This window comes from Cervus canadensis, chromosome 18 (genome assembly GCF_019320065.1).
Source record: "Cervus canadensis isolate Bull #8, Minnesota chromosome 18, ASM1932006v1, whole genome shotgun sequence".
Taxonomy (NCBI): Eukaryota; Metazoa; Chordata; class Mammalia; order Artiodactyla; family Cervidae; genus Cervus; species Cervus canadensis.
In genome coordinates, this window is record NC_057403.1 from 37814766 (window position 1) to 37882674 (window position 67909).

At 51.8% G+C, this 67909-nt stretch overlaps 5 protein-coding genes and 1 long non-coding RNA gene across 14 annotated transcripts; 4 read left to right on the plus strand and 2 right to left on the minus strand.

Moving 5' to 3' along the window:
- Positions 1–247: 247 nt before the first annotated feature.
- On the minus strand, positions 248–13526 carry CES2 (carboxylesterase 2). Of its 2 annotated transcripts, XM_043435724.1 has the most exons (13): positions 13371–13526; positions 12632–12765; positions 6436–6640; positions 5372–5513; positions 4589–4722; positions 4246–4504; positions 3709–3807; positions 3261–3401; positions 3065–3145; positions 2681–2825; positions 2122–2247; positions 1108–1180; positions 248–696 (listed from the first exon to the last, which is right to left on the minus strand). In XM_043435724.1, the coding sequence occupies exons 1-13, from the start codon at positions 13385–13387 to the stop codon at positions 510–512; spliced, it is 1743 nt and encodes a 580-aa protein (XP_043291659.1). In that variant the 5' UTR covers positions 13388–13526; the 3' UTR covers positions 248–509. The 2 variants fall into 2 exon arrangements, with proteins under 2 accessions (XP_043291659.1, XP_043291660.1); XM_043435725.1 differs by lacking the exon at positions 12632–12765 and having other exon boundaries at positions 13371–13506.
- Positions 13527–13821: 295 nt separating this feature from the next.
- CIAO2B (cytosolic iron-sulfur assembly component 2B) lies at positions 13822–15796 on the plus strand. The gene is made up of 5 exons (XM_043435741.1): positions 13822–14086; positions 14253–14332; positions 14587–14712; positions 15150–15195; positions 15587–15796. The coding sequence occupies exons 1-5, from the start codon at positions 13915–13917 to the stop codon at positions 15682–15684; spliced, it is 522 nt and encodes a 173-aa protein (XP_043291676.1). The 5' UTR covers positions 13822–13914; the 3' UTR covers positions 15685–15796.
- A 5743-nt stretch (positions 15797–21539) lies between these two features.
- RRAD (RRAD, Ras related glycolysis inhibitor and calcium channel regulator) lies at positions 21540–24897 on the plus strand. The gene is made up of 5 exons (XM_043435739.1): positions 21540–21700; positions 21918–22302; positions 22979–23052; positions 23181–23385; positions 24234–24897. The coding sequence occupies exons 2-5, from the start codon at positions 21933–21935 to the stop codon at positions 24509–24511; spliced, it is 927 nt and encodes a 308-aa protein (XP_043291674.1). The 5' UTR covers positions 21540–21700; positions 21918–21932; the 3' UTR covers positions 24512–24897.
- Positions 24898–27432: 2535 nt separating this feature from the next.
- On the plus strand, positions 27433–37498 carry CDH16 (cadherin 16). Its single transcript, XM_043435723.1, has 18 exons — positions 27433–27569; positions 28514–28571; positions 28846–28929; positions 29501–29656; positions 29727–29865; positions 30221–30379; positions 31379–31575; positions 32207–32329; positions 32506–32656; positions 32862–33089; positions 33172–33248; positions 33322–33510; positions 33617–33858; positions 34421–34554; positions 35379–35621; positions 35767–35874; positions 36201–36317; positions 37126–37498. Exons 2-18 carry the CDS (start codon positions 28527–28529, stop codon positions 37221–37223), a joined length of 2490 nt encoding a protein of 829 aa, XP_043291658.1. The 5' UTR covers positions 27433–27569; positions 28514–28526; the 3' UTR covers positions 37224–37498.
- A 3596-nt stretch (positions 37499–41094) lies between these two features.
- LOC122420926 lies at positions 41095–51818 on the plus strand. Its single transcript, XR_006263412.1, has 4 exons — positions 41095–41980; positions 46590–47327; positions 50038–50147; positions 51632–51818. It is a non-coding gene; the product is annotated as an uncharacterized LOC122420926 (long non-coding RNA).
- A 359-nt stretch (positions 51819–52177) lies between these two features.
- On the minus strand, positions 52178–59272 carry PDP2 (pyruvate dehyrogenase phosphatase catalytic subunit 2). Of its 8 annotated transcripts, none has more exons than XM_043436521.1 (3): positions 59138–59272; positions 58017–58100; positions 52178–56854 (listed from the first exon to the last, which is right to left on the minus strand). In XM_043436521.1, the coding sequence occupies exon 3, from the start codon at positions 56801–56803 to the stop codon at positions 55208–55210; it is 1596 nt and encodes a 531-aa protein (XP_043292456.1). In that variant the 5' UTR covers positions 56804–56854; positions 58017–58100; positions 59138–59272; the 3' UTR covers positions 52178–55207. The 8 variants fall into 8 exon arrangements, with proteins under 8 accessions (XP_043292456.1, XP_043292454.1, XP_043292458.1 ...); XM_043436519.1 differs by having other exon boundaries at positions 59114–59260; XM_043436523.1 differs by having other exon boundaries at positions 59038–59258.
- Between the last annotated feature and the right edge of the window lie 8637 nt (positions 59273–67909).

A 67909-nucleotide genomic window follows, 5' to 3' on the forward strand; every position in this document is an offset into this window, starting at 1 on the left:
TTCTGAGTAGTGGGGAGCCTGGGTGGATGGCGGGGCTGAGATCTGTGCTCCCAGGATCCTGGTGTCCAGGTTTCTGATTGGCCATTTACAGACGGAGAGCATGGCGGCCTTGCTGAGAGCCCTGTGCAAGGTTCCTGAAGCACCTTCCTTCAGAGGGAGAGGAGAGAGATGCTGGGGAGGCAGTGGAAGTAAGGAAGGGAAGATGGGGCCCAGGGTCCGGTGGAGTGCTAAGGAAAGTAAACTTCCATTAGTGTTTGCTCATGCAGCTTCCTGGGAAGGTTTATTGACTGTGTCTGAGAAGAGAGGACCCATGACAGGCTTGGGAACATCAGGCCGTCAGTTCTTCAGTGCTTGCTGGATGGATAGATGGGTAGAAGAATGAATGAATGAATGAACGGCTGTGTGAATGAAGGAAAAAACTGCTGGCTCCTCCCTGGGCATCTGTGGGCACATCCGGCAGAGTCCCACCTGTACTCAAGCCCCCAGCCCCCACCCCCAGATGCAGGGAGCTACAATTCTGTGTGCTTCTCCTTGGTCTCCGTTAGCTCCTGTATCTTCTGGGGTAGGGTCTTCATCCAGAACTGGAGCCTGTGGGCCTTCAGGGCCCGGCCCACTGCAGGCTGCGTGTTCAGCTGCATGTATCGGTCCTCCTGGTCGAACATCGGCCAGTGGGGCAGACCCTCACCATTGGGGTTCCTGTAGACATGAGGGTCACTCTGAGTCCTACCAAGCTCAGATCCAAGCACCCTGACAGGTCAGGCAAGGCAACCAAACAGGGCTTGGGGAATGAGAGGGGAGGTTTCTAGAAGTAGGAAAGAAAGAAACCACCTCCCACCAGAGCATCAGTTCTACAGGGGGCAGGGCAGCCTTTGTTCCTTCCTGACAGAGGGATGCTCTGTAGGTAACAGCACTGTCACCACCCCCATCCAGGTCAAAAAACCAGAGATGGAAAGAGTGTCCAAGACGATCTTGGAGCTTGGGAGGGGGCCATGCAATGAATGACATTTACGCTCATGAGTCACCATAGATAGATGAGGGGAGCCCCAGATGGGTTCCAGGCCCTGCCCTCCCCACAATGGGGGTTAAAGTAGGGGTGTGGCATCTCACCCATTTCGAGCAAAGTTGGCCCAATACTTGATCATCCTCCTGCTCAGCAGCTCCTCCTCCTCAGTGAATTGGACTACAGAGCAAGAAGACCAAGGTCCAGGTCAGGGCAGCTCAGTCCAGCACGTGGTTCATTCCCCCATCCCCCCACCATCCCAGGCTCTGCCCTGTCATCCCAGGCCTGGGGCTCTGCCCACTCCCCAGGCCCTGTCCTTGCCTAAGCCCCATATATTCATACCAGCCTCTGGCTGACCTGACACTGGGTTCAACCCTGACCTAGAAGGCTCTCTTCTTCTGACACTGGAAGAGATTTAAAAAATAAATAGGAGGGCTTCCCTGGTGGCTCAGCTGGTAAAGAATCCACCTGCATTGCGGGAGACCTGGGTTCAATCCCTGGGTTGGGAAGACCCCTTGGAGAAGGGAACAGCTACCCACTCCAGTATTCTGGCCTGGAGAATTCCATGGACTGTATAGTCCATGGGGTCACAAAGAGTTGGACATGACTCAGTGATTTTAAAAAATAAATAAATAAATAGGAAAAAGGAGGGAAGGGAGGAAGGGGAAAAAAAAGAGAGAGAGAAAGATGCTTTTGAAATATTTTCTCTGCACCCATGCCAGACACCTAAGATCAGGGTGGGGAGAGATGGGAGTGTGAGTTCTGGTCTGAAGAGTCCTGGACTCCAAGCTCAGTCTTGTTTTGCTTTCCTTTTCTTCTTCTTTTTTAAAATTTTCTTTTCTTTTTTCTTTTTTTGTACCTGCAGCATGCAGGACCTTAGTTTCCCAACCAGGGATTGAACTTGTGCCCCCTGCATTGGGAGTGTGGAGTCTTAACCACTGGACCATCAGATAAGTCCCTGGAGTTCAGTCTTTCCAGCTGTCAGATCTTGGATACCTGATCCCGTCCTCTCTCGGAGCCTCAGTTTCCTCATTGGTACAGTAAGGGTGATTGCCCTCACCCAGAGTCTCAGCCAGCATCCCATGTCCTGGGAACAAGGAGCCCCAGCCAGGATGACTCACTTTGCTCATTCCTAAAGAGGAAGAGAACCTCATCTCCATGGTCCGCCTTCACATGGCTCGGCCTGACATCCTTGAAGAAGCTGGACTGATGTTGGAACTCGTAGAAGTAGACGGGGGAGTGGGAACCTGGGGAGGTAGGGCAGACGGGCTGTGACATGGCGGCCCCTCACTGGGAGCCTTCCTGCATGATCCATGGTGATGACATAGCTAGGTCCAAAGCTGGATGGAATCTGGACAATGAGGTGAGGGCGTCCCAGGCTGGAGCAACGGCAGTGGGAAGAGCCTGGGTTCAAATTGCGGCCTTGGAACTTCCTAAGGTGTGGTCTTGGGCAAGTCACTGAAGGTCACTGAACTCTTTTCCTCCTCTGTAAAATGGGGTAAATGTCTGTCTCTTAGACTAGCCATGAGGATTTACCAAGATGAAGGATCTCAAGTGACTGGCACCTGGGGCCCAATAAATATATATGGGTGTTGACCTGGGCACTGGTAGACCTCCCCTGGCACCTGCAGTTCCAAGCTGCCCCCCTGCCAGTCTGGCCTTAGTTAAAGATGTACTCACGATGAAACATTGCTACTTGAAGTGCAGGGATCACGAAAATGTAGTCCTCCATCATCTCATGGAACTGGTTTTGGAGGGTCTGGTGGTCCTCACTGTCCTCTATGTACTCCTCCATCAACAGGTCACCAAACTCAGGAGGCATAGCCTGCCCCAGGTGGATGAGGGAGAGTCAGGTTAGGCAGGCTGGCAGGGGCCAGGAGGCAGCAGGGGCAGAGGTGGGGAGATGGATTCTGGGTTGGGATTGGGAACTGGGGACAAGGACCAAGCTCTGGCGGAGGGAGGGGGGAGGTATTGCATGGACAGGATATCTGGGTGATGGGTTCCCCGTGCCTTGGGATAGGAAAGGAACCCCTCCCCATGAGGGCAGGTCCACAGGAACCTCACCGTCATTGCTGCCAATTCCTGCAAGGCATCCCTCATGGACTCTCTGCTCATTTCCCTCCTGGTGTCAGAACTGTTCACGGTCTGGGTGGTGGGAGAGACTCAAGTTGGAAATAGGATGGGCCCAGAACTATGAAGCCCTGAGGACTTCCCATTGGATGGGCTCCCAGGCACCTGGAGGCTTGGGAGTGGGCCTCACCAAGGGGATGATCCAACCACACTCATCGTTGTTGACACCAATGATGCTGGGGACAGGTCGAAAGTCCGCAGAGGCCAGCAGCTCCTGGGGGTGCTTGGGCAGGAAGACCCCATCCACCAGGCCGGGGATGATCTTGAAGGGCTAAGGATCCTCAAGGTCAGGTTGCAGACACTTTCTGATGCCACAGACATCTTGCACCCCTTCCTGGCTCATCCCAGGATGCTCACAGCCACCCCAGAAGGTCCTACATCTGCCTCAACATGGCCTGGCCTCAATTTTGCACCTCATCTCCTGTAAGGGAGGCTTACAGGAGGCTCCTGTAAGAGGGCTGTAAGAACACCACAGTGTGGAGCCAGAAAAACTTGCCCAGGACAGTGAAGGGTACCCAGGCTTGCCTGCCGCACACCTGATGGCCCCTCCCTCCAAAGCCACATCCATTCAGCCAAACCTTGTTGATGTCCAGAATCTCCTCTTCATTCTTGTGCCGCAGGCAGTCCACCAGGGCCTCTGAGTCAGCCTGCCCACAGGCAGACAGGTTGGCCACCACCTGTGAAGAGATTAGGCAGTGGTCAGCTCATCCTTCCAGGTAGGGGAGAGAGGTATGCCCAATGCCCCAGGTGTAGGCGGTATACCCCCAAATCTCACAGAGTATTGTAAATGGATTTCTACAGGGTTGAAATTGTCCCAACCTCCCTGTTGCTCAGAGGACTCAGCTGGGGGGTGCCATCCCACTTTCCTAGGTGGTCCTGCCTCTGATGGGGGTCCCAGGGCAGGAGTTCTGTGGGCCACAGAACGCACTCAGCCTCTGAGCTGACAAAGTCCTGTGAATTCTGACCCCTGAGCAGTCCCCAGGTAGGTGGCTGTTCCCAAGGTCCTCTGATGGCAGGGGAGTCCCTGTTATCTCCACTTAACAGACAGCATAATGGGCTGAGGGCTAAGAGATGTGGGGAGCAGGTCTGGGCTTTCCATGGGTGAGGGCACTCACTTTGGAGACCTTGTCAGATGAGCTGGCAGTGAAGCCAGGCAGCAGGGCCACCCCACTCTCCATGATGGCGCCATGGAAGAGTCCTTGGGACATGGGGGACATGAGGTGCAAAGACACGCTTATTCCACCTGCAGACTCGCCAAAAATTGTGACACGGCCAGGGTCGCCTCCAAAGTAGGCTATATTCTGCTGGACCCAGCGCAGTGCGGCCACTTGATCCAGGTAGCCCCAGTTGCCAGTTGCATGCTTGTCTCCAGTGCTGAGAAGTAGCAAGGATGAGGGTCATGGACTGTCCTAGCTCCATCAGTCCACATTGCCCAGCCCAGCCCAGCCCCAGACTCACCTGAAGAAGCCCAGCAAACCCAGGCGGTACTGGATAACGACCACCACCACATCCTCAAAGGCCGCCATGGCAGAGCCGTCATACATGGAAGCCATGCCCAGGACAAGCCCGCCACCATGGATCCACACCATCACCTGGGGAATCCGAGGTATAGTTACCATGTGGCTCCCACCTGGCCCTAAACACCACCAGGGCTGCTACCTAAACGAACCACCACTTTGACTTTGCTCACCTAACCACATGGACAGAACTCCAGCAAGACACAGTAGTGTCTTCATTACCTGGAATGAAGGTGACCCACGTTCTATCAGGAAAACCTGCCTCCCACGTGTAAGGCCTGTCTCACTTACCAAAGCCTGGCCCCATTTCCCCCAGAACCCTCTCTGGGGTGGAAAGAAAAGGGGTGTTTCTCTGATCACCTTACATGCATGCACATTAATTAAGAGTAGTCCATTCTCACTGGCCCAATGGATAATCCAAGGCTGGGGTCTCTGGCCACCTCAAAGTGCAGGCCTTAGGCACCCTAGGTACCTGACTGGTCTCTGGGTATGAGTTGGTTGGGTGAGTCCAGGGTCCCTCCCAGGGACAAAGTTTCTGACCTCTGAGAGCAGCCAGGGTTCTGTGACCCTGTGCCCAAGGGTTAGCCATCCACGCTGGGTAAGAAGCACTCAGCGCCTTAACAGGGTCCACGGGCAGTGGGGCTCAAGCTGATCTTGTCCTTTTCAATCTTCTTTCAGAAGAAACGTCCTCCCACCCCTCACCCAGTTATGTCCTGCCACTCACAGGCAGATTGGAGCCCTCGTGGGAATGGGCAGGTGTGTGGATGTTGAGGTACAGACAATCTTCAGACATGGAGGTAGAAGGCAGGGTCACATTCCATAGTTTATCAGTCATTCTTTTCATGCCGTCGACGTCCTGCAGACACCTGGTGGCCGTGGCAGGCAGTTAGTCCTGGGGCTGTGCAGTAGTAGCTATAACCAGATCCTGGGCCCCGATTCACTCCCAGCTACCTTTGGTCCCACTTTCTCTGGTCCCCACTTACATGTGATCCCTCCCTAAAGGACCTTTGCACCAAGTTACAGTCCACAGACTCTGGGAAAGCAGGGAAGGAGCCCAGTCTTCCAGGGAAGCCTCAAGCTTATGAGGGCCTTGGATACTATCCTCCTGAGGCTGAGAAATCTTGACTCTTGAGGGCCTCTATAAGAACTATTGGTTGCATGTGTTTACATTCACCACCATATCCCTGTACTCACACAGACCTGGAACAGGGGAGTAGCCCGTATTCATGTGCTGCCAAAATGAATGGATTAATTTCTCAAGAGAAGGGCAGTGCGATGTCCTTTAAAAATCTCAAGTCAATCTCTCAGGAAACCTCATCTCTCCCTCAAAGTTTCCAGCTGCAAGAACATTCACACATTCCTTGGTCAACGGCACCTGGCCCTGTTGGTTGGCACAGTGACTGTGAGGACTCAGGTCGGCCACTCCTTGGGAATCTACAGTATGTGCTGCTAGAATCAGGAGCTCCTACAAGGGTCAAACCTCTTCCAGAGCCACTTTCTCTGGTGTCAGAGATCACTTGGTACTACTAAAACTTAGCGAGTTACATGTCTCTGCTTGTCCCTTCAGCATGTAGATCTAGCGCTCTTTTGAGTGCTAAGCCCTCAGTCTGGGAAAGTTACTTTGCTCTTTCAAGCTTCAGCATGCTTATCATAAAAATGCATGTGAATATCCATCAAACTCAGAAGGAAAACTGGCTGTGACTTAGATGAAATAACAACTGCAACCTGGCCCAGAGCTCAAGAGTACCCTCTATACCAGGGCCTAAAGTTCCTGGACCTCCTGCTTACTTGGCTGGATGGGAAGTCACATCCTTTACACCGCTCCAAGATTCTGGGGGCTCCGGGGGTGCAAATCGCAGCAGCCCTACAGGTGGCTTGGCAAAGGGAATTCCCAAGAAGGTGTGGACCCCCACATCAGCATTCCTCACGTGGACAAGGCTCCCCTGCACCTTCCCTGTGTGTGTGGTCTGGACAGGGCGGGTAGAGTCCTGGCCTGCGGGCAGAGAGATGGACATCAGGGTTGGGTCTCCCCATTCAGCTGCCCTCCCAGACTGTTGATGTTGTCACCTCCTTCCCGTCCTCAGCTCAGCTCAAGGGACACTGATTTACCAATACTTGCTTTACAGATTCCCTGCCTGTAATTCTGCCCCGCCCCCCACTGCCTTTACTGCTCCAGCCTTTTCCATCAGGCTCAGTGAACCGCTCTGGGGCTTGGGACCCTGGTTTAGCCCCAGGAGCCTCAAAAAGCCATATGAGCTTGATGGGAGTAAGAGTGTCCCTTCCACTCACTGTGTGCAGGTCTAGGAGCAGCAGGAGAACTGTAGGAATCAGACAGACAAGATTCTTGTCCTTCAGGATCTCACACTCCAGGTGGCAAGAAGTAAGCCCACAAGTATTCTCCAAATAAAGAGTGATGTCATGAGGAGAACTACAGAGGAAAGGGCAGCCGTGTCTAGAACATTAGAAAGCACAGCCCGCCCTGCTAAAGGGATCAGGGAGCCAGGAAGAGATTAAGAGTCACCTAACACCTTTTGCCTCATTGCAGCCAAGAAAGCAACATGGGTCACCAGCAGCACTACGGATCCATCAGAGAAAATTCGGCCAGGGTTTCTCACTCTTGCTGGGTCTGCTCAAACCACCATGGTTTGATCCCAAAATACAGCCTCAAACTGTGCCGCCAGCGTTTCCACTAGTATTCGAAGGACATCAGCCTCGTTAAGTTGGACTAACTGAACTTGCTTAAATGGATCGTCCAGCACATCTACCTTATGCAGAAACAATACTAGCTCTTTGAAAATAAAAGTTTAAAAATCAAAAAAGAAAGAAAGAAAGAAAGAAAGAAAATCACCTAACAGATGGGGAGCTGACATTCCTAATAGATAAAAAATTCTATAAATAAGAAAGATGACAGCAACATACATTTGGGAAAAGAACATGAAATGGTGAAAGTGCAAGTTCAGATAGAATGAGGAATACCAATAAACAGCTCTTACACAAATGAGGAGATATTTGTCTCAATCATGCTAAGAGAAACGCATACTGAAATCTGAATGTGATGTCAGCAACTTATTTTGTCACAGAAAGCAAGACAATCAAACATTGTATATTTTCTATTGGAAGTCCACTGTACCACATATGAAGCAGTCTTGCCCCTAAACAAAACAAAGCAAAACGTAAAATCTGAATTTGATCGAGACTCTAGAATATAAACACAAATTTACAGGCATACAGGGGGCAGAGAAACAGTTAAAAGACACCATATCAGCAAAATTCAAACTCTGTTATATGTGGAATTTAAAAAATGATACAAATGAACAAAATAGAAACAGATTCATGGAAACAGAAAACAAATTTATGGTTACCAAAGGGAAAAAGGGGGAAGGGATAAATTAGGAGTTTGGGATGAACATATACACACTGCTAAGTCACTTCAGTCGTGTCCGACTCTGTGCGACCCCATAGATGGCAGCCCACCAGGCTCCCCCGTCCCTGGGATTCTCCAGGCACACTACTATATGTAAAATAACCATCAAGGGCCTAGAGCCCTTGTATAGCACAGGGAACTCTACTCAGTATCTTATAATAATCTGTAAGGGAAAAGAATATGAATATGTTTATCACTGAAGCACTTTACTGTACACCTGAAACTAAATTAACATTATATATCAACTATACTTCAAGAAAACAAACAAACAAAAATAGCCCAAATCCCAACTCTGGGATCCTCTCCAGAACAAGCTGGTTTCTTCAACACAACAACAAAATTACAAGGAAAACAGAAGCAAGGCAGAGAAGGAATCTGAAGATTGAGCTTCATGAAATACTTCAAAAAAACAGGTAATAATAAACATTGGAAAGGATGTGGAAAAACTGGAACCTTTGTACATTGCTGGTGGGAAAGGAAAATGGTGCAAGTGCTTTGGAAAACATCCTGCAGTTCTTCAAAAAGTTAAACATGGAGTTACCAAATGACCCAGCAATTCCACTCCTAGGTATAAACTCAAGAGAATTGAAAACATGTCCACACAAAAACTTGGGTGTGGATGTTCATAGCAGGATTATTTATAATGGCCAAAAAGTGGAAAGAATCCAAATGCCCATCAACTGATAAGTGGATTAATAAAATGTACCATATGTACACAATAGAATATATTATTCAGCAATAAAAAGAATTACCAAACATTCTACAACATGGATAAACCTTGAAAATATGCTAAGTGAAAAAAGCCAGTTCTAAAGGACCACATATTGGATGATTTAATTTATACAAAATCACAATTGGGATATTCATAAAGACAAAATGTTGGGGAAAAGGGAAATCAATGTGGTAAACTCCATAAATACACTAAAAACCATATTAAAATATTTATTTATTTATTTATTCGGCTGTGCTGGGTCTTAGTTACAGTGTGTGGGCTTTAGTTCCCTGTACTGTGCTTAGTTGCCCAGTGGTGTCCGACTCTTTGCGACCCCATGGACTGTAGCCCACCAGGCTCCTCTATCCATGGCGATTCTCCAGGTAAGAATACTGGGTTGCCATGCTCTCCCTCAGGGGATCTTCCCAACCCAAGGATCGAACCCAGGTCCCCCACATCACGGGCAGATTCTTTACCATCTGAGCCACCAGGGAAGCCCAAACATACTGAATTGAGTAGAAATTCCAGGGGATTTCTAGAGCCAGGAATCAAACCAGGGTCTCCTGCATTGCAGGCAGATTCTTCACCAGATGAGCTACCAGGGAAGTCCCTAGTTCCCTGACCAGGGGTCAAACATGTGCCCCCTGCATTGGGATCACGGAGTCTTAGTCACTGGCCACCAGGGAAGTCCCTACAAACCATATCAAATGCTATGTGAATTATATCTCAAATCTGCTATTAAAAAAAGAAGCACAGCTACCAGTTCTTAAAGTATGAACCTTATATAAATCATGGTTTTAAAAAAATGTCATAAATATCATGAGATAACATGAAAAAAGAATGTTTGACTTGATGTTTGATTACATTAAGAAATTATGAGAGATATATATCTTTTCTTTTAGTAGGACATAATTTAAAAAATTTATAAGTGATAGTGCAAAGGAGAGGCGATAATCCAAACAAAACTAAGTTGCCCAGGTCTTGATAATTGTTGAAGGTATACTGAGTCTGCTCTATTATTCTCCCTACCTCAGATGGGGAGCCCTGCAGGGCTATGTGACCTCAGGCAGTCCTGACCCTCTGTGCCTCAGGGTGCAGGGAGGTATCCAATCAGGCTCCCAATTCCTCTGGTGCTATCTCCACTGGTTCCCACCTCCCTGGCGCCTTTCTTCCTGCAGGCTCAGGTTCTGTCTGCAGAATTTGGCAGATCTGAGCCTGGTTTCATAATAAGTGTTCGGTTTTTTTTTTTTTTTTAAAGAAAGAAAACAAAAAACAGCCTCACATGACTGTACTACCCTATACCTATTAGATTTACATGGATTAACATGCTTGATGACACATAGTGTCGGTGAGGCCAGATCAGCAGCTATTCTCACGCTCCACAGAGGGCAACTGAGCAATGCCTTTTCAAGTCAGAAGACCCACCATTCTCCCAAGGAACATGCTGCTCTCTAGTTCCTGGTGGGTTGTAATGTCTATCCATGTAATTCACTGCCTCCACCAGCCCCTAATGATCGTTGTTCGTTATAGCAAAAGGACAAAACCTGCTAAAATGTTCCTGACCAGAGGCTGGTTACATTGAGGATGCTTACTTCTTGAAGAGAAGCCCTTACATTAAAACACATGAAAAGATGCTCAACATCACTCATTATTAGAGAAATGCAAATCAAAACCACAATGAGGTACCATTACACACCAGTCAGGATGGCTGCTATCCAAAAGTCTACAACAATAAATGCTGGAGAGGGTGTGGAGAAAAGGGAACCCTCTTACACTGTTGGTGGGAATGCAAACTAGTACAGCCACTATGGAAAACAGTGTGGAGATTTCTTAAAAAACTGGAAATAGAACTGCCATATGACCCAGCAATCCCACTTCTGGGCATACACACTGAGGAAACCAGATCTGAAAGAGACACATGCACCCCAGTGTTCATCGCAGCACTGTTTATAATAGCCAGGACATGGAAGCAACCTAGATGCCCATCAGCAGATGAATGGATAAGGAAGCTGTGGTACATATACACCATGGAATATTACTCAGCCATTAAAAAGAATTCATTTGAATCAGTCCTAATGAGATGGATGAAACTGGAGCCCATTATACAGAGTGAAGTAAGCCAGAAAGATAAAGAACATTACAGCATACTAACACATATATATGGAATTTAGAAAGATGGTAACGATAACCCTATATGCAAAACAGAAAAAGAGACACAGAATACAGAACAGACTTTTGAACTCTGTGGGAGAAGGTGAGGGTGGGATGTTTCAAAAGAACAGCATCTATACTATCTATGGTGAAACAGATCACCAGCCCAGGTGGGATGCATGAGACAAGTGCTCGGGCCTGGTGCACTGGGAAGACCCAGAGGAATCGGGTGGAGAGGGAGGTGGGAGGGGGGATCGGGATGGGGAATACTTGTAAATCTATGGCTGATTCATATCAATGTATGACAAAACCCACTGAAATGTTGTGAATTAGCCTCCAACTAATAAAAAAAAAAAAGAAAAAAAAAGAATAAAAAGGGGCTAAAGGACAAAGCAGGCCACCAGATGTGAAAATCATCCATCCCTAACTTGGAGCAAATCAAATTGTACATTGACGCTTTTGTACAAATTTTGACATTGTAATTGTACAAATTACAAATTGTAATTGTCAAAGTTAAAAAAAAAAAAAAAGTATGAAGAAGTTCTACCACGGTGGGGTGTGGAGGTCACTCCTGGGGTCAGGAAGTGAAAAAGCCAGGGACCAGAAAGGGAGGCAATGGGTGACCATTTAGGTGAAAACCAAGGATGCATGCACACACCCATTCTTGGGTGAACTCCTGGGCAGTGTGTGGAAAACCCTGGAGACCTAGATGGTCCCTGTCGAAAAGCTAGGACTGGGTAGGACAGGAGAGGGACAGACCCATCACCTGTACTTATCAATTCTTCTCCTCTGAAAGTGGGTCCAATCCAACAGAGCAACATTTTTAAAAAGAGGCCTCAGCCAAGCTTAGCAGATTGTGGTGCTGGAAGATTCCGGGTACCTCCTAGAGCCTGGTCAGCAAGCGGTAAGGGTGGAAGCCCAGTGGGGTGGGCCACGGGGGAGTCATGAGTGTGGACCCTTCCTGGGCAGATTGGACTGGGAGTGGGCAAGATAGCCAAGTGTCACAGGCAGAGAACCTCTGAATTACAGGATCATAGCGTTCAAGAGCAGGTACAGGAGCTGGGGCTGTGCCCGGGTACTGTGCCCACATAGTCTAAGCTACTTATCAGTAAAAGCCACTGATAAAGGTTGGCACAAAGAGCAATTACCTTTGCCCTGAAGGCCAAGGCATACCTCACCAAGGGTGGGTGCATGGGGTGAAGAGGATGTGGTAGTCTCTCCTGCTAGATGTGGCTGCTGGGGATGGGGGCCTCTGTAGCCCGAGCCAGTAACCTTGCCTACAGTTCCATGGAGAGAGGCTCAGAGGCTGTCAGGACGTCCCTCTGGCCAAGGGTGCAACGCTCAGAGCCAAACGGTGGCAGGAAGGTATTATTATTGTTGATGTTATCACCGATCAGCTCCAGCTCCACCATGAACACTTGAAGGGAAATGTTCCAAATAACTTTCCACCCCGTCCGGCTGCGTCTCACAGCTTGCCCCTAAGGGTAGCTAGACCTGGGGCAGGCCAGACTTTCTCTGCGTCTCTCGGGACACAGAGACGCGTGGGATCACGGTTCTGATACTGTAGCTCCAGCGGCTCCCACCTCCCCGACGCCAGTAACCGCTTTCCCAACCCCACCCCCACCACCCTCACAGTATCTGCAGAATTTGGCCAAGTCCTACCCCGGTCCCTCTGTCGCCCTGCGCGGGAGCCTCACCCTGGCCCGGGACGAGGAGAAGCAAGAACCCGAAGACCACGGAACTCAGACGCAAGCGAGGCCCGTCCGGCTTCATCGTGAGCTCAAAAGTCTTTTCTGCACTACCGGCGGGCACGCGGCTTTTCATCAAGAGGCTGCACAGGGACTGGACCAGTCAGTGCCTCGCCCAGGCCAGGAGTTTGGACTGGGAAGGGCGTAGGCGGGAGCAAAGGTGGGTTTGGCAGGAGAGTGGGACTAAACGGGTTAAGACCAGTGGCGGGCAGGGGCTAGCACAGCCGCTTCCCTTCTGTCTGGGTCCCCTTGGGCTTCCTTCGAAGGGGCATTGAGGCTTCTGCAGTTCCTCCACAATACCAAGACCCCTCTCCCCAAACTTGGGTTCAGTGTCTCTGCAGTCACCGGCTCGACAAATGTGGTGCTGGGCGGGGCGGAGGGGGGCGGTGCGAGGAGCGCGGAGAGGGAGCAATAAGCTGTAATTGGGGCAACCGGGAGCGTTTCCTTGAGGAAGCGCACAATCAGAATTCCCACAGACAAGAGATATCAAAACGACTTTCGTTCAGAGGGCAAAGAACCGCTCGAGTAAAGGCAGGGAAGCGTGACTGCCCGTCATTCCAAAAACTCCTCCTTGCTTTCAGGTATCGATTTACTGGGTTCACCTTCATCCCCTTATTGTCTCTGGTCTGAGGGTCTTCCGTGAGCCCCCCGCCCTATTCAGCAAAGGTCCCCCTTTTGAAATGCATACCTGATTGTGGCACTCATCTTAAGGACAGCCTCAACCTCATCTCGGGTCTTTCCCTGTCCCCAGCTCTCTCCAAAATCGAGGTCAGTTATTTATTCATTGGACAAACATTTAAAGAACGTCTGCTGGTCGCTTGGGACTGGGAGAGCACTCTCGGGCCCCAGGTGCAGCTGGAGCTGCAGTGAGCCGTGCAGGGGCAGACAGAGGCAAGTCTAGGCAACTGCCCAGCCTAAGGGGCAGGTTTCTCGGAGGAAATGATGCCTGGCTCGATCTCATTCGGATCTTCAGTGCTCCAGCCTTATCCTGTCGTGCCCAGCACCCTCCCGGCTCGCACACGTGCTCCCTGCTCGGTGCCTCCGAGAGCGCTATGGTGCCTTGTTGGAGCGCTCCATATATTCCTGGGTCAGCGTGGAGAGCGCGCAACGGCCACCGTCGCACCCATATCCTAGGTGGAGTACGGGCTGCGCCGCGTGTCCCTCGCGTTACCCCGTCACCACGCCACGCCCCCTTCCCGTTCCCCGGAAGTGCGCCGTAGGAGAGGAAGTGCATGCCTACGGTCGCCGGCAGCGGTTCCGAGATGGTGGGCGGCGGCGGGGTGGGGGGCGGTCTCCTGGAGAACGCTAACCCCCTCATCTATGAGCGCTCTGGGGACCGGCCAGTGACCGCGGGCGAGGAGGACGAGCAGGTTCCAGACAGCATTGATGCGCGCGAGATCTTCGATATCCGCCGCTACCGGACGCGGGGGCCGGGGACGGTTCTCGGGTGCATGGGATGCGGGGGATGAAGTGACGTTGTGTAGTCGGTGGAGCTGTGTTAGGGCCGGGCATTCTGGCGGAGGGTTCTCAGTGGGCAAAGGCGCAGAGCCCTCTTTCCTTCACTTGGCACATTTGATTCGCTCCATCAATGACCCGGAGCATCCCCTGACGCTAGAAGAACTGAACGTAGTAGAGCAAGTCCGGGTTCAGGTGAGTCACTCCCAGCGTCCAGGGTAGCGACTTGTCCGGGAGAGTCAGAATAGCTCAGCTGTGCACCAAGGGGTTGATGTGCTTTCAGGTCACGGACTCCTCCCTCAGTGGCTCTTTGGAACATTGCACACCCATTTTATGGATGAGGAAACTGAGGCCCATACTTATTAGACGATTTGTTTGAAGCAACAGACTAAAAAGAGGGGCTCAGGGCTGAATGGGTCATGACTCCTAACATCCCACTCCCGAACTAGGTGAGCGACCCCGAGAGCACAGTGGCCGTGGCCTTCACACCCACCATTCCACACTGCAGTATGGCCACCCTTATTGGCCTGTCCATCAAAGTTAAGCTTCTGCGATCCCTTCCCCAGCGTTTCAAGGTGAGTTTGAACTTAGCCCTGGGGGTGGGGCAGCTGTGAGTGTTTGTCACTGAAGAGGATATGGGAGCATGAGTCTGGACATCAGAGAGATCTGGAAGGAACCTGGCTAGCAGAGATGAAATTGGAGGAGGCTTTCTAACTGGATAGGACAAGAATAAAGACCCACGCTGGAAAGTGCAGAAAAGTAGTGAGGAGTGTGGCAGTTTGGGCAGTAGGGAGCCACAGATAAGTTTGGAGCAGGGGTGGAGGGTGCCGGCAGGCCTTTAAGTCAGTAGCAGTTGGCCAGTCATTTGGGTAGTGATGGACTGGCAGTGAGTGGATTTGGAAGGTCAGAGTCCAAAAGCATAATTAGGAAGTAGGATCAACTGGAGGGGGTGAGTGGGGAGAAAGGGGTAGACAGGTGTGTAGGTGCTCAGGCCCACCTCTCTCCCTCCCAGATGGATGTGCACATTACACCAGGGACCCATGCCTCAGAACATGCAGGTAAGTGTGGGCTGGTATTGAGGCATTAGCCCCGAGGCTTTCCCGTTGCCATGATGGTTTCTGGGGCAAGACTGGGGGTATGGCCCTAGGCGGATGACTCCTCAGTGCAGCTGGCAGCCTAAAGCAAAGTTGGCCTGACTTGAGTCTCCTATGTTTACCATGTTCTTTCACTCCTGCCTTCTCTCTCTTGTAAGTACATAGGACCAGGGTGTGTCAGGCTTTATAGTGTAGGAGGCAGACGAGAGTGGCCAGGTGAGAGGGGGTCACAAGAAGGTGGGGGAGATGGTTGGGGTAGCCAGAGCAAGACTTGGAATCCTGGGAAGGTGACAAGAGAGCTTTGTTGGGGGTGGGGGGGTTAGATATATTTCACCACTCTCTTCTTTCCACCTAGTAAACAAGCAGCTTGCGGATAAAGAGCGGGTGGCAGCCGCCCTAGAGAACACCCACCTGCTTGAGGTTGTGAACCAGTGTCTATCAGCCCGGTCTTGAGCCTGGATTTTGCTCCCAGCCCCACACAGGGCTCATGGCCCTGTTTTCTTGAATCACTGACAATAAGAAACAAACATTTTGCATTTTGTAATAAACCCTTAATTTATATTCATTTCCCAGCATGCTTGAGAGTCTTTCATCTCTGTGGTGTCACTCCCGATTTGGGATGGGGGTGGTAGTGAGTGCCTATACAGGATGAGTCAAGGAGGTTTGGTTCATTTTCAAAATTTCTCCCAGTGGTTTGATTGGGAAAAGTTGCAAGTATGCCAAAAAATTGAAAGAATAAGGTAGCACACAGTCTTGTATATCCACCACTTAGATTTAATAGTTCTTAACATGTTACAACACTGGCTTTATTTATATGTGTGGAGAATATAAATATACTTGACAGTAAAACTGCAGACATAACGACCCTTCACTTCTAAGCACTTCATCCTATATCTCCTAAGATTAAGCCTGGAACCACAGTACTGTTATCTGGTCCCAAAGCAAGCAATTCCCTAAAGCTAATACCTAATATTCAGTCATATATTAATTTCCCCACGATGTCATTCATAATTGTTTGTTTAATCAGGCTCCAGTCAGGTTCCGTGTATTGCATTTGGTTGTCATCTCTCTAGCCTCTTCTAGAACTATCTCCCCACCTCCTCACCTTTTAATCTTTCTTGACACTGTTTTGAAAAGCACAATGTGAGTTGTCCTGGAGAAGTCCCACGGTCTGATTCCTTCCTTTGCAGTGTTTCCTATAAACTAGAACTTGGTTGAGTTCGGGTTAGAGTTTATTAACGAGAACCTTGCGCAGGAGTGTTCTATGAATTCGTAGTATCCACCAGTAGCTGTGTGATGCCAGCCTGTCCCCACCCTTGGTGATGCTCAGTCTGGTCAGGGCAGTGACAGCAGATTTCTCTGTTGAAAGCCACCTGAAGCACTGTCTCCACCAGCATCGTCCAAGCGCGTCACCCTAGGTGCTCAGGTCTGGGGCCTCTGCCTCCCCCAGCACAGCTGGTCACCAGGATAGGCTGGGGGGCTTAGACCTTGGATCAGCCAGTCAGAAGTCATAGTGTGATTCCCTGCCTCCATTTCTTTGAGGAAATATTCAGTTATTAAGAAGATTTGTCCAGCCCATCTGGTCGGCAGAGCCTTCCAGAGGCCTCAGCAAGGAGCCTGGGCCCTTGGCAAATCTGTTCCTGGGGGCCTTCTGATGATATTGAACCTGTCCTGAGAGTGGGCATTGGCAGAAGCCTTGATATATAAGTACCTAGACAGCCAATTCTCGAGCCAGCCCTGTGTGGCATTCTTTGTTATCTCTATTTTGCAGGTGAGGAAAGAAGCGTCTAGAATAAGTGATTGACTCCCAAAGACCTCCAGTTGGAGTGGAGGAACCTCAGGAGTTCAGCAGGCACTGCTCAGCTGGCAGGGGGCGCTGTTGCCTGGCTGGAGGGGCCTGTGCCTTGCTAAGTCACTTCAGTCGTGTCCCACTCTGTGTGACCCCGTGGACTGTAGTCCAGCAGGTTCCTCTGTCCGTGGGATTCTCCAGGCAAGAATACTGGTCTGGGTTGCCATGCCTTCCTCCAGGGGATCTTCCCAACCCAGGGATCAAACCCTCATCTCTTAAATCTCCCGAATTGGCAGGCAGGTTCTTTACCACCAATACCACCTGGTTTCCAGGCAGGAGTGGCTTTGCCACCCAGTGACCAAGATCTGGCTGCTCAGAGAGGTGGAGCTATGAGTCCACGTCATCCAGTTTCTTCATGTGTGATGTGGGAAGTGGTGACAACAGCTTAGGACTGCTCTGAGGGGATTGCAAGTGGATCTAGGACCATTTCAGATGACCTTCCAGGCAGAGTACCCACCCTCCCATTTTCACAGATGAAGCAGCTTAGTGCTCCAGAGAGGCAGGTGACCAACCACCCAGGGTCCCTCAGGCCCCAAGGAGGCTTCCCAACCACCAGTACCCAGCTGTAGATTTCGCCACCTGTGTACCTCTGCAGTGACAGCCCGGATCTGTCTTAAGATCTGTGGTGTGTCTGTTCAGCTAGGGGTGGGGGGGGGGGTCACAGGGGAGACAGGTGTCACTGAGTCATTCAGCTGGCCCTCCTGGCAGCCAGGCCACAGTGGATGAGGGACACCAAGCTGCTCACATCCAGCCAGTCAGCATATCAGATATCCCCTTTGCAGTTTTGACTCATCTGGGCCTGGCCCCCGGCTGCCTGCAGTGACACCATTTGTGAATACTGGACTAGTGCCCGGGGAACTTTCTGGAATCCCAGCTGCAATCTGCGAACATGGGGTGGGGGTGGGGGGAAATGAAGTTTCAGGTTCCTGAAGCCCTCCACCAGGTGGGTCTGACTGTGCTGTTTCTGGCCTGTGACGTCTCAGGCCTCAGTTAACATGTCTACAAAATGGGAACAACAAATCACAGCTAAGTGAGACCAACCCAGGGATTAGAGGACAAATATGAACATGCCCAGGTCTGTCCATTTTTGCTCATCATCCTGCCCAAAGCACAAGGGCCTGGCATACAGTTACGTACTTAGTACAGGTCAGTGAAATGAATGAATGAATTGAGCCTTAGAACAGAACAGAGGAACTGGGGCATGGAACTGCAGTGTGAGGAGGGGTGGGGACACTGAAATCCAGCCAAGTTCCCCTTGCAGCATTTTGCTACCCGAGGAAGGGGAAGGGCATAGGGTCCCACAGAGAAAAGGTGGGTAGTGGGGAGAGGGGAGAAGTATCTGTACCTGCCCCTGTCCTGGGCAGACAACTGTTGTGGACAGAAAGGAGCAGGAGCAGGCGAGAAGCAGCAGGAGAGGGCCCATATAGTCACTCAACCTGTCCTGTCCAACCAAGGGTGATAATAAAAGTGTTCATATTGAGATATCAATATTACTATATGCCAGACACATACCAACCAGTTTACCTCTGAATTTCATGTTATTTATACCTTTTTTTTTTTTTTTTTGACTGCACCATACAGCAGGTGGGATCTTAGTTCCCCAACCAAGGATCGAACCTGCGCCCCCTGCTTTGGAAGCATGGAGTCTTAACCACTAGACCACCAGGGAAGTCCTCAGATTATTCATATCTTATAACAACCGCCATGAAGGCATTATTTCTGTTCTACACAGGAGGGAACTGAGGCTCAGCCAAAATGGGCAGAGGTGAAATAGCTAGCAAGGTGCAGAGCTTGGATTTGAAGGCCAGGCTATCCTGGGGGTGTTCTTGCCTCGGTTTGTTCCTTCTGGGCAGCCAAGCTCAGCCCAGGGAACTGAGAGGACAGAGAATTGGGGGTGTTTCAAGGGCATGTCCTGGTATGGTTCGCGGGGCCCCTGGCCATACTGATGCATGTGGCATGTCTATCCTGTTGAGGAATGCTTGGGGCCTGAGTGGCCCAGTGTGGATGCAGTTCCCTTGGCAACGAGGAAACATTGCTGAGGTCAAGAGCTTAGATTATCAGAGGGGAAACCCAGCCCTAATTCCTTACATGACCACAGCCACCACCCCCCCAACACCCACCCTCTGTCGGACATCCAGGGGCTCTCGTCAGCAGCAAGGTCATGTGTAAGGTGGTTAGGAGGGGTCATGAGCAGCCCAGCTGGGATTCCTGATGGAAAGTGTTTTGCTGACTCTTAGGACTTTTGTTGTTTTTTGTTTTTTTTGGGCTATGCTGCATGGCATGGTGGGATCTTAGTTCCCTGACCAAAGATCAAACCCATGCCCCCTGCACTGGAAGCGCAGAGTCTTAACCACTGGACCACCAGGGAAGTCCCAAGACTTATGTTCTTTGACAAGAGGCTCAACCCATGACTCCGTCTTCCCACTGGACCTGGTCCAGGAAGCTAGAGCCAACATCGGGTTGCCCAGTCCTCCAAGACCCCCCACGCCATGTGAAGGACACAAATGGATAGACCACCCCTCAGTTCAGGCCTTGCTTGCTTTGAGGACGTCAAGAACTAGAGGGGCCTGTGTGAACTCTCTAACACTTACCTAACCAGGCCCTGCTCATTCCAAGGCCATTTCAGATGTTGCCAAGGAAACTGATGCAGCAGCCAGAGAGCCCTGACCCCGGTCTCCATGACAACCTACAGCAGCCCACTAGGATCCATCCATTTGTGATGTCACCTGAACCCTGAATGGGTGCCCCCCACCCCGCATCATACCCCTCACAATCAAACGTCAGTCTAATAGCAGGTCCCTGTCACAAAGTACCTCACAGCTTACCTGCCCCCAGTCCTCACACACCCCAAACATGAGCAGGGCAATAATAGAGGGGCTGGGATAGAATAATAGAAGCTGGGAGAGAAGCAAGACCTAGGAGCCTGGGGACAGATTTAGGACTAGAAACCAAGTCTCTCCATTATATCTCCTCCCCTCTGTGCCCCAGCATCCTCCCTGGGTCTGAGGAGGGGGCTGACCTCTGGGCAGTGCTGGCACCAAGCGGTGGCTATCCCATTCTCAACCACCTGACCCCATCCATGTGTGCACGCATGCTCAGTTGCTAAGTCGTGTCAGACTCTTTGCGACCTCATGGACTGTAGCCTGCCAGGCTCTTCTGTCCATGAGACTTCCCAGGAAAGAATACTGGAGCAGGTTGCCATTTCCTACTTTCCAACCCCAAGGGTTCTTCCCAACCTAGGGACTGAACCTGGTCTCCTGAATTGTAGGTGGATTCTTTACCACTGAGCCACCTGGGAAGCCTGAACCCATCCATGCTTTATGACAATGAACCTCTAGACCCCGAGTGTGCCTTGAATTACAGGCCCAGTCTGAGACTAAAGGGAAGGAAGGAGACATTGAAGACTCAGAGTGACTGGAACCAGACCTGATCTGGTCTAGTCCCACCCCTTTCCGCTCCTGCTGGTCTCTGACACCTGCCTGCCAGGATTTCCCTGACTTTGGGCAACCTCCAGGCCAGGAGCCGAATGACCAGGTATTTTTAGCAGAGTTGCTGGCAGCTGCCTGGAGGGTGCTGAGGGGGAGGTGGTGCTGAGTCCATCCTTTTCCTTCTCTGGACCCACATTCTCTCCTCAAGATTCAAGCTTGCACCTCTGCCTGCACCACACTGCCAGAGGGCCTCCATTCCCCATCCCTTCCCCAAAGGCCTCTAAGGGCCCCCTTGGGGGCTCAGGTGTCACTAACCCTCATCTCGAAGGGCAGGATCATCAGGTAGAATCATCAACTCCCAAGGGCAGGGATGAGAGTGGGAAGGACCTGGTGTTGAGGTTAGAAGCTTGGATTTAGGGCCCCAAAATAAATGGGTGCCATGGGCAGTGAAGGGTGAAGTCTGTGGACCTGTAACTGGTCTGCTTGCTTGGGCAACAGGCCAGGACTGGGAGAGAGGGAAGGGAGAAATCGCTTTTAAAGGGCCAGACCTAAGTCTTCCCTAGTGGGGACTTGGCCCACTGGGCTGATGGGGCTTCTTCGCGCTTTGCCCCCACCCGTGATGGCACTCTCCACCTCTGTCCCCCTCCTCCTTGTACCATTCACAGACACCCTCTCCTCACAGACACCCTCTCCTTTTTCCTTACCTGCCCTCCACCCACCCCCAATACTCTCTCTCTCTCTCTCTCTCTCTCTCTCTCTCACACACACACACACACACACACACACACACACACACACACACACACACACACACACACACACACACACACACACACACACACACACACACACTCAGACCGGGCTTTTGTCTGCGGGGTCTGCCCCTGCCCCGCCCTAGAGAGTGAGACGAGGGCTGGGTGGGTGTGAGGGCCTATGAGGAGGGTGGGGGATTCCCCTCGGGGGAGGGAGACGGACACGTCAGCCCCCGCACCGCGCAGACGGGGGCGAGCGCGGGGGTGGGGGCGGGGGCGGGGGCGGGGGCGGGAAGAGGCTTAAATAGGCGACTCTGGAGCCTGAGCCCAGGACGCACTGAGAAGGCGGCGGCTGCGACTGGTCGAGTGTTCGCTCCTGGGTCTACGGGTGGACTGTATCCGAGCCTGGTACCTACCTAGTCCTCACCGTGTCTGAGTGGGTGAGTGTCCTGGCAGAGCGGGGTGGGGGTGATCTCACCGTCTGGGATGGACGAGCCAGGAGGGTGGGTCACTTGTCAGGGCGCAAAGACCTTCCGCGGCAGGTCCTATACGCCGAGCATCTTTCCTGACCCGTGGTCAGGCAGGCGTGTCCCAGGTCCGGCCTCCTACTCCATGTCCACCGCGGCTTACGCGGCCATCCGGATTCCCGTTCCCCAGACGGCGTCTGACGCGATGACTCTGAACGGCGGCGGCAGCGGAGCCGGCGGGAACCGCGGCGGGGGCCGGGATCGCGATCGCCGTCGGGGCAGCACACCTTGGGGCCCCCCGCCGCCGCTGCACCGCCGGAGCATGCCGGTGGACGAGCGCGACCTGCAGGCGGCGCTGTCTCCGGGCGCTCTGACAAAGTCCGAAGCCGGGACAGGGGCCCAGGGTCCGAGGCTGGACTGGCCCGAGGGCTCCTCCGACTCGCTCAGCTCGGGAGGAAGCGATTCAGACGAGAGCGTTTACAAGGTGCTGCTGCTGGGGGCGCCTGGCGTGGGCAAGAGCGCTCTGGCGCGCATCTTCGGAGGTGTAGAGGACGGGCCTGAAGCGGAAGCCGCAGGTGAGGGACTGGGAGGGACTGTTCAAGGGAGGGGCGAACATAGGGTTAGGACTGGGGGCTGCTGGACTGGGGATCAGGGTTAAAAGCAGCAAGTACCAACGGAATTCTGAAGGCGCTTTGAGAATCGCGTCTATCCCCCTCCCCCCCTTTCACAGATGGGGAAACTAAGGGGGAAGGTACCCCAGCCTTTAGTAGGGAAAGAAATGCTTGGAGTAGAAGACCCAGGGCATATGTTTAATGGTTCTGTAGTGTGAGGACAGGATAGCCCTCCCTGCCAGGACCGGGGAGAACACAGCCAGAGGGAGAGTCTAGGAGAGGAGTCCTAGGTAACCAAGGTCCCCAGGGGATGTCTGTTCTAACTCAAGCCACTGTGATCAAAACTATCCTGAGTCTCAGGCAACAGGAGGGCAGGGAGCCCAGGAATGGTCACCCAGGACATTGCTAGCTTGGGGAAGGGGTAGCTAGGTGGGGGTCTCGCACACCATGCCTTTCACCTGCCCCCCTATTTCTCAGCCCTGTCATTTCTGTTACTATATAGCAGCCATCAGTGGAGGAGAAGGTTGGGGGGCTTTGGGGAGGAGTTGAAGGGTGTGGCCAGAAAAGGACACCTGATGCATTGGGAGAGGGGGGGCTTGTGGCAGCCAGCAAGTAACCTGACTACTGGTCTCCTGCCCAGGGCACACATATGACCGCTCCATCATGGTGGATGGAGAAGAGGCGTCACTCATGGTCTATGACATTTGGGATCAGGTAGGATGCAGGCTGAGACCCAGGGCAGGGTGGGAGGGTTGAGCTGGGGGTAGGGGCCTGCTGGGAATGACAGCATTGTAGCTGGGGCGTGAGGACTGTTGGGTAAATATGTGTCTTGTGTCCCCTAGGATGGGGGTCGCTGGCTACCTGGCCACTGCCTGGCCATGGGAGATGCATATGTCATTGTGTACTCAGTGACCGACAAGGGCAGCTTCGAGAAGGCCTCAGAGCTGCGGGTCCAGCTGCGGCGGGCGCGGCAGACAGATGACGTGCCCATCATCCTAGTGGGCAACAAGAGCGACCTGGTGCGCTCTCGCGAGGTCTCCTTGGACGGTGAGCAGGGAGCTGGGTCAGAAAGGGAGGGAGATCCTGGCTGCGCTGTGGTCCACTCAGCCTTGACTCAGCTCGAGTCTCTGGGGATCATCAGTAGCTAAAAATGTCCAGGAAGAAAACTCAGGGAGACAGGGGGAGAGCTTCTGCCCTCCCACAGGACTCCCAAGTCCTGAGTGCTGGGGAAGGGACCAGATGTACTAGAGGAGTGAAAGCTGCTGGACCATCTCAGAGCCCTCCTTTTCTGTCCTCTTTGTCCCTGGCCTGGCTGATGAGGGGTGAGGAGAGTTCAGGGACTCAGGCCAGGAGGCCAGAGCCTGGATTCCAAGCCCAGTCCAGTCTCTGCATAATCTTGCCCCTGGGGAGGAGCCCTCCCCCAACATTGGGCTCAGCATCCTCTGTGACCCCTCGACCTGAACCCCACAGAAGAACCAGCAGTGACTTGGTGATGTCCTCCCCCCATTCCACCCATCATTCATCATGATATAACAGCAAGCCATAAAACACCATGCTGTCCAACAAAGTTGTCATTTTCCTGTGTTGAGTACTACAGCACTACCGTTTAAATATCAAACTTTGAATTATTTCGATAAATGAGTCTTCTTTTGTGGGCCTCTGTGAGCTCCTTAAACATGGGCAAGCTCTGCAGCTGAGTGACCCAGTGATGCCTGGGCCCCTCCATACAGGAGGCGGGGTTCATTGTGTTCCTGGGGAGGACCCAGGACTCCCCTCCCCTTCCCCACAGATAGCTGCCAGGTGTGGCCAGGGTTGGAGTGGGCCTCTCACCCACCCACCTTTTGCTTACTGATGTGTGCCTGTCCCCCACTCCCCACCCCTGCAACACACACCAGAGGGCCGGGCCTGTGCCGTTGTCTTTGACTGCAAGTTCATTGAGACGTCGGCTGCGCTGCACCACAACGTCCAGGCGCTGTTCGAGGGTGTCGTGCGTCAGATACGCCTGCGCAGGGACAGCAAAGAGGCCAACGCGCGTCGGCAAGCGGGTACCCGGCGGCGAGAGAGCCTGGGCAAGAAGGCGAAGCGCTTCCTGGGCCGCATTGTCGCTCGAAACAGCCGCAAGATGGCCATGCGTGCCAAGTCCAAGTCCTGCCACGACCTGTCGGTGCTCTAGGCCCTGGGGCCCTCGCTGTATTGTGCAGACAGATGGGCAGATTGGTGGGCTGGCCCAGCCAACCGCCCGAGGTGCCTCAGAGCTGGCTCAGACTCTGGGCGTCCCCCACCTCGCTGTCATGGACAGACAGACAGACAGTGCTGCCCAGGGAGGCGACTCCCAGTGGCCGTCGAGGGCTGGGCCCACTGAGATGCCTGTGCCAGCCTGTGTGCATCCCAAGCAGCAGGCTGACTCCTGCCAGCCCTTGGGGACAGGCCTATGAGTGGGGAGAGGACTGTGCCTTTCTCTACACCCTGGTGTGCATGCCCTGGAGGGAGGCTGTTCAGTGCAGTGGCTATTTGTTTACATGCAGATTTTTGTAATAAAGACTATTTCCTGATAGGCCAGGGCTGGTGACTCTGTTTTCTTTGATTCTGGGGGCTGTAGGAACAGGAAAGTTTCCTTAAGTTGAGGAAGGGGCCTCACTGACCCACCCTAGTCTGTGGCCTTAACTATTCTAATGTTTGTGCCCAGGTGCGTCCAAGGGGCAGGTGTGGGTTGTGGTCTGGTTGCTGGGGTAAACGGGGTGGGGGGTGGGGGTTCAAGCAGCAGGAAGAGACATGAACCTCACCCAACCTGTTATTCAGATTCTTCTGTACAGGGGCCTGGCATTGCCCAGCTCATCAAGGGTTCAATCACTGCAAATCCACTCCAGTATCCTTGCCTGGAGAATCCCATGGACAGAGGAGCCTGGTGGGCTACAGTTTATAGGGTCACAAAGGTCAAACACGACTGAAGTGACTTAGCACACACACATGCACAAGGAAGGCACACTCAGGTGGACTTGACTCCGAGTGGCTCCCCACTTCCTAGCAGAGGCTGGGTTGCTAGGCAGGAAGTGGTGGGGGGACAGGGAGGGCCATTCTTCTCCCCACTGAGTGGCCACACCAGAGGGTTCCATGCTCGGCATTGCCTAATGTAGGAGCAGGTCCCTGGGGCCCTCCTTGCCTGGAATGAGAGGCCTTGCATTCTCGTGTAAATGTGTGCATCTTTGCTGATAGCTGGAGGTGTGTATCTCCCCACCACTCTCACCTGGGAAGGGGAGCCTTCTGGGCACAGGTGCTTGCTCGGATTTACCATCATGGTTTCAGGAGTGAGCATCCCCATTCAACAATGGCGGATGGGGGATGAAGCACTTACCTGGGGCCCCACGGGCAGAAGTGGCTGAGTGGGGACTGGGAGCCCAGATGCAGCCTGGGACAAGGCTGGGAACGGTTTCTGAAAAGGTTCCGGGCCAGGATCCAGACATTTCTATATTAGTCAATTTTTTCAGGGCTCCTGGGAGCCCTCAGGACTTGGTTAGAACTCTGACTGCAGTTGTTCAATAGCAGGTGGAGGTTTGAAAGCCGTTCCTCAGGTGTGTGATCCCCGTGACTAACCACATGCCCCCAGGGCAGCTCAAAGCTGCATTCCCGCTCCCAGTCTCAGTGTCCTTCACCAAGGCAAATGGCAGGCAGAGGCACCAAGGCAGGTGAGGATGCTGAGGCCTGAAGAAGATTCCAGACCTTCCGAGCTCTGTCACTTATTGGCTGTGTGACCCTGGGCAAGTCACTCAACCTCTCTGTGCTCCAGTGTGTGACATGGGCACGATGCCCTTTTCAGAACGGAATGGGTGGAATAATGACGGTATCTGCTTAGAGTGGTGCCAGTCACATAGCTAGAGACCCCTCTCATGCGGTCTTAATTACACTATGAGACCCTTTCAACATTCCCACGCAGCACTGCTCCGGGCTGGGGTGCCCAAGTGACCTGGAGGCAGGAACTCAGCTTGTGATGGACAAAGTTGGAGTCAGCTGAGGGGTCCTGATCCAGCCTTCTAGCCTGAGACAAATTAACCGGATATGCAATGGGAAGGACTCCGGGGAAACCACAGGAGAGGTCGGAGACCAAGATCCCTGACCTTTCCCACCCTCTTCCCACCACTCCACACACTCAGGCCCCAGGAGCTTCTCCCGACTCTTTTAGGCTGCACCAGTGGGGGAAGGGCCTCCTGTCAGCCCTGCAACTCCCTCAAGGTCACCTGAACTGGCTCAAACTCCTCTCTCCTCTCAAAGGCACGAGACAGTCCATTGTCCCAGCCCTGTCTGTGTCCAGGGGTTAGTGTGAGCACCTAGGGAGCCTTAGGGGTTCTCACAGGCTGCTATCCTCCTACCCCCACCCACTGGTCACACTGGTGGGTGGTCTGGAGCTCCAAATATCTGGTTCAGGTCATGCACCACTCCTCTATCCTGCACATGGCACCTCCAGCTCCTTATCTTAGTTCCACAAGTCAGTTGGGAGCTGCCAGAGCCAGGCAAGGACCAGGTCATTAATTGCTGGGTCCCTGAGTCTTGCCCTGGAGGGCCTCCGAGTCTGATGGAAGAGATAGCTAATAACAAGCTGGTGCCCTCCTCGTGTTAATAGATATAGTACTATCTCTATGGCATATGGGCATGGGTAGGGGTGAAGTATTTCCATGGGAGAGCCCTGAACAAACCTGGGAGCCCAGGGAAGCTTTCCTGGGAGCAGGGAATATTTGAGCTGAGTGCAGAAGCCTGAGCAGGTGATCAGCAGACAGATGAAGGAGTGAGAAGGGCATTCAGGAAAAAGGAACAGCGTGGGCCAAGGTGAAGCTGCAGACACTGGTGCATAAGGGGAAGAAGTGGGAGCAAGCCTGGAGCCACGGGAAAAAGGGTCATGTCCAAATCCAGGGGGCCGAGAAGTACCCACTGAGCTGTGTAGGGGTGGGACAAGCGCCAGGTCGAAGATCTCTCCACCTCCTGGGGTTGGCGGTCATGGATGCCGAGCAACCTCCAGCTTTTCAAAGTCAATGAGTAACTTGAGGGGCTGGGCAGGGTCAGGACTGCTGCTGTGGGCCCAGGGGTGTTTTCCACTCCTGAGCAAGCGTGGCTGGCCCGCCTACCTGCTCAAGTGTCCGCCCTGCCCTGTTCCACCCAGTTCGGCCTGGCCAGCACTCCTGTAGAAAGACTCCTCTTACCTGGCAGCTGGACCAAGGGAAGCCAGCCTCGGGCATCAGCGGGTGAGGGCCTGGGACCTGGGACCTGGGTTGGTGTCAGGGCTGAGGCGGGGGTTGGTGGCAGGGGAGGGAGAAACACCGCCCTGTCATCCAGGGAAGACTCCCCGGGAGTGATTGGTGTGGTTGTCCGCTCTCTGGGTGCCCAGGGCCATGCTGAGTGCTGGAAAACACTGAGGTGAGGGCAGGGGTCCTGTCCTGTGAGGGCTCCATGTCTGAAGGATAACAGTGGGAGCTAAAACAATCTTGGAGACCCTGAACCCTGAGTCCTGTGTTTCAGGAAGAATTCTCCCGTGGTCAAATCCTCTGTGACCTTGGTCAGCTCTTGCCCTTCAGGCCTTGCCTACAATGTGAGGCGGCCACAGGAGGTGGCCCACAGGGTCATCAGGGTTTTTCTAGCTTCAAACATTGGTGATTCAGGGAGACTGCCAGGAAATGAATACTTTGGGATCTACGAGCTGGGGAGGCTATGGTGGGAAGGAGACAGAAGTCTGGAGGTGAAGCTCCCCGTGGAGACCCTTGTGGGCACAAGAACCAAGAGATGCAGGGCACCTGGACCTGGGGGTCTTGGTGGACCTGGCCAAGGAGCTAGATACTGCGCTGCAGGCAATGGGGAGCCACAGGTCCCTCAAAACAGAGGAAGAGGAGGCCAGTCTGTTGTGAAGCCCGGCTATGTGTGTGCAGTAGGCTCAGGCCGGTGACAAGGGTGGGAGGGGGTGGGGGCAGTGTCCAAGTGGTGGGGGGCGGGGCTGCTCTGAGAACTGCTGGGGCAGCAGAAGGCAGGGCACAGGAGGAGGCCTGACTGCCTGCCCCCTGGTCCAGCTAGAGGAGGGGGGGCCACTGGACCCCAGGGGGCCTGGGGAAGCTGTGGGAATGGGTGAGGAACACTTTCTCGAGGGAGGGTTATGGGAGGGACCCTCTGCCCACCAACCTGGGCTGGATCCTTACAGGCCCATCCTGACCATGGTCCCTGCCTGGCTCTGGCTACTTTGCTTCTTAGTCCCCCAGGTGAGTTGGGCCCTCTCTTTGCCCTCAGATCCTGGCCTTGGGGGTTGTACCTTCACCCCCTACTCCACCTGGACCAGTTGCACTGACTATGGATGGTGTGTCTGGGGGATGTGGTTCTAGGCCTGTCTTGGGGTTAGGAGGTCAAAGGCCAGGGAGCGGAGGGATAAAGTATGACCAGGCCCAGGGGAGGAGTAGAAATTCCCCTTCTCTGTTGGGTTGTAACACCCATGGGAGGAAGGTACAGCTTGGTGACGTGTTGAGAATCCCTCCACAGGCTCTCCCTAGAGCCCAGCCTGCAGAGCTGTATGTCGAAGTCCCGGAGAACTATGGTGGAAATTTCCCTTTGTACTTGACAAAGGTGAGTCTGAGAGCTGACTGGGTGGGCTGCCCTCCCCACAGGTCCTGTTTCCCCTACCTCCAGCATCCATTTCTCTTCATTGCTCTGGCTTTCTAGAGAGTATGTGGTATAGTGTGAATGGCTAGTAAGATTTTCATCTCAGAAGAAAGTAGAGCTTCAAACGGAAGGAGAGGGACATGTCTGGTGGTTCAGTAGTTAGGGCTCAGTGCTCTTGCTGCCGGGGCCCCAGGTTCAATCCCTGATCAAGGAGCTAAAAATCCCAGAGGCTGCACGGCATGGCCAAAACATTTTAAAACATAAAAATTAATTAATTAATTAAAGGATGAAGTGGTGGAGGAGGGGTTTCAAGCTTCAGGAAGTAGGGCAGAGAGTATAAGGGAGCACCCAACACAGGGGAAAGAGCTCTGGCTTTGAATGTCCATCCTGTTCCTTACTGGCTTTGTGACCTCGGGCAAGTGCAAGCCCTCTCTGAGCCTCAGTTTCCCCATATTAAAAAACGGGGCTATTGGGTGGAAGGGGCATCCCCCAGACTCGCCCCTAGCTCGCTTTACCTCTGTTCTTCCCCCACCAGCTGCCGTTGCCCCGTGAGGAGGCTGAGGGCCAGATTGCACTGTCAGGAGATACAGGAGTGGCAGGGGAGGGCCCCTTTGCTGTGGATCCAGAATCTGGCTTCCTGCTGGTGACCAGGGCCCTGGACCGGGAGGAACAGACAGAGTACCAGCTACAGGTACGGCTGGGCCAGGGGGAGGGGGAAGTCGCCGGGGGAGGGTGGGGCTCTGACCACTCCTTCTTGTCAGGTCACCCTGGAGACCGAGGACAGACGTGTCCTGTGGGGCCCGCAGCCTGTGCGTGTGCACGTGAAGGATGAGAACGACCAGGTGCCCCACTTCTCCCAGGCCACCTACAAAGTTCAGCTGAGCCGGGGTACTAGGCCGGGTGAGTGCCCAAAGCAGTGAGCTCACAGCAAGGTCAGTTGGGCACTGACGGGAGAAAAGAGAGGAAGCTGATGGCCAGAGAGATGGCATAGGGACAGGGCAACAGGGTCCAAACCGCCTCCCTCCCATTTCTGTCCCATCCGCACCCCCCACCCAGCTGAGGGTCCACAGGTGAGTTCCATCTACTCTAGGCCTCAGTTTACTCATCTGTGAAGTGGGTTGAAGAGTCTTGGCGCACCTTCAGAATCCTGATATGATGATGGGTATGAAAGGCAGAACCAGGGAGAGACAGGCGAAGCTTGGGAGACTCTCCCCACCCCTTTGTCCCTAATGGTAAACTCTCCCCATACTCCCAGGTGTCCCCTTCTTCTTCCTGGAGGCTTCCGATGGGGATGAGCCAGGCACAGCCAACTCAGATCTTCGGTTCCACATCCTGAACCAGGCCCCAGCCCAGCCTGCTTCAGATATGTTCCAGCTGGAGCCTCGGCTGGGCGCTCTGGCTCTGAGCCCTGAGGGTGAGCCTGAGCTCAGTGTGAAAAGGGAGGGACGGGGAGAGCTGGGTTTCATCTGAGCTGTAGGATGGGTTTGCATCTCAAGAGATAAAAGAGGAGGAAAGAGTATTGCAGCTGGAGAGGGTAGCAAGGCAAAATCATGTGTGGAGCCAGGACCATGCATGGAGAGTTAAGAAACGTGTGCCTGGAAGTAGGGTTTCCCTGGTGGTTCAGTGGTAAACAGTCCACCTGCAATGCAGGAGGACCAGGTTTGATCCCTGGGTTGGGAATATCCCCTGGAGAAGGGAATTGCAACCCACTCCAATATCCTTGCCTGGAGAATCCCACAGACAGAGGAGTCTGGTGGGCTACAGTCCATGGGGTCACAAAGAGTTGGACACAACTGAGCAACTAAGCATGCACGTGACTGGAAGTGCCTCAACCCTACATTCTACAAACCTGGGCCTAAGAGGCAAGGGTGGGAGAGACCTGAGGGGTTGTGGCCCAGAACCTTGTGGCTGGGAGACCTTGGGACGGATGGCAAGAGAGACCTGGACATGGGAGTTCAGACCAAAGAAACAAATTGGGAAAAGAAAAAGTAGTCAATCATACAACTCTCTCATTCGCCTATCTACCACCCAACCACATATATAGTCCATCTACCCAACCATCCATCCACAGGTCCAAATCCCCATCTATCTGCCCTCCCAAGCCTCTATCTATCCAGTCAACTGTCCATTTATCCAACCAGTCATTCACTCATCTACATATCCACCCATGTACCCCCTCATCCTGGCCATCCACGAATCCAGTACATCAAGCTTTCATTGTGTGGACAGATGTGCAAGTGATTCTGCAAACTGTCAAGTCCAGGTTGGCTGCTCACGATGGTGCTACAGGTCCCTCTCATCCCTTGGCCAAGACAGTATCCTGAACACCTGCCGTGTACGTGTCTTTGTGTTTGGTTCCTTGCTGAGAAGGATGCACTGGCCCCCTGACCAGCTGACTGCCTTCCCCTTCTAGGGAGCACCAGCCTAGACAAGTCTCTGGAGGGGCACTACCAGCTGTTGGTACAGGTCAAGGACATGGGTGACCAGGCCTCGGGCCACCAGGCCACAGCCACCATAGATGTCTCTATAGTGGAAAACACCTGGGTGCCCCTAGATCCTGTCCGCCTGGCAGAGAATCTCCACGTCCCATACCCACACCACATTGCTCAGGTGAGTAAATAGCTGTTACAGCTGAGATAACCCCGTGGATGATGCAGCTGGGCCTGAGTCTTATGGAGGTTTGGGGTTTGGATCTGGGGTGCAACTTGACCTTGACCCCTGCTCCACCCCTGACTATGCTCCCCTCTCCTCTGTCCCCATCAGCTTCCACGATGCAATGAGTGTTTAAAGGACCAGGCCCTGAGCTCCTCAGTTGGCCGTCCCCTGGTTGGCGTGGCTCTCTGCTCTGACCTCCTGAGCTCACCCCAGGCTTCCTCACAGAACAGCTGCTACCTCCTTGCTGCCATGGGGATTGTCACCTAGGCCAGGAATGTCTCAGGCCTCCTCGAGGAATGCCCTGGGGTCAGGCTCAGTCCCAGAGAGGAGAGAATAAAACAATCTGGTCATTCAGACACGTTGGGCAGGATCCAGGCTTGAACCAGGGCAAGGCCACCACAGGGTTGTCACGACAACCTCCCTAAACAAAAGGATCATACCTGGTCTCCCAAGAGGACATGTGCCTGGAGTCACATGGCAGTTGGGGCGCAGGCTCCCTAAACCATGAACAGTTGGAACATAAGGGATAACGTGGACTATTCCTGCCCTTCATCCTGGAGACCTTCATTCTGTGTCTCCCTCGCAGGTCCACTGGAATGGGGGGGATGTACATTATCACCTGGAGAGCCAGCCCCAGGGACCCTTTGATGTGGACACAGAGGGGAAACTCTACGTGACCCGGGAGCTGGATCGAGAAGCCCAGGCTGAGGTGAGATGAAGGGGGAGCCAGGACAGGCCGAGGGGTGTTTGGTCCCTGGTCAGGGGGCTTCTGGGGGTGTCACATCCTCCACAGGCACTGAGGCAGAAGAACTGGAGCTGCCCACCCTTCAGAAGAGAAGAGAAGACCCTGGTCTTCACCTGAAGCCCTCCCACTACCCACTACAGTACCTGCTCCGGGTGTGGGCTCAGAACACCCACAGTGAGGACTACGCAGAACCACTGGAGCTGCAGGTGGTGGTGACGGATGAGAATGACAACGCACCCATCTGCCCGCCACGAGGCCCCTCAGTCAGCATCCCAGAGCTCAGCCCCCAAGGTGGGCTATGGGCCCTGTTAGGGGGTGGGGTAGTGGTAAAGTCCTTGTGAACTATGCCACGTGACCCTCCTGTGCTATGGGGCCAGCCAGCCCCAGGCCGCTATATCAACATCCGACCCAACCCACACACATACACTAAGAAGAGTGGGGGGTAAGGCCTCCAGGCTTGGCTGTGGTCCCACCCAGGTGGGTGTCATCTTCGCAGGCACCAAGGTGGCTAAGATTTCGGCAGAGGACACAGATGCTCCCAGTTCCCCCAATTCCCATGTTGTGTATCAGCTACTGAGCCCTGAGCCTGAGGAGCCGGCAGAACTGAGAGCCTTCGAGCTGGACTCCACCTCGGGCAGCGTGACCCTGGGGGCTGCCCAGCTCCAAGCTGGCCAGAACATCCTGCTTCAGGTGCTGGCCATGGACCTAGGAGGAGCAGATGGTGGTAAGTGCCCCAGTAGTGACCACGGTTCCCTGACCCCTCAGCTCCCACCCTGGCCTCCCCAACATGCCCTCCTCTGTCTCAGGCCTCAGCAGCACCTGTGAAATACCAGTCACCATCACGGACATCAATGACCACGCCCCGGAGTTCACCACTTCCCAGGTAAGCAGGCACAGGGAAGGACCCCTTCAGCAGGCACTAATGGTAGGCTCACAGCCCCTCGCCATCTCTCCAGATTGAGCCCGTAAGTCTCCCTGAGGATGCAGAGCCTGGGACTCTGGTGACCACACTCACGGCCACTGATGCTGACCTCGAGCCTGCCTTCCGCCTCATGGACTTTGCCATCGAGGCAGGGGATGAAGAGGGGACCTTCAGCCTGGACTGGGAGCCAGACTCTGGTCATGTCCAGCTGAGACTCCTCAAGGTAAGGGGCTAGGGGTGGAGAATGGGTGTACACACACACACACGCATTCATGCATGAGGGCGCCATGCCTTGGCCCACACAGTGACCCAGGTCCCTCTGGTTCCAGAACCTCAGCTATGAGGCAGCTCCGAGCCACAAGTTGGTGGTGGTGGTGCGGAACGTGGAAGAGCTGGTGGGGCCAGGCCCAGGCCCAGGAGCCACAGCCACCGTGACTGTGCTGGTGGAAAGGGTGGTGCCGCCTCCTCAGCTGGACCAGGAGAGCTATGAGGCCAGCGTCCCCATCAGCACCCCTGCTGGCTCCCTCCTGCTGACTGTCCAGCCCTCAGACCCCATGAGCAATCCCCTCAGGTAAGGCAGGAGCCCAGCCCCTTACCTAGACTGGACCTCCTCTGTTCCTTGGGAATGACCCCTGGACCTCAGAGGGAACTCACATTATTTACGACCTGGAAAGTTCCTCAAACCATTGGCTAATTTGCAGGTTGTGACTCTTGGGGGCACCAGGGTAGCAGGGAGAAGGGGTGCTGGGACCCCTTGAGAGCTCAGATGACGCCTCCTCATTCCATCCTGTATACCCGGCCCTCTTCCTGCCACCCACCCAGACTGCAGCACTGTGCTATTCCCAGGCCTCTGGCTCCATCTTGGCCCTTTGTGGGCTGACCTGGGAATAGTGGAATTAAGTCTAGAGTCCCACAGGCTCTAGTGTGATCCCTCTCTCAGCCTCAGTGTCTGTGGTTTAAGCCCCGCCCCGCCCCAACAAGTCCCTTAAGCTGGAGACAGATCATGGATGCTGCTGCTGCCTTCAAGTCACAGAGGGAATGTGGGACTCGGGCAGGTCACATGGCCCTGGAGGTCTCTGGGCAAGACCCCATATGTGGTCACTGCCTCCCTGCCCATTTTCTTTGGGCCTCAGATTCTCCCTGGTCAATGACTCCGAGGGCTGGCTCTGCATCAAGGAGATCTCCGGGGAGGTGCACACAGCCCGGCCCCTGCAGGGCGCCCAGCCTGGGGACATGTACACAGTGCTCATAGAGGCCCAGGATGCAGGTATGGCCAGTCTATGGTGGGGACCCCTGGGAGGGTGAGAGAGCCTCAGACAGACAGATGGGCAGGACCAAGCCTCCTCCCCAGGGCCCTTGCTGGCATCCACTCTGCCCCAGGCAGGAGGGAGGGACAAGGGGCTGGGTACAGTGTCCTTCTCTGAGAATGCCTGGCCTCTGCCCCGCCAACATCCTCTTTGCCAGACACTTATAGTCCCCCAACCTCACCCTGGGACGGCTGGGGGGGCCTCTCTTAGGGTGTCAGCTTTATACACAAACTGGGAGCAGAGGGTTGGGGGCTGGGCGGGAGGTGAGGGGGCAGATAAGGGCCAGGGGCTCTCCCCGGGAGGCATGCCAGGAGGTGAGCTTGGATGAGGTCAGGTGGGGAGGACTCCAAACACCATGTTGACGGGATGAAGAGCTGGCCCAGGGGCGGGATGTCAGGTTTCAGCTCTGAGCTGGGCTGTCCTGTGATGCAAGACAGACCAGCAGGGGAGAGCTCATGTACAGTCGGGGCATTTCTGCATTGTTGGGCCCTGGCTCCAGGGGCCGGGGGTGGGGGTGGGGGGTGAGGCAAGCTTTCCATCCAAAAAGGCACAGGAAGGCCTGGCGGGTGTTTGGATGGTGAAGGGGGTGAAGGGCATTGTGAGGAAGAGACTAGCGTGGAGATGCTGGGGATGGAGATGTGGAGGTGGGTGGGAAGGAGGGGCAAGAAAGGGGCTCAGCAGGGTGAGAAGATGGACTGTGGGGAAGGGGACCAGCCCAGGGAACTTGAATTCACCCAACTCCCCCACAAGGGGCCGAGTCACCTCAGTACTGCCTCCTCTGCAGATGAACCAACGCTGAGCACCTCTGCGACCCTTGTGATCCACTTCCTGAAGGCCCTTTCTGCCCCAGCCCCGACGCTGGCTCCCGTGCCCTCCCGACACCTATGCACACCCCGCCAGGACCATGGGGTGGTTGTCAGTGGACCCAGGGAGGACCCTGACCTGGCTGGTAGACATGGTCCCTACAGCTTTGCCCTTGGTCCCAACCCTACGGTGCAGCGGGACTGGCGTCTCCGGGCTCTCAATGGTGTGTGCTGGGGAAAGCGGGGAGGCTGTGGCCAAGGCAGGGGGCTGGTGGCTTTGGGAAGTGAGACACCCTCTCACCATGAGGGTGGGGCTGGGCCTGGGGGAAGCAGGCTGCTGACTCTGATCGCTGCTTATGGTCCCAACAGGGTCCCATGCCTACCTCACCTTGGGCCTGCATTGGGTGGAGCCTCGCGAACACGTAGTCCCCATAGTTGTCAGCCACAGTGACCAGATATGGCAGATCCAGGTCCGAGGTGAGGCCGGGCTGGGGTGCGGCCAAGGTCAGGGGCGTGCAGTTTCTGACGGAGCCACTGGGACGTAGGCGGAGGGACTGGGCAGCATGTCTGCAGGCTCATGTGGACAGCATACACCTGTGCACACCTGCACATGTGTGGCTGGGCACGCAGAGCCCAGTGCACACAGGCACATGCACAAAGGAGCTTGCTTCAACCCCCACACCCATGAACACATACATAGGCACAGAAGCACACACACTAGCCAGCTGGGCTGGGCTTAAGCCGCTGAGAAGCTGGGGAGCCCTCCCCCACTGCCCTGACCTTCCTTCCCTGCCTGTCCTCAGTGATCGTGTGTCGCTGCAATGTGGAGGGGCAGTGCATGCGCAAGGTGGGCCGCATGAAGGGCATGCCCACGAAGCTGTCGGCGGTGGGCATTCTCGTGGGCACCCTGATAGCAATAGGTAAGGGAGGCTGGGCTCCTGCGTGGGGGAGGGCAATGGGGGTCAGAGCCACAGCCTCCAGATAAACAGTGCCCCTGTTCCCATGGTTCCCCCCAGGGCTGAGAAGAAACCCACGCCCCCGCCCCCAACTCTCAGATTCATTATGCTCTTGCCGCTTCTTACCATAGTCCAGGTGATTCTCATTGATAACAGCATTTACTGTTACATTGTTACACCTTAACTGTGTATCAGCCAAGCACAGGTTTATTGAGTTGAATCCTCCCACAACCTTGTCATGCTGGCATTTCCCCACTTTTCCAGGTGAGGTCACTGATGCTCAGAGAGGTTAAGTAACTTGTCAGAGTTTACACAGCCAGCGTGTGGCAGAGCTCACTCTTTCCAGACTAATTCCTTCAGTTCAAGCCTCCCTCTCCATCCCCTTTGTTTCTTTAGCTCCCTAATTTTTTTTTTTCCTGGCTGGTTTTCTTTACTGGTGCTAGGACATTGCTACAATGTGCCTTCCTCTCAGAGGTCCATGGGGACAACTCACTGGCTCCCAGACGACCCCCTGTCTGTACCCCAGAGAAGGAGACCTTGGAGGCTGGGGCATTCTGGGGCAGCCTCAAGGGGATGGGTGCCCGGTGAGGGCCGGATGAGTCAGTTATGCTCCTTCAGCACCAGAACCAGAGTCATACCCAATTAAGCCTCAGAGATGCTATCTAGGAAAGTGCTTCTTCATTAAATCAATTCCAATAGCAAGGAATCCCCAGGGATAGACAAGTCCTACTGCCATTTCTGAGGGCTGATCTATCCCTCTCTGGCTCCTCAGGCATCTTCCTCATCCTCATCTTCACCCACTTGACCCTGGCGAGGAAGAAGGACCTGGATCAGCCAGTAGACAGTGTGCCCCTGAAGGCGGCAGTTTAAATGGTCCAGGCAGCCCCTGCTGGGAACTTGGCATCTGGCTGCATCCGAATCCACTGGGAGACAGCCCAGCACTCCAGATCCACGAGGCCGAGACAGGGCAAGAAGCCCCTTCACTTGCCCTATGAGGGAGGCAATATCACCAGACATGTCTGTGGAGCCTGCATGCTGACTTAAGTGCCCGTGGAACCACTTCAGACGGCTCATGTTGTCCAATAATAAAGCCTCAGAGAACTGGCCATGGGTCCTCAGGGACCATGCGCCCATGTCCAAGTGTCCATTTGCGTGTACATCATCAAGTCCACCTGCCCCTTAACCCCTTCCCCATCTCCTGCTGCACAGAAAGTGTTTCAGGGCTTGAGGAATGAGCCTGGGGTCCCCTCTAGGGAAAGACATGAGATCTTGAGGCTAGAGACAAATGTGTCATTTCTCTGGGCATTTGGAGACCACTGGTTGCAGACTCTGGATGGGTTAACTGTCCAGGTAATGGTTGAGAAGGGTGTCCTTGAGAGTGACATGGACTCACAGGTGCTCTTGGAAGGCAACTTGTGAGTCCATGTCCTGTACTCATGTGTGAGTACACTCGAGTCCCTATACATGAATCACCTGCATGCAGGGGTGGGCAGAGGTCCTTAAGTCTCAGGAGGGGCCTGGGTAGGAATGGTGAGGGCCCCATGGTGCTGGAAAGTAGAGGTGAGGCTGGGGAAGGGTCTCTCTGCCCATGGCTGGCCCCAGGCACCTTTGAGTTTTATACACAGGCTGATGAGGAGTCTGCAAAAAATCAGAGAATCACTCAGATGGACACCACTGGGGTGGAATAGGAACCCTCATGGCTCACCTTGCCCCTGCCCCAGGTGAGAACCCTTTCTCCTGGCCTGAGATTAAGCCACGGCCTGGTGCTAAGCCCTGACCCCATCTCCAGACTGACCTCTCATCCCTGACCCTTTTTCTGACCCCAGACACATACTGATCCCCCATGCCTTCATCCCAATGGTCTCTGGGATGGGACTTGTTGTCCCAGGCACCCTGAGCTGATGATGGTAAATCACCGGGAAAGGAGAAAAACAATCTCAGTGGGGCCCAGGCCCTATTTTTAGGAGATAATCTCCTCACTCTTGGCAGATTCTGTGGGATGGAGGCCAAGCACAGCCAAGAGATATGGAGCAGGCATCCTGGAGGGCCTAGGGGAGCCTGGGAAACTCAGCCAGGATCCCCAGCCCAAGCATGGACTCTGAAGCTGATCCTAGCCACTCTGGGCCCACGTCATCCCTCCCTCTCCTGCCCCACAGGAGGCTCTGCTGACTAATACGGTCCAAGCAGAGCTTCCTGCCCATCCCTTAGGATCCTCTGCTTGGCCTGCACCTACTCAGAAGCCTTCAAGGTACAAAGCTCTTCGAAAGCAGATCTCATTGAATCTTTCTATCAATGTGCAAGGGTGGGTTTACTGGCCTCATTTGTCCAGTGAAGGAATTTGAAGGTCAGGGAAATTAAGGGCTGCAACTGGGAGTCTCAGAAGCAGGGCAGTCAAGGTTTGTGTTACCTCTCCAGCAGTGTCCACAGCCCTCAGCAGGTCTCTGCACCCATGAGATTCCCCTAGAAGGGCTTTAGGGATCAGCCAGGCCAGCAACTTCTTATCAGGTTGGAAAAGTAAATCCCAAAGAGGTGGAGAAGGCTTCCCAAGTTCCTCCATTCAAGGGGATGCAGCAGCTGAGCTGGGCCCTGGGAATTAGCTGCTTTCTGGGTCCTGGTTCTGGATAGGTAGATAGGTTGATAGGTGGGTGAGTGGATGAATGGATGTGTGGGTGGGTGGGTTGGCCCAAGATGAATGGGTAGACAGGCAGATAGATAGATGGGTGTGTGGATAAGTGGACGAATATATGGGTGGGTAACAGGGTTGGTGACAGGACAACAGGGCTCATGAGGGCATCTGCCTCAATACCTCTCAAGCCTCTAGACCTCAGACGCTTTCTGATTGTGGGGCTGACAACAGGGTCCACAACCCCCAACGACACGGGCTGCATTTTCCTGAGCACCTGTAGACATAAGCCTCTCCTGCCATTCTCAGTTCCTTCTGTAGAGGAAAGTGAGGGCATGGAGGGGCGTGGCTCCCCCTGGCTCTCTGAGGGAGAGAAACAAGAAGCTGGTGTTTTTTTGTGGGCTTGGTGGTAGGTCAGTGAGCTCACTCTGCAGGCGGGGCTTGGACCCTGCAAGGGCAAGGTTAGCGGGGGTGGGGGGTAACTGGTGACTCCGTGTGGGCGGAAGAACGTGTGATTCCTGCTCTGCCTCCTCCCTGCTGTGTGTTCCCAGGGGAATCTCTTTACTTTTCTGAGCCTCAGTGTTCTTGTCGATAAAATGGGTCTCACTCAAATAGAGCTGTTGAGAGGACTACACGAGGTAATCCCTGAAAAAAAAAGTGTGTAGGACAATGGCGGGCACAGAGCAGGAGGTCTATCAGCATGGTTTTCCCTGGTCTATGGACTGTGGGTTGGGGGAGCTCACCTCAGATGCCTACAGTCACAGATTCTGACACCCTCCCCAGGGGCCCCGTGAGGCCCAGGCTTTTGGGAGGGAGTGTGGAGAAGGACCCCAACTCCTGCTCCCCTGTGGTCCTGCTGGGTGACCCTGAGTGAGACATCCCTTCCAGCCTTGGCTCCTCGCCAGCTCCATGGCTCTCTCTGGGTGCCTCTGAGAGTTCTCATGGGGTTCAGACTGATCTGGAGAGATTTGTGGGGTCCACCCTGATGGGGAGTTCATGGTCTCCCTCTCCCAGGCTCCTTCCAGAGGCACTGGGCCAGATCAAAGGGACCCAGCACTGAGGATTGGGAGGCGGGCTTGGAAAGAATGTAAACATGAGGATATTTTTAAACTTTTTCCAGACCCAGAGATTAGGGCTCTTGAAGCAAGAGACCCAGAGGTCAGTCTGGCCCTTTGCTCACAAGGAAAAAAATGGTCTCGGGACCTCAGAGACAGCCCCTCCTCCAACCCCACTCACACCCACCAGGACTCATCTCAAGACTAGCTTAGGCCTCAGGGCAATGTTCTTTCTCTGATCTCACCTCCCAACGTCCTGCTGCTGTGGGATAGCATGTTTCTAATGAGAGGGTCTCAGGAACGTGTGAGGACCCAGAGGACTGACAGGTGGGGAAGCCTATCTGAGAGACAGTTCCGGGAGACTGAGCTTGGAGACCCCATGGCGGCCCAATCACTCCGTTAGGAGTCCGTGTGTGCCTGTGTGCACATGAGTGTGTCCATGGGTGTGTGTGTGTTAAACACGAGTCTGCGTGGTAAAAGCGTGCCAGGAACCCACCCCAGCCCTTCTCTTCTTTCCCTTCCCTGGCATCCCTGGGCTCCTCCCCCTGGGACTCTTGGATCTATGGGGGACATGGAGTGGGGCAGGAGGTAGGCTTGCGGGTCAAGAGAACAGGGAAGATGAGGGGAGCAAGAGGGCTGGGAGGGGTGAGAAGGCTGGGGGAGGGGCTGGGTCCAGGTTTGAGCCATGCAATGAGTCAGGCTATGAGAGATTCAGGGGCCACGGTCCAGAGGGATGGGGGACTCAGCCTCAACTTCTTTAATTACCCCCAGGTGCCACAGTGATTCAGGACTTGGACACAAGCCTCCCTGAATCTCCCTGCCTCAAATGTCATGGTGACGCTCACCCTGGATTCCATGACAACAGCCTCTTCTCTTAGAGTGATGCAGCCACCCTTGTGCTTTGGAGCACACAACAGGCGTGTCACAGGCAGACTCATAGAGGGAACTCAGCCACAGCATATGCCTTATTCCAGGGACTCCAATGTCCCCATCCATATCCCCTCTGACCAAGATGTCCAAGGGTCAGAGTTCTCAGGGGCATTCAGGAGGCAGGCCCACAGCAGGTACCAGGACAATGAAGGGCCCTAGCAAGAAGAGAAGCCTTGCTGGCCATTTTCCATGCCTCAGGAGGCTGTTGGGCCATTTACTCTGCTTGTGGGCCCAGAGAGGGACAGTGTCTGGCTCCAGGTCATGCAGCTTATCAGAGGAGGGCAGGGCTCCAGCCCCAGGCCAGGATCTGCACAAGGCAGTGTGCTCCCCTGCAGGTCCCGCCACTGAGGCAGCAGGGGACGAGGACGAGGCTTGGCACTACATCACAGGGTGTGGCTGGATGTCAGGACAATGGGTGGGGGGTGGCGAAGCCTGATGGGAAAAGACAGCTGCAGATTTGTCCTCAACCGGCGGGCCAGAGCTGCCCGCCTGCAGCCGTTGCGGTGTTGTCCCTGTGTGCCTGCCCACTCAGCAGGGCTGTTACTATTCTTACCCACTTGCTGGTGGCAGCGGGGTCAGAGATAGTGGCTAGGTGGGAGCGAGTCATGAGTACCAGTCCCTTATCGAACACGTTCCCTGGAAACTTGGCAGGGGCTACCAGGCTCCGGGGGCCTAGGCAGGGCGGGCAAGGTGGTCACAGGGACGGGGAGCGGGGTGGGCTCACTCGGACAAGGCCTTATGCCAGCTCACCTACCTCTCCTAGAGCCAGGCAAGTTTCCATGAGCACCAGCCTCAGGTTTCCAGTGCAATTTCTTTCCGTATGGTCATTAAGACCCTCAAGTCATCTTCCTAGCCCATCCACCCCAGAGGGCACCACCTCAGAGCTTTTAAAGATGAGGTATTGGTTTCCCCAGTGAGGCCATAGCCAAGGGGCCACCTCTACAGGGAGAGCACTGTACTGAGCCACAGGGGTCCAGGTTGACCACTGTTCTGCCCACTTCCCAGCTGTGTGACTTTGGGTAAGTCCTTTCCCTTCCCCTGAGCTGCGCTTTCCTCACCCTCTCCAGGGCTGCTGTGGGGATGATGAAGTCCAATAGCTAGGAAGGTGGGCTGAGGGCTGCAAATACGGGTGTGTCTGTGCACGTGAGCGAGTATGCTTGGTGGGTGCAGGGGGAGGGGGAGAGAGGGAGGCACGTGGGTTCCCCATCTTGGAGACTCCCGCCCCGTGGATTTTCCACTGGCACGTCGGCACCCTCTCCCCCAAAATAGGCCCTACGAGCCGTGTGGGACAGAGCCCAGACTGAGGGGACTTTTTTTAGCTGCCCTTTGATTGTCAGCTCTCGAGCGGCCGCTATTTTGAGTCCCAACGCCTGAAGGAGGAGGGCCAAGTGGGGGCTGGGGTCAGCTCAGTGGGCCTGGCTGGCTCCCGGAAGGCATCCCCGAGGGGGCCAGACATGCCCTCTCTGGCCCAGCTCTGCTGGCAAGGAAAGCACAGCATCTCCTGTGTACTGGGCCTGAGAGCTCAGTTATTCACCTCCAGGGAAGCTGCGGACCTGGCAAAAACCATCCTTGTTTATGACGCTTACCCCACAGGCCATTGGCCTTGGCCATCGAGGGAAGAGCACATTGTGGGGATTAACTGAGATAACACAAGCAAAGACCTTACTTAGCACAGGGACTGGCACAAAACTGGCCCTCAAAAATGGGAATAGCTACTGTTATTATTGTCATCACAGCTGCTGTCATTCTTGACTTTGTTGTTAAGGTAACATGTTTATCTAGTTTCCTTCCAGTCTTTTTTCTGTGCATTTATCTTATGTTGCCAAGCTCGGGTCATAAAGCTCCTCCCTCCTCCACACTTGGTTTCAGCAGAAAAGAGCCCCTATGTCTTCTGGGATGCCTCTCTCTGCATCTCTGGCCCCCACTCCCAGGGGTCACCCCTCTATACATGTCCTTTGGGGTCCATGACCTCTGAAGTTTTACTTGACCTTCCAGAGTGTCTGTGGTATACCTACAGCTTCTGTCATCTCCTCAAATGTCATCAACCACTGCCCCACAGGATTCCAGGGTCCTAGAATTGGAAAGTCAAAGTTAGGTGCTGGGTCCTTACAAAGCCCTTGCACCTGGACTCTAAGACTCTCTGGCTCGCACCTAAGGAAATGGGCTTATTTCCACAGATTAGATGTGAGAAAGAATTTTCTGGCGGTTCAGGTGCCTAAGATTAGGCAATGGATCACGAGGACAGATGATCCATTTGCCAGCTTCCTGGTCTTTGTGTGTGTTGGATGGGGGTAGGGTGTGGGCTGTCAGGAAAGGATGAGGTAGGAAGAAGCTAGATTCTTGGATGTATCTAAGTAAGGTGAGAAAGGGAGCGTGGCTGAGCCAGGCTTCCTCCTTCCCCTCTGGGGTCATTTCCTAGCAGGGCAGCAAGGTCAGCTGGGGTTGGGGGTCATATGTTTTCCCCTCACCCCAAGTGGTTACTGCACAAGGTGAGACTTCCTTGTTACCCGAAGGACAAAAATAGATTCCAGGTGATGGCCAGCAATTCGTGCCCAGAACCACCAGGGTTATTCTGAGAGTGGTAGGCACAGGGCCAGCCCAGGCTTGGTCAAGAGTAGCTGAGCTGGAAGTGGCAGCCTATCCTTTTGGGAATCCTGAATGGGATGGGGGCACTGGAGCTATAAGCAGGTTGATAATCCTCGATATGTGGGCCTAGAATCCTGACTTGGCCATGTGATCTTGGGCAAGCCACTTGTATCTCCCGGCATAATCTTCCTTCTCAAACAATGGGGACCTTGATCTTTGCTTCTTAGGGTGGTTGAGAGAACCCTGTGAAGCTGACAGATGGTGCTCAATAAATGCATGAATCTTCACTTCAGCTGTTCCAGAATCCAGAGAAGGGACTTCCCTGGCCGTTCAGTTGTTTGGACTCCGCGCTTCCATTACAGGGGGCACAGATTCGATCCCCTGGTCAGGGAACTAAGATCCTGCATGCTATATGGTGTGGCCAAAAAAGAAGAAAAAAAAATCCAGAGAAGATAAGGGCCTTACCTGCATCTAGCCTCACCGCCAAAATGCCCCTTCCCTGCCAATCTGAAGGAACCGGAGTCAGGCATAAAAGCATGTTTCTGCAAGGGCCTGTGGGGATTTTCCAGGAAGACTCCATCCTGCTGGAGAATTCCATTCCCGGCCCTGCCACCCAGGGCTCAGCCTAAGGAGGGATGCTCTGGCTTATTCCGGTTCTGCCCAGTTCTTGCTCCTCGCCTGCCAAGCCCACATCAGGGTGTCCCACACTGTATTCTCTTGCTGTTTTCTGTGGAGTATGAGGTGCCTGAGGTTCCAAGGGGTCCCTCGGAGGCCTGACACAGAACAGTGAGGGGCACACAATTGGTCCTATCCTGCCCTCCCGTCGCCATCCCTTCCTGGGCCCTCCCTTTCCTTCACCCAGCATGTGTTAGCATTTTCCCTGGAGCCAGTACCTGCCCTCAGGGTCACCTTGGATAAACATGGGCAAACCTACACAATGGACACTGATTTGGGGCACAGGTGGCACCTAACACAGCTTGGGGGTGTATGACAAAGGCGGCTGGAGCGGGGAGGTGGAGCCAGCTCGGGACAACTGCCTGGGCAGAAGCTCAGAGGTTTGGGACGTACTGTGATGTTTCCGCGAAACTGGAGAACAGTTTGAGGGAGTCAGATGGGCCCTGAGGTCCAAATAGGAGCTGAACTGACCTCATGCATTGTATCTACTTAGCTGGAATTGGACCCCAGTTCCCTTCCCACTCCAGCCTCTCCCCTCCACAGCTACCACCACGAAGGTTTTCCCTGGGTTTAGCCAGAAACAGGAGGAGTCTTCTCAGGGGAAGTCCCGGCTGGCAAATAGGAATCTCAAGACATAACAGGGCATTAGACTTGGCCCTGGGGGGCACCCAGCTCAGCACATCACAAGGGATATTCTACCCTCTGGGATATTCCTGAATCCATGAAATGCATTTTCTGCTCACAAAGACTCCTGGGGGAGCAACACTCAGATCTGCTGGGAGCAAAGCTCTTGCAGGGTCCCAGCTGGGCCCTGGAGACCCCCAAACACATTCTGCCATTATATCACAATTTCAGCCCAGCACCTGTGCTCTGTCCAGCTTCAGCCACCTCTCTGCCCCTCGTGAGGAGGAACATGTCCCCCCCTCCACCCTTAGGCTGGCACCAAGGTTTATGATCCGGCATGGAAGACATCGAGAGCCACACGGGTGGAAAAAGTTACCCGGTTCTAAATCAGCCAGTCTTTCGATGATCTCATCCCCTTCCCAATATAGTCGCGGTCCCCTCCCTGGCGGTGGCCCCTGGCCAATGGTGTTAGTCACGAGGGAGCTGGTGGAAGGGTGGAGGGGTGTGTGTGAGGTCCAGGGTGGGAACAATTTCAACCTGGGTTTTACTGTGCATACTGTTTTGCAACCTGATTTCCCATCCCCTCCTTTACAGTATTTCCATTTAGTAGTTTCCCGTCAAATAATGAAGATCTTTCATCATCACTTTAGTTTTTCGCCATCACTTTAAAGTCCACCAGGATGGATGTACTAGAATCTCTTTGTCCAGTATGTTGAGGAAGAACATGTCCACGATGTCCAGTTTCTCTTTCTTAACAAACATCTGGCTATGACCATTTTTGTTCAAACCCTCTTGCACAGTTGCCTAATCTTCCCTCCCTCCCTCCGTCTATTTTTTGTTTTCGATAAATTCTAACAGGTACTGGGGTGAGAGAGCAGGCTTCACTGTGTGTCTGCTGAGTTCTGAACTCTCCCTTAAGTCAGAGGTACCAGGCCCAGGGAGGGGACCCAAGACCAGTCCAGGGCCACAGGTTCAGTGGAGCAGGGCAGGCTGCTGGTCTCTCCTGCTGCTCAAAACCAGCCCCCACCCCAAGCTTCCACCTGCTCTTGCCTACCCAGTCCCATAGGCCAGGCTGCCTGGGGATGCAGGGAAAGGCTGTACTTAAGATCTATCCTGTATTATATCTACACAGCCCCCACCCCAGGCACAAGCAAAGGGCCCCCAAATCCATCCAATTCATGTCTGGCCATGAACTTCCCCCAGCTTCTGCTAGAATGCTTCCATGGACCAACAACTTACTTCTTCCTCCCAGGCTTTTGGGGAACAGATAGGGCATTTTTAAAAATATCAAATGAGTAGATATTCAACAGAATTGCATGATCTCTTAGCAATTGCACAATATCTGAGGAAGCTTTGGAGAATACCACCAGAGTTTCGAAATTCAATTGTGCATTTATGAACTTTGTGACCTTGGGGACATCATTTTACTACTCCAAGCTCAGTTTTACCATCTGTAAAATGGGTTTATAATACTTGCCTCATATAGTTATGAGATGATAAGGGATTGACTCCTGTGATAATGGAGGCTGAGAAGTCCCACCATCTGCTGTGTGCAAACTGGAGGCTCAGGAAAGCCAATGGTGTGGTTCCAGTCCAAACTCAAAGGTCTATGAACCACAGGTGCCAAGGATGTAAGTCCCAGTCAGAGTCCAAAGGCCTGAGATGTCCAAGGGCAGAAGATCAATGTCCCAGCTTAACAGGGAGCAACTTTCCTCTTCCTTCCACGTTTTTGTTCTATCCCAGGCCACAGTGGATTGGATGATGTCCAGGCTCTTCTTTATTCAGTCTCCTGATTCAAATGCTAATCTCTTCTGGAAATACCCTCAGGGCAGAAGTAAATGAAAAATAAAATGAAAAAATGAAGAAAAAATGTTTTATCAGTTATCATCCCTTAGCCCCACCAAGTTAACAAGTAAAACCATCACAGCCATCTATCAGATTCACCAGTTACCAAGACTTTGCTGCTCATTGACTTCGTCAATCCTCAGTGTCATTTCTGCTGTATTCTATTCTTTACAAGTAAGCTGCTAAGAGCACCCAGATTCAAGACGAGGGGAATTGGATCTTACTGCTTGATGGGAGGAGTGGAAAAGAATTTGTGCTCAACCTTAAAAGCATAGTCAGGGGACTTCCCTGGTGGTTCCGTGGTAAGTCCCATTCCAATGCAGGGGACAAAGTTTTGATCCCTGGTCAGGGAACTAAGATCCCACACGCCCTGTTCCACAACGTCAGAGCCCACGTGCTCACAACTAGGACTGGATGCAGCCAAAAAAAAATTAAAACAAACAAACCAACCACAACCAGAAGCAAAAGGTGGAGGGTTCTAGGCTATATCCCAGAGGAGACCAGGGGCCATGGAAGAAGTGACTCCAGCCTTGCAAGATAAGACAAAGACTACTTTCTCTTCTCCCGCTCCTTCCTCTGTGTATGACTGTAGTGCCCCCATACCTGGGGCGGAAGATTCTGCGCTTTCTCCCAAAGGTGATGGGGAGCTGTGGAAGGGTTTGGAGCAGAGGAGTGAAGGGGTCAGATCTGCTGAGTCTGACCAAGATCGCTCTGACTGCTATGTGCTGGGTAGAGTTGATCAGAGAGGGCAGCCGTTGTTTAGGGGTGGAGGAGGATAAAAGTGGTTTGGACCAATCTTGGGGCAGGAGGGAGTAAACCCCAGAGATGCTCTGGGTGGGGGGCTCGGAGTTGTGGGGGGTTGGCCGTGGGGACTGGCTGAAGGGAGTGGAGATGGGGGTGGGAAGGATTCAAAGGTGTGGGGCAGTCCCCAGAGAAGAACTCCCACACTGGGGGGGACCAGAAAAGGTGGCAGCCACCCTCTCACCTCTCTTGGGATCCCAACAGCCCCTTCCCCAACAGGCAGGGCTGACTGACCACAGAGAAGGGTCCTTCCCTCCTACCACCTACTCATTCCAGCCCCAAAGACTTCCAGGGTCAGGAGAGGCTCCCTGAAGGCTCTTCCAGGCTGCAGTTGCCAGATACCCTGCTCTGCCTGGTGGTGAGTCCCAGGGCCTCATTTTCTCTGGAACACTTTCCTCCTACTCCTGCTGCAGCTGACGCCAACACGGCCTGATGGTGACACCTAGAGGCAACACCTGCCTCACATTGCTTGACTACAGCATCCCACAGCGACGGCCTGTGCCTCCAGGGCTCCACATGGGTGTTCCCCTCATGCAACCCTGGGATTTAGTGGCCAAGTCACTGGGCAGAGCTCTGAAGCCCAGCTCCTCCATCCTTCCCTGATAAAGCCCAGAGTGGGGTCAGCAAGGTCCCCGGAACCCCAAATCAGCCCATAGATACCCTCCCCTGCCACAAGCCAAGGAGCACATTGGCTTATTGATGACATTTCCCTGTCCCCCCACCCACTGCTCTGATTTGTTTCAGAGGAAGGGTCATCCCAGCAGCTCAGCATTCACAGAACCAACCTCTCAGCACCTCACCATTTGGGCCCATCCTATGTCCTGAGTCCCATGTGAGAAGATGCAATGGCCCTCAGCTTTTGTTAGAGCTCTTTTTAGCTAGTTGTTCATTGTCATCTATCCACACCCACAGCCTCTTCTGTGCCTGGATATGCCTCACCCCTCTCCTCACTTCCATGCCACTGCTCACAGTTTTCCTCCTACTTCTCTGGTCTCTTTTTTTCTGGTTCCTCTCCATCTGCTCCTCCCTTAATGATCCATCTATCCACCCATATGCCCCCATCCCTCCTTATCCATTGTGCAATCAGCGGGACGGGGGCTAAGTCTGACATTACAGGGATGAGGGTAGGAAGGGAAAAAACAAGGACAGGTACCCAACAGCACCTGCTGGTCACACCGCAGGGAAAGTGGGGGGATTGAGGTGGGACTTTCTGCATGGCACCCACCCCACCTCTGTGCTGATGAAGAGCAAGCCATGTCCTCTCTGAGGTCGCTGCATGGCCTTACCCACTTCTCCATCCCCAGACATTACCCAAGAGGCTCCTTCTTTCTCACTCAGCCACATTTGACCAGCTCTCCTTCAACCTTCTCTACTCTGGCCCTACTTCTGTGATGTCTCTAGAGCGCATCCCTAGATGCTCTGGACCAAGCCCTCTGAGCTCCATTGTGCGCAGTGTCATGGGCAATGCCTGGGTGGCTCTGCCTGCTTGGCCCCAGGGCCACACAAGGTATGTGCAGGTGGACTGGAGAGAGAAGCTGCTTGTGGCAGACATTACCTATCTTCATCTGCTGTAAGGAGAATAGCAGGAAATTGTACACCGCAGATGGGACCCGAATGCACAGTCTTCCAACTGAAACCACACAACTGTTTCAGGGCTTAATGAAGCTCAGGTCCTTAACATCTCAGCACAGAATTAATTCAATGAGAGGTAAAGTGACAGGTAAGCAATAGATTTATTAATATTTTTTGTAAAGAAGTTGCAGGGAAATGGGATGCTAGAAGGTGATCATGTCCCAGGTCTCTGGTGAGTTCCTGGGCCTGGCTGCCAAGTGAATGTCCTTGGCTTCCTGTGGGAAAGCAAAAGTGAGAGCTGGAGACGCACAGTAAAGTGAAAGCAGAGATACTATTCCAGAGGCAGAAGGTGAGAGAGTCCTGAAATCCGGGGTGGTAAGTTTCTATGGGCAGGGTAATTTCATAGGCTAGTAAGGGGAGGATTATTCCAATTATTTGGGGGAAGAGACAGGGACTTCCAGGGAACTGGGCCACCGCTCCCTTTAAAGCCTTTTATTGTTGTTCAGTCGCTCAGTCATGTCTGACTCTTTGCAACCCCATGGGCTGCAGCACACTAGGCCTCCCTGTCCATCACCACCTCCCAGAGTTTGCTCAAACTCATGTCCATTGAGTTGGTGATGCAATCCAACCATCTCATCCTCTGTCACCCCCTTCTGCTCCTACCCTCAATCTTTCCCAGCATCGGGGTCTTTTCGAGTGAGTCGGCTCTTCATTCGCATCACGTGGCCAAAGTATTCGCGCTTCAGCTTCAGCATTTTATGGTCTGCCTCAAATTGTCCTGGCGCCATTGTGTGTGTGTGTGTGTGTGTGAGTCATTTAGCATATGCTAATGTATTACAATGAGCACATAATGAGGCCCAAGGTGTACCAGCAGTAGAATTTTCAGCCATCTTGGACCTAATCGGTTCTGACTACTTTTCATCAAGTCCTCAACATTTCAGCTTATGCCCTGCCTCCTTCCTTCTTGTCTCAGTGGGGCAAGTGAGAACTTTCCAGAATCCCAGGAAGGCAGGAAAAGTTAAGATCTGCGATAGAGTGAGCTTTGAAAAGTGCCTCTACAGGCTGCTTCTTCTGAAGGTGAGGGTAAGTAATGTTTCCTGGTCTATGGATGTTACCGAACTAAACTGGGTCCAGTCACTGGCCACATGGCAAAACCAATTTACTGGTTGGTACTGGGTTGTGGTGACAAAAAGTGCAGCGTTTATTTGCAGGCAAGCTGTGTGGGCAGCTTTCATGCTGTAAAGACCCAAACTCCCCCACAACTTTCAGAGGAGGATTTTTTTTTTTTAATTGAAACTTTTTTTTCTTTACTTATTTTTGGCTGCTCTGGGTCTTTGTTGCTGTAGGAAGGCTTCTTGTGGCGGTTTCTCTTATTTTGAAGCATGAGCTCCAGGCATGTGGGGTTCAGTAGCTGTGGTTCCCAAGCTCTAGAGCACAGGCTTAGTAGTTGCGGCACAGGGCCCAGTTGCTCCGCGGTATGTGGGATCCTCCCAGACCAGGGAACGACCCCCCGTTTCCAGCATTGGCAGGTGGATTCTTCACCACTGAGCCACCAGGGAAGCCCTAGAGGTTTTTTAAAGGCACCATTTAGGGTGAGAGCTGCAGGGTGTGTGACTTTCTTCTGATTTGTCAGTGGTGAGGTAAGAGGGTAATGTTTTGGTAATCCCAATTATCAACCTTCTGGTTCCAACAGGTCTGAGGTCTACAGTGCTTGTCGTCAGCACGTATTTTTATTAAGTTCTAAAATGATGGGATATGGGAATGTATGGGTTATCTATCAGCTTCTTGTCCGAATAACCTACTTCTCCACACCATCCTACCCACCCTGGGCCAAAATTGTGCCATGAGATTTTTCCTGCATTTTCCCTTTCTGAAAGCCCAGCACTGGGACAAGTGCATGGGGCAGTGGACTCGGTTCAATGTGTGCCCTATTGTAGTGTCAGGAAGTTTTCAAGCCTCTGGGCGTTTTTTATCACGTTACAAAGAAGAAAACAGCTCCATTATTTTCACCTTTCTCTCCCTCAAATCTGCTCTTCAAGGCCCAGTTTAACAACCCTTTGTTGTTATTCAGTTGCTAAGATGTGTCGACTCTGCAACCCATGGACTGCGGCACACCAGTCTCCCGTCCTTCACCATCTTCGGGAGTTTGTTCAAACCCATGTCCATTCATTGAGTTGGTGATGCCAACCAACCATCTCATCCTCTGTCGTCCCCTTCTCCTGCCTTCAATCTTTCCCAGCATTAGGGTCTTTTCCAATTAACCACACTAGCCCACACTAAAATTACCAACCTAATAGTTGTATTTGCATTTTAAGAAGTACCCATCAGAGTGGTCTTTGTGAGCTGTATCACTCAGAGGCAATGAGATATGGCTCAGTCAGTGGAGGTGGGATCAAGTGGGCTCTTCAAGTAGCTGGCTAGATCCTTCCTAAAGCGGGCTCTGATTTTAAAATTAACAAAGAAGCTGGTTTTACAAGGCCAGTTAAATAATGTGAAGTCCCAGCAAGCCTCAGGCCTGAGTGTGTGGAGACCGTCACAACAAAAGCCTCTCTTTTCCTTCTTTTCAGCTCTCCACACAAGTTAACACTAAGCAAGGACTTCCTGTGTGGCTAGCAGACACCAAAAATTGGCAGAGAAAACTTCTTTAGGGTAAGCCTTTTTTTTTTTTTTAATGTGGAACATTGTTAAAGTCTTTATCACATTAGTTACAGTGTTGCTTATTTCATGTTTCAGATTTTTGGCCGCAAGGCATGTGGGATCTTAGCTCCCCAGGCAGGGATCAAACCTGCATCCTCTGCATTGGGAGGCAGTCTTAACCACCAGGCCAGAGAAGTCCCTCGGGTGAACTCTTGAACAAACTAAAATCTTCCATGGCTAGATACAGGTGGTAAAACAAAGGCTGGCCTAATCTAGTGCCCTAAGTTGCTCAGTCATGTCTGACTCTTTGCAGACCCCATGGACTATATAGCCTACCAGGCTCCTCTGTCTGTGGGATTTTCCAGGCAAGGGTACTGGAGTGGGTTGCCATTTCCTTCTCCAGGGGATCTTCCCAACCCAGGGATCGAACCCAAGGACCTGACAAATACAAATGTTCAAAACCAAAAGAAAGCAAATCGCATTTTGCCTCTTTTATTTACAAGTTTCACTTAAATATCTCTCACGGTGAGAAAATCAACGTCAAAAAGAACACTGGTATACAGTTTACGAATATCAGTATATATTAAAGAACATGGTTAATTTTTCCAAGTACATGCTTGATACGAAATATTTTCCAGGAGGCTAGTTAAATGTCAGGTGCCCAAGGTGTCAGGGAAAGAGCCTCGAGCCTGCTCAGGAGATGGTCACACTGCAGGCCACCTGTGTTTGGCACTTGGTGACACATGTGGCAGCTCAGAGGACAAAGCAGGGCCACCAGCCTTTATTCCTAGCCCCAAAGCCACACCAGGGCTTCCTCTGCGATGAGAGCCACATTCAGAGACAAATGAACCACTTAAAATGTCAAATGAAAAATAGGTCACTAGGGACTGATGGATGAACAAGTCAAGCCAGATTCATTCTGAAATTTTCTTGTCGACCTTTTAAGCCAATCATACTTCTGGGGAAAATGTTAATACACCTCAAAGTTTACACTTTCATTATAATAAATTAGCTTTAATGCTCCAAATATCATCTCAGAAGACTGTACACATAACTTGACCTAACATACTAACCTCAACTTAGAACTTCTCTATTCATTTTGATCAATCCCCAGAATCAGCAGAACTGTATTATTTACATATATAACAATATCTAAAGTACGCCAATATTACCAACATTTCTTACCTGAAATAAATAAATAAATATGCCATTTAAAGCACTAATAAAGCATAGTTTATTCAAAAATGACACCTTAAACAATCTCATCTTTTAGTTCATTTTAGAAGTCTCAATATCAAAATCTTTACATACAAGGAATGATAAGTATTTTGGAAGACCTGACAAGTACCACCAACCCCCTCTCCAATCCCACTATCCATGCTCAAGTGGTAGCCCATGTGCCTCAGGCCAGTGACAGCAGAGTGATGGTCAGGGAGTCAGACACACTGGAGTTAACCAGGAGCAGCTGCTCCTCGAAGCCTTCATGGCAGAGTTCACAGTGGAAAAAGGGCAGAGAATAAACCAGCCTTTCTTTTCTCTCAATATGCCAATTAGAAAGCAAATCTATTAGGCTAAGAAAAAACACAGATATCTTTGAAGGAACAGATTGGGAGTCTGTATTCTCTCAGCTATTCCCCAAGTTAATCAGGTATATTTACGAGCTCATGAGAGGCTCCAAACCAGGATTCAGACACTCTGTAACCCCAGTAAATGCTCTGAGGGTGTGCCAGGGTTTAGCTGGCATAAAGAATGAAGAATTTCAGACAAGTAGTGTTCAGCTCTAGTAATGAACCTTCATGCAAGCTAAATGATAGGGATTCAGGTTTTATTTTTGAGTTAAGATTTTTTCAGAATAAAAGGACAAAGTCTTAAGCACTCAAAAGAGAATTTCTTAGACAAAGCAATATCACTAAAAGTACAGGAAAACATTCCTAGGCTGTCTCAACACTTGAATGTCCCTTGTCCCGAATGTGAAAGTCATACCTAGCTATTTTGCTTTCCTTTCAGTGGGTGGCTCGAGGGGGTGAGATGAGGGAACCATCAACAGGAAGATAGTGCAGGAAAATGAAGTCAGTTTTGCAGGATTATATTTATTTCCATCTAGAGACACACTTCCTGTTTAAATGCTACAGCAATTTCAGAACATAAAATTCATCCCCCTAAAAATAATTTTCAAATCAACACAGACTGTGCAGCTCACAGAAGCTACTACAGGTTACATTGGTTTTTGGCCCAACTCCTATACTAAATAAGGCCTAGTTACTGAGGAGTAGCAATGGCCATTTATCCCACTAGTCTATGGGCAAATGTCCCATCTGAAAAAAATCTCCCTCCTCCCTCCTCCCCACTACCCCTGGGGATGCAGCCAGGGAGCCTTGGTTAGCAACTTATTCTCAGGTCCTTCACATTTTTACCTCTCCAGATTCAAGCTGAATCTTAAAGTCTAGAATCCACTGCATAAGCCAGTCCTGCCTAAACTGTCATGCAGTCTTGAATTTCCTGCTTCCCTGAAACCGTGTGAAGTGAGAGCATTCTTCCTAGACAGTACTGCACAGTCAGCAGGGTGAGAGAGTTCAGCATAGCAGAGGGTGAAGGAGCATTGGGAGGAATTAGAAGAATGTTTGAGAAGTATAATCAGAAAGGCTAAGTACTATGAGTAAATCTGTAGAGATTTACTGAACACTGGAGGAAATTTTATTAATGAAGGAAAGGCCAGGAGTTAAGGCTCAGACAGAAGTTACCTCCTAGCATGGCTCAAAGGTTCAAGGGGTGAGACACAGAGGAAGGGCTTGAAAGCTACACAAATTCAGCTGGTCCAGAGGCCTGGCCACCTTCACCCGCAGCTGAAAAACCAAAAAAACTCATTCCAAGCATGCTCGCTCACAGCACGCCTGTTTTGCAAGTTTGAGGACTCAATTTTAACAAACTAAATCAGAACTAGAATGCAGCATTACAAAATGTTTTCACAACTAAACACACACACACAAGTTAGAATTTTGCATAGAGAAGTGTCCTGTAATATGCTTTGTAAACCTAGGTCTTTAGTAACTTCAGAATAAAAAACAAAAACCTCTCTTCATAGTGTAGAAGTCCATGATTACACAGAGAGAATTATCAGTCTGCAGATTTTGCAGCAAGAGCTCAGAAGATCCTGGACTTCTTCATATTCTTAGAATCATAATTAAATTTACCCTTTCCAGGCTCAGGCTGACAGTTTTAACAGTGTCTTTATAAAAGGACTTGGGTTACATGAGCCCAAGACAAGTTGATCATCTCTGTGCTCTACCCTCTCTGTGCAGAAGAGGTGACCAAAACACTCAGGCACATAAAATCACTAGATTTGTTTTTAACCCAAGGCTGTTTTTTCCTCACATTAGTCTATAATTAAGCAAGCTGCATCTATCCGCCTGCCCTTCAACCATAGGGTCTAAAGAGCCAGGTTCAGAGTAAGGGAAAATGTCTCAGAAGAACATTGAAGTTAACCTTGGCAACAGGGTGGGAGACTCTTAACTCCTCTTGGAAGAGGCACCAATCGATTCTGAGTTGAAATATACCACGGTGACTGTGATGTCATCCCTGTACATTCTCGCCAAGTCTTCTGGCAACGTCAGCATCGCCGACAGCCGCTCAGGCTCCATCTCCCCGTATTCGTTGTTCCCTATGGCGTATCTGATCAGACGTGTGGCCGCGTTTTGGTCGGCCACGTGGAGGCCCTGGGCTTTCCTCTGCTGCAACAGGCTCTGCATGAGTCCCAGGTTGGTGGGTCTCTGGGCCAGGTCTGGCTTGTGCTGACCCTCTTCAGCCAGGTGCTCCACCACCAGCCTCACCACATCCTCGTTGCCCAGCACGTCCCACAGGCCATCAGAGGCCAGCACGAGGAACTTATCCTGGGGCCTCAGCCTGTGGTAGGTGACCTCTGGCCTGGCTGTCAGGTAAGGTGGGGTGTAGTAGTGCGGGGGGGTGAACTGGTAGATGTTGAGGGCCTCGGTGTCGAAGCCCCGCTCCAGGACGCTGCGCTGCAGCTCTTTACTCCACTTCAGCTGGACATCCCCAAAGGCCCTGCAGGGCATGAGGACACCCAGCAGCCTGTTTTCCATGATGACCGTCCTGTCCTCGGACTGAGGATGCTCTCTTTTCAGCCGTGACAGCTCGGCTGGGTTCCAGGCATTGTGGTCCTGGGTGAGGGGCAGACAAGACCACATGCCGTTGTCTTCCTGGACACCAAGGATGGCCCGGCAGTCACCAGCATTTGCCACGTGCAAGTGAACCCCATCAACATGGGCCAAGCAAGCCGTTGCCCCTGAGAAAGCAACCTGGAGTGAAAGGTTCCTAGTCATCTCATCTTCGAGGGGGGCCTGAATCTCTAGCGAGATGTCAGAATCCAGTCTCTGGAAGGAGTACATTAATGCTTCCTCAGTGTTCAGCCCCATTTCCATGTGCAGGTTTAGCAGCTCCTGCCAGTAGACACGGAGGTGATCAAGATGCACCGACGTGACATCCTTGTAGATACTGTCCCCTGGGTGCTTGAGCCACTGAAGGATGGGCAGCAGGGGCTTCATGCTTTCCATGGCCTCCTCCATTTGCTCCAGAGTCTGCTGGGACATTAGTGACACGGCCACATAGTAGAAGAGCCTCTCACTCACTGCTTGAGCACATGCGTGGCCACCGTGTCCATCAAAGATGCCAAACAGCAGTCCATTGGTCTGCAGGCAGGCAGCTATACCTCCCCGGTCCTCTACTGGGGAATTGGCAGCTAGATGGTTGCTCTCAAACCGTAACACTGAATCTGGAGCTCTGCTGACAAGGTCAAGAATCTTGTGGGCCGACTCACCAGCTCGGAGGACCTCATTTACCTGATCGGGGCTGAGCTGCAAGTGGAAGTCCTCTTCCTCCGTTGATGTGTGTCTGTAGGCTTTCCGCAGAGCAATGCCACCCCATGCAGCGGTGTTGTCTTTTAGGGTGGCTGGCCCCTGAGGAAAGAGTCTCCATTTTGATTTAATCCTATTTGAGGCATACCTTGAATATAAACGTTGTCCCCCCTGTAATGTGGCAACAGTCTTCCTTGCAGAACTGAGAATCCAGTAGGACACAGTACTTGACATTCTGAAACCGTATAAGCGAATATGTTCCTTCCGCAAAAGGGTTCTTTAAATCTGAAAATTCCAAGAGGTTAAGAAATTTAATTTCTTAAAAATAATGACTCTGCCAACACTTAATCTCAAAATATTTAAGTCTCCACACATCCCATTATAACATATAAATGCATTTCAGAAAATGGGTTTTTAAACACTCTGCACTTAAGAGTCACTGAGGGCTTCCACAATTGTTTCCTTCTTCCCAAATCCTTTCCCTTGTTAGAGCCCAGTGCATAGCTCCCATGTTCCCTCTCCCAGGTAGGCTGTGTTCCTTTATTTATTTTTTGTGTGTGTGTGTTCCTTTAAATACAAACAAACTCTTTCTTGCCCCCCAGCTATCTTGGTAGCTACTCTCAGTTGGATGCCATCCAGCTCTTTAGGCAGGAAGACAGTGGCAGCAAATAAGACAGAAAAGCCGTTGGAGTCAGATCAACTCTAGGCTCCAACTGGTTATGATAAGTGGAAAAAAGTATGTGCTGGGGTACAGGAGACTCTGAAAATGATCAGACAAGGCAAAGCGAACCTGGTCATCCTCACCAACAGCTGCCCAGCCTTGAGGAAATCTTGCATAGAGCACTATGCCATGTTGGGGCTTCCCTGGTGACTCAGACAGTAAAGAATCTGCCTGCAATGCAGGAGACCGGGGTTTGACCCCTGGGTTGGGAAGATCCCCTGGAGAAGGGAATGGGAACCCACCCCAGTATTCCTGCCTAGAGAATTCCATGGACAGAGAGGAGGAGTCCATGGGGTTGCAAAGAGTCAGACATGACTGAGCAACTAACACTGGCAACTTGTATGCCATGTTGGCCAAAAACTGGTGTCCATCACTATAGTGGCAATACCACTACTGAATTGGACACAACGTGTGGAAAATAACAGAGTATGCACACTAGCTATCATTGATCCAGGTGATGAGCAGAAGCATGCTAGGAGAAGAGTGGTGAAAAGTAAATCAGGAAAAAATTTTCCTTAATAAAACTGGCCAGAGCTTGTTCTACATATATGTAAAGAACACACGCATGCATGCTCTGTAAGTTCAGGAAACATGGCTGCCTTATTTACCAGTGGCTTTCCAGTGCCCAGGCCTCAAACACTGGCTAAACACATCAATTTCAAGAGGTCCCAAAGCACACTTGCTATGACACTAGCTGTCTAGCATCAGACACACGACTTCACTTGCCTGAGTTCCAGTCATCCATCTGTGGAATGGGAATACTAGTTTCATAGGGTTTTGTGAGGATTTTAAAGAAATATAACCCTTCAGCTTCAAAAAAAAAAAGATATTATTAGCAATAATCTTTTATTATTAGGTGTATCACTGAAGATTTAGAAGTTGTTTCCACTATCTCCCTATTTATAAAATACCAAACTGCAATGCCTAACGCATCAACATTTCCCCTACTTAAGTTTTAACCTACTTTTTCCCCAAGGCTAGTATCAGTAGGTCAAAGAGTGTAGACTCATCCTGCCAAATTCCTACACCTTCAACAGCCTCTGGCGGTATTTTTCCTTAGAAAAAAATTTTTAAAAGCTGCTCTATTTTACTATTTTCTCTGGAGAACCGGGGGTAGGGGGGAGTGGGGGGGGAGCGTTTTTTTCACTCCACGTGTTTTCGGAATCCCGCCCTCCACAAGTTTTTCTGTCGGGAGTATGGAGAACGCCCACACTCGAGGACCGCCCAGTCTCCCCAGCCCACCCCGCCGAACTAGGGGCAGGATTGGTCGGACCCGGCGCGCGGAGGGCGCCTACTCGTGCCCCTCATCCCCACCCCTAGCCCTGGAGAGAAGCCAGGCAGCGTTGTCCGACGCAAGGCCGTCTGCCACAGACCCTACCCAAACAGTTTCGCGTATCTAAAGAAAGCAGGTTCCAAAGTCAAGTCTCTGACCCACAGGCTCAGAGATACGAGCGCGACCTCCGGAATCCACCAAGCCCTATCTCCCTCAAACCCTGGCGTGGCCACGTCCCTGAGTCCCAGCTTCCCAGTCTATAGATAAGGCGAATTAAGTTGAGATGCTGAGCTCCGAGGGCTAAAACAGCTACTGCGGATGTTCCGGCACGCAGCCAAAGGTTCTATGCCAGACTGCGAGCCCACGTGGCGCGTGCGCGCGAGAAGGGTGACCGTCGCTGTGACCCAGGCTCTTCGCAGTCCGCCGCGGGCCCGCCCCCTCACCTCACTTCACCTCCACTCTCCACCTCATCACCTGAGCCGTGGCCGTGGGCTGGAGCAGACGCGGGGAGGCTAGAGGCTTTCACATCCCGCACTCGCCCCTTCCCTACCTCGGACCCTCGTCCTCCTCTCACCAGCCCCGAGGCCGCCGTGTCCGTCAGTCAATTTCACGCCCGCAAGCTGTACCGCGGCTACCCCTACCCCGGACTCAGCTCCCCGAAGGGACCTCTAGTGCTGCTGATCTAGCTGGAGGAGGAAGCATCCTTTTGCCAGCCTTTACTGGTTCATCTGTGGAGGCGGGCCCCTGACGAACAGCCCAATTGTCCAATGGATGAAGAGACTGAGAAGGCGGGCTCCGGATGGGCCAAATCCGGTTCCTCCCCCTCTCCCGCCCACCCCAGCCAACCTTTACCCACCCCGCCCTCCGTCTCTGACTGCGGGTAGGCTTGGCCCTGGGCCTTGAGATTAAGCAGTCTTGCGGCTGAGCGCTCCCACCACGTGACACCCTGCCCGTTCTGCACACCTCAAACAGAGCAGCCTCTCCCATTTCTCTGTTGTTCATCATACCCCAAGGCTTCCTCTCCATTTCTGTCCTGACCAGTTCAGACCCCTCTCCCAGGCGCCACACCCTTCTATATCCTCTTAGACAATCCCCTTAGACGCCTCCCTCGGAGTCCCTATGTACACCTTAAACACAGTTTGTCTCGAACTCATTTTTTTCTGCTAAACCTGCTCTTCTCCTTCCCTAACCCAGTAATGGCCCCACCACATGCTCAGAGACCCAAGCCCCAAGCCTGGGAGTCATTTTGACTCCTCTTCCCTAACCCCCACCCCTCTTCTGTAGGTTATCTGATCCTGTTCTTCATCTCACCTCCTAAATATCCCTCTAATCCAAATATTTGCCTCCAGCTGCTCTACCACTCTATACAATCTTCTTATCTGGTCACTCCACCCTGACTTCAACTTGGCCCTAGGCACTCTTCCTCTATCCCTGGAGAAGGAAATGGCAACCTCCTCCAGTATTCCTGCCTGGAAAACCCCATGGACAGAGGAGCCTGGCAGGCTGCAGTTCATGGGGTCACAAAGAGTCAGACAGCTGAGCGACTGAGCACGCTCTTCCTCTATAGAGAAGGTAGGGTAACCCTTCTACAATTCAAATTGCTACTATAAAGTCTTCATTGACTGCCCACCAACCACTGGGCCTTGAACTGACAATTACATTGGCATGGCCACTGACAGTTATCACAATAGTTAGTGGTGGGTAGATTGAGAAAAGCTGAGAACCAGAACACCAGATACTCCCTCTGTCCCTGTAGAATTAAGGTTATAACCTGCTGCCTTACAAATTGCTTTAATAGAACCTATCTACTACCTATGGTGGGCTTCCCAGTTTGTTGTTCAGTTGCTCGGTAGTGTCCAACTTTTTGAAACCCCATGGACTGCAGCACATCAGGCTTGCCTAACTTTCACCATCTCCCAGAGTTTGCTCAAACTTATGTCCATCTAGTCAGTGATGCTATCCAACCATCTCATCCTCTGTTATCCCCTTCTCCTCTTGCCTCCTTTCCTAGCATCAGGGTCTTTTCTAATGAGTCAACTCTTTGCATTAGGTGGCCAAGGTATTAAAGCTTCAGCTTCAGCATCAGTCTTTCCAATGAATATTCAGGACGGATTTCCTTTAGATTGACTGGTTTGATCTTGTTATCCAAGGGACTCTCAAGAGTATTCTCCAACACCACAGTTCGAAAGCATCAGTTCCTCAGTGCTCAGCCTTCTCTATGGTCCAACTCTCATATCCATACATGACTACTGGAAAAACCACAGCTTTAACTAGACGGACCTTTGTTGGCAAAGTGATGTCTCTGCTTTTTAATACGCTGTTCTAGGTTTGTCATAACTTTTCTTCCAAGGAGCAAGCATCTTCTAATTTCATGGCTGTCACCATCCATAACACTATGGCTGTCACCATCCACAGTGATTTTGGAGCCCAAGAAAATAAGGGTTTTCCAGGTAGGTCAGTGGCAAAGAATCCGCCTGCCAATACAGGAGACACGGCTTTGATCCCTAGGTGGGAAAGATCCCCTGGCGAAGGAAATGGCAACCCACTCTGGTATTTTTGCCTGGGAAATCCCATAGACAGAGGAGCCTGAGGCTATGGTCCATGGGGTTGCAAAAGAATGGGATTTGACTTAGCAACTAAACAACAACTACCTATGATAAATCAAGTGTAGTCTTCCCTAGAAGCAGAGAAAACTGGGAGATGACCAGAAAAGGCCACTTAGAACCCTGAAAATGTGACCCTGTGAGAGGAAGGCACACTGGCTTATCTAGGGAGCCTGGCCAGCCCACCTGGATCCAAGGACATGACAGCCATAAAATGGTTCCTGTCAGACTTGTTGGTGATATGATATTCATACTGCCACTCACCCTTGCCCTTTTTCAGAAGTTCTACCAGTAAGTCAGAATTTGCAATGTCTCTCTTCCTGGATATTGAGACAGCTGTTTCCAACTTAAACTAAAAATGACTCCAAAAGATTCCAAATAAATAGATGCAGTTATTATTATTTTTAGGGGCAACACAGTTTCTGGGTGTCTACCATATGTCAGGCCCTGGGCTGATGACTACTGGAGAAACACAGATGGCAGCCCCAACAGCACTTTCCTGAGAAAATTACATCATTCTGCTGTCTGAAACCACTGAGTTTTTCTAAGTTACCACACGTACACCACTTCCAAAGTAAAAATCCACTCTTGAGGATTTTGTGTGCATTGGTACTTTTGTTTAAAGCCTATAGTGAGCTTATTTGCCCTATATATACATGATGGCTAGCCCAAGAACCCTATTCAGTGTCCCAAGGCTTCCTTGGCACAAAGTCTTATTAGAAAAAAAAAAGAAGGAAAAGGACTTATCTCTGCCTTGAGATTGGAGAAGGAAATGGCAACACACTCCAGTACTCTTGCCTGGAAAATCCCATGGACGGAGGAGCCTGGTAGGTTACAGTCCACGGGGTCGTGAAGAGTCCGACACGACTGAGTGACTTCACTTTCACTTTTCACTTTCACTCATTGGAGAAGGAAATGGCAACCCACTCCAGTGTTCTTGCCTGGAGAATCCCAGGGACGGAGGAGCCTGATGGGTTGCCGTCTATGGGGTCGCACAGAGTCGGACGTGACTGAAGTGACTTAGCAGCAGTAGCAGCTGCCTTGAGAAAGGGGAAGCAGCAGCTCAGCTGTCATTTTCCAAGAAAATATGTAAAAAATACTGTCTCATTCAAAACCAAGCAAATGTGAATTAGAATGAGATACTGATTTTTGTCAAACTGACGAACATTAAAACATGATTAATACCTAATGTTGGTGAGTGGGCATTGCCTTCTTGGCAGGTGGGAGTATAAATTGAAGCTGCCCAAGGGACAGCTCTTTGATCCACTAATTCTACGTCTTTTAATTTTACAGAGACAATCAAAGGCAAACATTGCAAATTTTCTACAATAAACACATGTTACCCCCATCTTGTATAATCATCTTGTATAATCAGAAAAAAAAAAAAGAAGCAAAACTGTATTTTGCAAGCAGAGGAGTGGTGGGGGTAGGGAAACAAATCTCTTAGATGATTCTGGGCAGGTCCCCTGTTTCCTTAGCAATGCAGATAAGCCCACCTATGGAATATTAGGAAAGCTGGATTTGAAGATGACCTTTATGTCAGGAGGAATTGAGATGGGGATTTGTCTGGCCTGATCATCTGGGAGAGTTTAGAAAAACCTCAGATGTCTTTTTTGCCAGCACGAGCTTGCCCATGCAGCGTTTCTGTAGCATCACCCTTGCCCAAGGCAGCTTTAAGCCCAGAAAAGCCTTCTTGCTGATCTGAGCACATCTGTGCTCTGAGACAGTTGTCCCAGAGACCAGTGCCATCCCAAATCAAGTGATTTAACTTCACCACCTTTTAGCTAAGCAGGTGGCTTTCCCTGGCACTGTTCCCTCCCAGATTGATCACACATGCACACACACACACACACCCCACCTCTCTTCTCGTTAGAGGGGATGGTTACCAATCCCTGCAGAGCAGCACATTCAGGGACATATTTAGCCAGTCTTGAGGATGCTCGTGACAAAGGCTTGGAAATTTTTGAAAAATACAAGTCCTGCCTTAGCCCTCTTAAACCTGTTGTAAAGCAACAGCACTGACAGGCTTGCCAGGAGGCTTCAAAAATGGTTATGTTAAGCTCCTAGCTCCTAGAGTCAAGCTAAGATTGCACTTCAGTAGAGAAGGATGGGCAGAGCCTTTCTGGGGAAATACACCTGTGTTTCTGTCTCTTTAAGCCTTCTTCAAACATAAGTTAATCTTTTTCAGCTGCTACCAAGGCTGCGATGATCTAGGCCAGAGGGCACCTTCTTCTGCGACCATCAACGAATCATTCCCTTTGTCACTGTCACCCCATACCCATTCTCACTCAGGCCTTATTAACTGGTGAGCTCAGAATTTTCCATCACCCTGGAGTCCCAAGTCTGAGGCCCAGCTCTGACACCTACTTGCTGTGTGATCATGGGCCAGTCACTTCCTCTCTCAAAGCCTCCACAGAACTATTTGGAGAGGGCAGTTATGTGGGCCTTGGAGTTGTCATTTGCACTCTAGGTTGCCCATGACATATCCTTTCTTGAGAGTGAATTTGGAGAGGAACACAAGAACAGCACGGGCTTCCCAGGTGGCACTAGTGGTAAAGAACCCACCTGCCAATACAGGAGATGGAAGAGATGCAGGTTCGATCCCTAGGTTGGGAAGATCCCCCTGGAGAAGGAGATGGCAACCCACTGGAGTATTCTTGCCTGGAGAATTCCATGGACAGAGGAGCCTGGTGGACTATAGTCCATGGGATCACAAAGAGTCAGACACAACTGAAATGACTTAGCAGCAGAAGAAAAACAGCAATAGGGGCCTAGTGTGGGGAAGAAGAAGTTGGGAGACAATTCTGGAGCTCCGCAGAAGCACCCTTCCTGTTCTTTCCCTTGAAGCACCGTCCTGTGCTCCCCTGTGAAACAGTAGTTCCCCAGGGAAACTTCCAGTGCCTCTCCCACCACTCCTGTGGAGGCCCCACCTCAAGTGCCCAGGGCGCCTCTTTCAGACACGGTTCAGTGAGTGAAGTTGCTCAGTTGTGTCCGACTCTTTGTGCAACCCCATGGACTGTAGCCCACCAGGCTCCTCCATCCATGGAATTTTCCAGGCAAGAGTACTGGAGTGGGTTGCCATAGAAAAGGCTAGGAGTGGAGTATCAGCGCCTTGGCCTGAGCAGGTCCCTCACACCCAACAAGAAGCCAAGAGCCAGGCTGGAAAGTCCAGAAAGGAGCTATTTTGACCAGGACAGACCTCAGATGGAAAAACCAGATTACAACAAAGAGAAGGCATTTGATAATAACAGCAATTATCTCTGCATTTCTCCCCATCCCTCCTTTCTCTGCCTCCAAAGAAAAGTGTAGTAGGACTCTTGCCAGCAGTTAACAATGCTTCTCTCTGAAGGAACTTTCACCTTCTTAGCCTCTCCATTCATTTATTATTTCCTTTTAAAAAAAAAAATGTTTTTAACAGTCAGCCTGTCTATCCTACCTAATTACATCTAGGAGTGGGAGGGAAGGACTCACAGCAAGGCGGCCTGGGTAGAGACTGTCCTGAGGCAAGGGAGGCAGCTGGGGGGGGAGCAGGGTCCTAGAGGAGACTGCTCTTCTAGATGGGGGAAATCAGAAAGTTTCATCTGATAAGACAGGCTTTGGCCAGAGATCTGAAGGGAGTTAGGGAATGAACCTGGCAATATCTGGGAAACTGAGATACATTCAACAGAGAGAAAATATCAGGGACAAAGGTCCTGGCCTTGCCAGTCAAGGGAAGGGCTTAAATTTTATGGCTAGAGCCGGCTGTCTCATCTCCAGTCCTTTGACCAGGGCTGAAGAGAACTTAAAGGAGCATCTCCCCACTTCTTTCCTAAAGTGTGCTCCATGGAACATGGTCTCAGAAAATGTTCTGAGAGAAAAGGACCACATCCATACCACTCTGCCCTGGCAGAGATGCACAGTAAACAATGGCTTAGTCAAAATTATTGGCTGAATCAACATGATTCAGTAAAAGGAATTCATCCAGCTTCATTGCATCAGTGCAAAACTGTTCTCATGAACCTCCTTTTTTCCGTAAAATTTCGTCACATCTGGCAGAACCTGTGTGCTTTGTGAGATGCCACATATCTATTCTTGGAAGAGCAAAATAGAGTCGGAAGACCTAAACTGACTTCCCCAGGTTCCCCTTTAAGCTTGTGGCTGAGAGGAGTCTGGGTCCTGCTCTCTGGACTCATTGGCAAGTCACATTCCTGGAAGCACCTTATGTATATTTACTAGCCTGAGGGACCAGGTTAGACTTCTCCAAAGCCAGACAAATCCAGAGGAAGACTCCGGTACACTGTACAGAGAAGCTAGTTTTCACCATGCCATGTTTTTGTTTAGCCACCTTTAGGTAAAGACTGTAGCTTAAATAGGCACTCCATCTTCGTGGGTGTTAACAATGTGTGTGTCTTGAGCCTGGTCCCCCAGTGGGCAGTGCAGGCTGATGTATTTCAAACACACTCATGGAAAATCAAATATACTTTAATCAGCTGATAGAGACAATCAAAACTTCCACTTGACACCCCACTTCTTGTAGAAGACTGGGAATCTGTGGAATGATTTTTTTTTTCCTATGGAATTTTTTGAAATCAAAGTATAGTTTGATTGTGTTGTATGTTGTGTTCATTTCTGCTATAAAGCAAAGTGATTCAGATATACATACTATACATTTAAAAAATAGCCTTTTCCATTATGCTTTATCATAGGATATTTTAAAAGTTCTGTGTGCTATCCCGTAGGACCTTGTTGTTTATCCATTCTATATGTATAGCTTACATCTGCTAACCCCAACCTCCCACTGCATTCCTCTCCCAACTTTCTCTCCCTTGGCAACCTCAAGTCTGTTCTCTATGTCTGTGTGTCTGTTTCTGTTTTGTAGATAGGTTCATTTGTGGCATAGTTTAGAGTCCACATATAAGTGATATCATATGGTATTTGTCTTTCTCTTTTCTGATTTCACTCAGTATGGTAAGCTCTAGTTGCATTCATGTTGCTGTAAATGGCATTATTTTGTTCTTTTATATGGTTATGTAGTATTCCATTGTATGTATATACCACATCTTCTTTACCCATTCATCTGCTGATGGACATTTAGGCTGTTTCCATGTCTAGACTGTTGTGAATAGTGGTGCTATGAACATAAGGGTGTATGTATCTTTTTGAATTAGAGTCTTGTCTGGCTATATGTCCAGGAGTGGGATCGCTGAATCATATGGTAATTCTATTTTTATTTTTCTGAGGAACCTCAGTGGCTGCATCAACTTACATTCCCACCAACGGTGTCATAGACTAGGTATTTTTTCTTCCCTGCTGAGGACCAGTGTGGTACTGTGGTCTTGGGCCTCATTTATGAAGTGCCAAGCCCCACCACAGCACTTTTTACACCTCTTCCAAAAGAAATACCTAAGGATGGATGCTTTTGAACCATGGTGTTGGAGTATACTCTTGAGAGTCCTTTGGACTGCAAGGATATCAAACCAGTCAATCCTAAGGGAAATTAGTCCTGAATATTCATTGGAAAGACTGATGCTGAAGCTGAAGCTCCAGTACTTTGGCCACCTGATGCAAAGAGCTGATTCATTTGAATGAATCAGCTCTTTGAAAAGACCCTGATGCTGGGAAAGATTGAAGGAAGGAGGAAAAGGGGACGACAGAGGGTGAGATGGTTGGATGGCATCACTGATTAGATGGACATGAGTTTGAACAAGCTCTGGGAGTTGGTGATTGACAGAGATACCTGGCATGCTACAGTCTGTGGGGTCGCAGGTCAGATACAACTAAGTGATTGAACTGAACTGAACTTCCAAAAGAAACACACTTCACAGACTATGCAGGCCACCGCAGGAGAGAGTGGCCTCAAAATGTGGTGTGTTAGATTTTATGGGCTGAGTAGTTTCATAGGCTAATGAGTGGGAGGATTAGTCCAACTCTTTTGGGGAAGGGGTGGGGATTTCCAGGAATTGAGCCACCGCCCACTTTTTGGTCTTTGAAGGCCTTGGAACAGTCATGAAACCTGTGGGTGTGTCATTTAGTTTGCTGCTGTGTTGTAATGAGCCTATATTGAGGTTCAAGGTCTGGTAGGAGTTGTCCCGTCCACCATCTTGGATCCATTTGATTCTAATCAGTTTATGTTGTATCCTTGGGCTCTGTTTTTCTTTCAAAGGCTGTGCCCCTCCTCCTTCCCTTCTGTTTCAAAAGGGCACCCCGTGTAATGTGGGGGTTTCAGAGGCTGGACCTAGGGTCAGGCAGAACATGAGAACCCTAGCCATCAGCTGGATACATTATTTGGGCCAGAGGCCCCAGCTGAATTTAGAGCCTCTGTTTCTCCATCTGCTGAATGGGGGCAGCCATTCCCATGTATGTCGTTGGGGTGAACCCCTCCCCCTAGGTGTGTTGTGACTACAGAATGGGGGCAAGGGATAGCATATGGCGGTGTTGAAGCAGAACTGTCCTCCTTTCCCTAGCTCTGGAGATATTTCTGTCTAAAGAACTAGGGCCTGTCACTGTAATCAGGGCACCCTCATCCCCAGACTCTGCTGGAGACTGGGTCAAATTTAATTCAGCTTTTTTTTCTGTGCTCACTTCAGTCCCATGTAACTACCTGCAGGCCTTTGTCCCTACTGTTCCCCTGCCTAGAATGCCCTATTCTATCCTCCATGCCTTTGGGAACAGTGGGGCCACTGACTCAGCCCTCCATGCACGCCCTTTCCCAAGTAGCCCAGTGGCCTTGGTAGCATTGACCAGCTGCCTGCTCTACCCAGTGC

Bases quoted from the DNA above. Each gene is read 5' to 3' on its own strand.
- CES2 (XM_043435724.1), bottom strand. The intron at 4,505-4,588 runs GTGAGTCTGGGG...GCTACTTCTCAG, and splicing joins GGTTTGCTGGGCTTCTTCAG to CACTGGAGACAAGCATGCAA. The intron at 3,402-3,708 runs GTTTGGCTGAAT...GAGGATCCTTAG, and splicing joins AGATTCTGGACATCAACAAG to CCCTTCAAGATCATCCCCGG.
- CIAO2B (XM_043435741.1), top strand. From the start codon at position 13,915: ATGCCTACGGTCGCCGGCAGCGGTTCCGAGATGGTGGGCGGCGGCGGG. The intron at 14,333-14,586 runs GTGAGTCACTCC...CTCCCGAACTAG, and splicing joins TAGAGCAAGTCCGGGTTCAG to GTGAGCGACCCCGAGAGCAC. The intron at 15,196-15,586 runs GTAAGTGTGGGC...CTTTCCACCTAG, and splicing joins CCATGCCTCAGAACATGCAG to TAAACAAGCAGCTTGCGGAT.
- RRAD (XM_043435739.1), top strand. From the start codon at position 21,933: ATGACTCTGAACGGCGGCGGCAGCGGAGCCGGCGGGAACCGCGGCGGG. The intron at 23,053-23,180 runs GTAGGATGCAGG...TGTGTCCCCTAG, and splicing joins TCTATGACATTTGGGATCAG to GATGGGGGTCGCTGGCTACC. The intron at 23,386-24,233 runs GTGAGCAGGGAG...AACACACACCAG, and splicing joins TCGCGAGGTCTCCTTGGACG to AGGGCCGGGCCTGTGCCGTT.
- CDH16 (XM_043435723.1), top strand. From the start codon at position 28,527: ATGGTCCCTGCCTGGCTCTGGCTACTTTGCTTCTTAGTCCCCCAG. The intron at 29,866-30,220 runs GTGAGTGCCCAA...CCATACTCCCAG, and splicing joins GAGCCGGGGTACTAGGCCGG to GTGTCCCCTTCTTCTTCCTG. The intron at 34,555-35,378 runs GTATGGCCAGTC...CCTCCTCTGCAG, and splicing joins CATAGAGGCCCAGGATGCAG to ATGAACCAACGCTGAGCACC.
- PDP2 (XM_043436524.1), bottom strand. From the start codon at position 56,803: ATGTCAAGTACTGTGTCCTACTGGATTCTCAGTTCTGCAAGGAAGACT.